This window comes from Dipodomys merriami, unplaced genomic scaffold (assembly GCF_024711535.1).
Source record: "Dipodomys merriami isolate MVZ:Mamm:240054 unplaced genomic scaffold, mDipMer1.0.p SCAF_1, whole genome shotgun sequence".
Lineage (NCBI taxonomy): Eukaryota > Metazoa > Chordata > Mammalia > Rodentia > Heteromyidae > Dipodomys > Dipodomys merriami.
Genome location: NW_027202270.1, coordinates 103028055 through 103100143, shown reverse-complemented (window position 1 = coordinate 103100143; position 72089 = coordinate 103028055). Strand labels below are relative to the sequence as shown.

At 39.3% G+C, this 72089-nt stretch overlaps 1 protein-coding gene across 2 annotated transcripts; it reads right to left on the bottom strand.

The window, feature by feature from the left end:
• Window positions 1-25906: 25906 nt before the first annotated feature.
• Window positions 25907-64063, bottom strand: Brms1l (BRMS1 like transcriptional repressor). 2 transcript variants are annotated; one of them, XM_070026728.1, is made up of 10 exons: window positions 63747-64063; window positions 59073-59163; window positions 50743-50870; window positions 47943-48022; window positions 37354-37450; window positions 36492-36575; window positions 33993-34057; window positions 32259-32298; window positions 29694-29841; window positions 25907-27468 (listed from the first exon to the last, which is right to left on the bottom strand). In XM_070026728.1, exons 1-10 carry the CDS (start codon window positions 63886-63888, stop codon window positions 27351-27353), a joined length of 993 nt encoding a protein of 330 aa, XP_069882829.1. In that variant the 5' UTR covers window positions 63889-64063; the 3' UTR covers window positions 25907-27350. The 2 variants fall into 2 exon arrangements, with proteins under 2 accessions (XP_069882829.1, XP_069882833.1); XM_070026732.1 differs by having other exon boundaries at window positions 29694-29820; window positions 63747-64061.
• Between the last annotated feature and the right edge of the window lie 8026 nt (window positions 64064-72089).

The window sequence follows — 72089 nt, the reverse complement described above, 5'->3', positions numbered from 1 at the left end:
CTTTAAATATCACCCTTACAATAAAATAAAATAAAATTTTAAAAAATAAATTTTAAAAATAATATTTATCAAAATGAATTCTAGGAAATAGAAAATGAGATTTTTTTATTCTCTGTTGTTTTTGTTTGTTTTTTGTTTCTCTGTTGTCTTGTTTGTTTATTTGTTTGGGGGAGGGGAAAAGGAGGCACAGAAATGAAGGGACAAATGCAGCAGTGATCTCATTAGACACTATATTGAAAATGAACTTTAAAATTTGTGGTGGGGATGAAAGGGAAAAACTGGGAGAAAGGAAGGGAAAGGGTGACATTGTCCAAAAAGAAATGTACTCTTTACCTGACATATAAGTATAATCCCTCTGTAAATCACCTTTATGATTACAATAAAAACATTTAAAATAAGTAAATAAAATGTATTATTATTTTGAAAAAGTTCACTTTTAGATGTGAATAAAGATCTTCATTTTTTTCCTGGATTTTTCTTCTAAATATTTAGATCTTAGTAAGTAATCACCATAAAGTTTTAAACGCATTTATAAATGATTGATGCACAAATGAATATATTAATATCTACTGTTTACCACCATATTATATAGAAGCAGCTATATATATATATATATATATATATATATATATATACCATCTTGCTTGAAGACATCTTTGACAAAAGATGTTATTTGTAAATTTTCTTGTTCTAAAGAAAGCAGTTTATGTTGTATAGATACAAATTGCACAAGTATAAGTTATTTTACACCCCCAAAAAGGTCAGCTTTTACTTTCAACTTAAAAAAACCACATGATAAGTAACTTCTGGGATAAGATAGTAGGTTAGAATTTTCTACCATGGAACTCCATGAATGAGAAGAGTCAGAGTAAGAAAGGAAATACAGCCAGGCACTGGTGGCTCATGCCTATAATCCTAGCTATTCAGATGGCTGAGATCTGAAGGATTATGGTTTGAAGCCAGCCTGACCAGGAAAGTCTGTGAGACTCTTATCTCCAATAAACTACCACTACCAACAACAACAACAACTAAAAGGAGAGCTGTGGCTCAACTTGTAGAGTGCTATCCTTGAGCAAAAATGCTCAAGGAGAGGAGCCAGGCCCTAAGTTCAAGCCCCAAGGCAGAAAGAAAAAAGGAAGGAAGGAAGGAAGGAAGGAAGGAAGGAAGGAAGGAAGGAAGGAAGGAAGGAAGGAAGGAAGGAAGGAAGGAAGGAAGGAAGGAAGGAAGGGAGGGAGGGAGGGAGGGGGAGGGAGGGAGGGAAGGAAGGAGAGAGAGGGAGGGAGAGAGGGAGAGAGGGAGGGAGGGAAGGGGAGAGGAAGGAATGAAGAGAGAGAGGGAGGGAGGGAAGGAGGGCAAGAGGGAAGGAGAGAGGGAGGGAGGAAAGGAGAGAGGAAGGAAGGAAGGAAGGAAGGAAGGAAGGAAGGAAGGAAGGAAGGAAGGGGAAGGAAGGAGAGGGAAGGAGGGAAGGAGGAGAGGGAGAAGAGGGAGGAGAAGGAGAGAGGGAGGAGAGGGAGAGAGGAAAGTGAGGGAGAGAGGGAAGGAAAGGAAGGAAGGAAAAGAAAGGAAGGAAGAGAAGGAGTAGGAAGGAAGAGAAAGAAGAAAAAGAGAAAGAGAGGGAGGAAAGGAAGGAAGAGGGAGGGAGGGAGGGAGGGAAGGAAAAGAAGGACTATATTCTGGATGGAGAAAGACAGGAAGAGCATTAGAAATCCAGAAGGAGGTGACAGCACAGCTAGAAAGCACAGAGAAATAGAAGGAAAATACAGAGAAAAGTAGGGAGCAAGCCCAGCTCCTGAGTGGAGGGGAACCAAAGCCTCAACCACAAGGTCAGGCAGGCAGCCCTAGTGACAACAGACTGACAGTCCTGGCCGCAGAAGAACCCACAGTTGTTTAAAGCCTTAAAGCTAGTGGAGGAATTTGTTGTGACAATAATTCCTTCTGCAGGGCAGGCCAGCACTGGGAAAGAAATCCATTGCCCCACTCCCTGTGTCTTGGTACTATAACTATAACTAGGTACTATCCTGACAAGGAGCTTGCTGTTCAAGATTGAGCTACTCTGAGGACAAATCAGAGAATTCGGAGACTCTGTGACAATGTCTGAGTGGGAGTCAGCCCTAACAAGTGGTGGAGTAAGGGAGGATCAGTCATGGACTACTTAAGAAGTTTAAACAGCAAGGTAGTAGTAGGCTGTGGTGGGTGAGGTGGTGGTGGCCCCACCCTCCAAGCAAGAAGCAAGCCCCATGATCAGTGAATTTCCATGGAAAGTGCCAGCTCTTAGCCTAAGGCCAGTGTGTCACTTGACTTGCATAGTGTCCTGCCTCCTGCAAGTGATTCAGGCTGGGTGGAGTGGGAGAGCACTGAGACCAGCAAGCAGTGCTTGCTTCCTATGGTTCTCTCCCTCCAGTGCAGAACTCAGTGCTCTGTTTGTTTCCTCCACTCTCTTCTGATGCACTTAGAAGACATTCATTGGGCTTGGATGTCCACCACTCCTGGGTGGACAAGCTAAGAACCCTTTGGAGCAAGTGGGAACCTAGCTGGCCCAGGCCAGCAATGGATCCCAGTATGCAAAGCAGGGAATTTCCTAAAGTGCATGCAGTTCCTGATGCTCACAAGAATGCACCCTGGACAAACCTAGCCCTCTGCTTGCACAACACAGCCACCTGCACAGTGGGGACAGAGCAATAGTCACCTCCACACCTGGTATATTCCAGCATTAGTGAACCTGCAAGGAAGCTTCTCCAAGTTTTTGTCTGTTTTTATTTTCTCATTTTTTACACATTTTTTCTTCCTACTAGTTTTTAATATTGCTTTACTTTTTAAAAAAAGTTTATGTTTTTATTTTATTCCACTTTTTGCCTTAGCTAAATAAAACCATGCAGATACTGACACTTGAATCTTAACAAGGGTACCAAAAACATTTATTGAAAAAGAAGACAATATCTTTAACAAATGGTGCTGGGGAATCTGGATAGTGCACAAGACTAAAACTGGATCCCTATCTCTTACCTTGGATAAAAATCAATTCAAAATGGATCAAAGGCCTTCATGTAAGGCCTGAAACTTTGAAACTATTAGAGAAAAACACTTCAAGATCTAGGCATAGGCAATGACTTTCTGAATAGGACTCCAGTAGCTCAAGAAATAATAGCAAGAATTGACAAATGAGATTGCATCAAATTAAAAAGCCCTGCACATCAAAGGCAAAGATTGCCAAAGTGAAGAGACAGCCTACAGAATGGGAGACATTTTTTGCCAGTTATTCAGACAACAGGAATTGATATCTATAGTATTTGAGGAATTCCAAAAATTAAATATCAAAGGGGTAAATAATCCAATCAATAAATGGACAAATGAGCCACCTAAAGGTGGTGGCGATTGGGAAAATCATGGCTCAGGAGGTTGAGGTTGGGAAAATCATGGCTCAAGTCCAATGCAGAGAACAAGTTTATGAAACTCAGCCAACAAAAAGCTGGTCATGGTGGTACATACTTGTAATCTTAGCCAGGTAGGAAGTAGGAGGATTGTAGTCCAAGCTGGTCTGGGCATAAACATAAGAACCTTATTTGAAAAAATAACTAAAGCAGGGGCTGGGAAGGTGGCTCAGTGGTAGAGCGCTTGCCTTGCATGCCTGAAGCCCTGGGTTCAATTCCTCAGCACCACGTAAGCCAAAAAAAAAAAGCTGGAAGTGGCGATGTGGCTCAAGTGGTAGAGCGCTAGCCTTGAGCTGAAGGGCTGAGGGACAGCACCCAGGCCCAGAGTTCAGGCCCCATGACCAGACCAAAAAAAAAAATAATAATAACTAAAGCAAAAATAACTGGGATGCAGTTCAAGTGGTAGAGCCCTTACCTAGTAAATCCTTGAGTTCAGTAAATAAAAAGTTAATGAGCAAATGAACTGAAGAGACAGTTCTCCAAAGAAGTACAAATGACAGATAAATGCATGAAAAAATGTCCACCATATTTAGCTGTAAAGGAAATATAAACCAAAACTACAAGCTAGTCACTGGTGGCTCACACTTGTAATCCTAGCTACTGAGGAAGTTGAGATGTGACGATCAAAGTTTGAAGCCAGCTCAGGTAAGAAAGTCTGTGAGATTCTTATCTCCAATTAACCAAGAGAGAGAGAGAGAGAGAGAGAGAGAGAGACACAGACAGACAGACAGACAGACAGACAGACAGACAGACAGAGACAGAGAGACAGAGAGACAGAGAGACAGAGAGAGAGAGAGCGCTATGGCTCAATTGGTAGAGTGCTAGCCTTGAGCAAAAAAAATCTATGGAACAAGGAATAAGACCAAATCCTGCCATGCCAGCATCTCACCCCCATTCCTTAGCCCCCCCCCCCACCAACTTCCTTACCCAGAGATCAGCTGCAGTAAGTACTACTCATGTCTGGAGCGACACAGTGCCATCTTTCTTACCAAAACTAGTTTCTCCTTGCCAAAAAGTGACAGTTGCACAGCAGAAATGGCTGAGCAAGGGGAGGCAGGACCCAATGACAGCAACTCAACATGTGTTTCTACATGACTCTGAGGCCTCCAGAAGCCCTGGGCTTTTCTAGTAGTGCTTTCACAAAGCCATCTTGAACTGAACTTGAAACAGCTCTGAACTTGAGACTGTCTTACTGAGTGCTGAGAAATAGGTTTTAGAAATTCCTATGATACAGAATTGGCATGGCTTCATGGTTCCAGAGATGATGTAAAGTCAAATTTCCCAGGTGGAGACTTAGATCTGGAGAGAATTAGGTCAGGTCCTCAGTTCAGCCTAGTGAGGAGTTTCCCTTTCACAGTGTGCTTATGATTGGAAAGGTGAAAATCAGAAACAGAAGCCAGTACATTGTCGAGGTGAAGCCAAGCATCTGGAACCTAGTTACTAGGGAAAACCAGGGTCATGAGAAGGTCTGAGGTTAGGATACAAATTGTTTTATCTAAGGAAATCTGGAATATCAGAAGTCAAGAAAAAGTCAAAGACCTAGAAACAAACAGAGTAAAATAACAATAACTCCAGCTACATGTAGGAGTAACAAGGTATTGACAAGGAAAGCAGGTAAGCATCCAAATGTCAGAACAAACCAGAAGCAAGGCAGATTAGGTACAATAAGACAATGACACTAACAGCCAAAAACTTAAAAGAACAAGGACAGTTTGTTCTTTGACTTCTTTTACCATTATTACAGAGGTGAGTTGGCTGTTAGCACAAAGGACTGAATAGAAAGCAGTTTCTGTCATTAGTGGCAAGTGACTGATATAATCAATCTCATTAAGGCTAGAAGAAGGGTCAGAAAACTAGATACACTGAGGTCTTCTTATTTTAAAAGATTAAAAGAATTAAAAGCATAGAAAGATCAAAGAAAATTTGAACAAAAGGATCATTCACACTCTGAAAAAAATAAAGATTAAGCAGGAAACAGACAATAATGTCCAAGTGAATTCAGGCAAAAGCCCACGATCCAGTTAAACATTGATGTTTTCTTTTGAATAGTGCAAAGAGAATTAAGTTAAAATGCTGACATTGAAGGTTTAGGTAACATGGATATCTTAAGTTACAAGTAAGTAATTCTGATCTTAAAAGATTGCACTGCACAGTTTAGGTAATCTATCTTCATACTACGTGTGAAGCATGAATTACTGATTTGGTTTTTGCTCAGTAATAATTCAGACATCCTCTCTTACCTCTTTACCATTCTTAAAGTTCTTGAAAATTTCACCTGAAATCAACTGTGTCTGGGAAGCTGGGATATAGCTGGGTCTGATCCCCAGAACTACAAAATTAGGAAGAAAGGGAAGAAGAAAGGGAGGGAGGGAAGAGAAAGAAAGAGAGGGACTAGAAAGGGGTGGAGGGAGACAGGGAGGAGGAATGAGTGAGGAAGGGAGGGAAAGAGGGAGACAGGAAGAAAGGATAGAGAAAGAAATGAAGAAGAAGAAGAAGAAGAAGGAGGAGGAGGAGGAGGAGGAGGAGGAGGAGGAGGAGGAGGAGGAGGAGGAGGAAAGGAAGGAAGGAAGGAAGGAAGGAAGGAAGGAAGGAGGGATGGAAGGAAGGAAGGAAGGAAGGAAGGAAGGAAGGAAAAAAAGAAAGAAGAAAGGGAGGGAGGGAGGGAGGAAGAGAGGGAGGGAAGGAGAGAGTGAGGGAGGGTAATAGCTGCCAGGTATAACTCAAGGCAAATGATAGTTAAACCTTAAATTTTTCAATTAGAAAAGACATTTTATACGATTTGAGGACATCTATTTCAGTAATAGAAGAGACTTTCAGCCAGATGTGAAGTTCCTAAAGGTACCTTGGGAGACAGAATAAAACTGTTTACAACCTCAGATTCCCACATCCACACTTCTCAATCCATCCAAGCAGTAAAACAGTCAGAAGTTCCATGGACCAGGCAAAGATTTAGTTTATTCCTGGACAATGCTTATTCTTATTTGTTTTAAGAATAGTAGGAATTGAACAAAGTTAATAAAGATATTATTCCTATTGTAACTAAAAGGACCAATTGTAACTGAAAGGACCAATAAAGCTACCACTTAGAAAAATCATTTTTATCTAAAGTAGTTAAGAGACAGCCCTCTGGACTTCCATTCTCAGGAAGATGGAATAGACGTGATTTCTCCTGTTCTCACCAACAACAACTGAAAGCCCTGACTGTCATAGAACACAAGCGTAAGAAGACTGAATAGTGGGGGAGGAGGGGAGTCAACCTAGCTTCTAGGGAATTGAGGAACACTATGTTGGGAAGTTTTTAGATTTTCTTTCTCATCCCATGTATCCCAGACTTAGAGCTGAACCCACAATTGCTAGTAGAAGCGGGTAAAGAATTTCCCAAAGTTTGCTGTCTCTAGCAAAAGACTAGGAGGAAGACAGCCTATCAAGGCAGGAAACTGTTTTATTATTATCTTTAAGAAACTGTGCAGAGGAGCTTTAATGCTACATATCAGTTTATGAGTACAGTACAACTTGATCCACATCTCCCCTTCCATCCTTCTCCCCCCATCTCTCCCAACACACCCATCCTCCCGTTACCTCATTACATTTTCATGTATGTACATTGAATACTACGACTGTATTTATGCACCCTTCCTCTCTTCATTTGTCTATCTCCTTCCCCTTGACCTCCCCACCACCCAACAACACATGTTTCAGCATCCTGGTATTCATTTTCTTAAACATTTTCTTAAACATTTATTAAGATGAGTTACATCATCAGACTCATCTCCTGTGCACCTCATACCTTAGTCAATATGTTTGCATATGACCCTGTATATATTTTCATATATATTTATAATTCAGATCTAACTTCCACATACAAGAGAATACATGTGCCCTTTGAGTCAGAAAACTTTCAACAACAATAATCTACTGCAGCCAAGCACAGCAGGAAAGGCTGTAGCCCCATACAGACAAGCAAGAGGATGTAAAAAGTCCCCTGAAACACCTTCCATCAGATGAAGGCAGGCCTTTCACAAGTGTCAAGGGCTAATAAGGCCATTCCCATCAGAGAACCCCGAAAACCATCTAAGAACCCAGAACTTCTGCACCAGTCCTGCAGCAGCAAGTGTCAACAAAAAGCCAAATGGAGAACCTGGACTTGTAATTCCACCTGGCAAAAATGAGGCTGCATCCCTCAGTTTCCCAGCCAGAGTGGTGATGATACAAGAAAAATTAAGTGGGGGAAGAGGTGTTAGCTAAAACACAAGGTTTCAGGTTGGCAGTGGGGTTCGGTGTTAGAGTACTTGCCCATAGAGTACTTGTATATACAAGGCCCTAGGTGAAACCCCAGAATTATAAAAAGGAAAAACAAATAAATAGAAAGCTTACATAAGAATCTGGAGTATGGGAAGATAATCTGAAAATGTTCAGAGTTCAACAGAAAATCACTCATCATACCAATAACCAGGAAGGGCTCAAAGTGAGTGAAAGAAGATGATCAATAAAGGCAAGTGAAATGACAGAGATGTAAGAATTATCTGATAACATAAAAATGCTTCCATGGTACATTGTAAATACATTAAAAACAACGGCAAGAAAGAAAAAACTTCTTATGTCCCTATCTTGGGGTTCATTTCGTTTAGCATCAGGTTATATGGTCATGTCTACATAGCTTTTGACCTTTTCTGCTTGTTCTAGACATATACTATTTATTGAAAATAAGGGAAACCATGGGACCTATGTTTCTTTGGGCCTGGCTTACTTCACTTAATATAATTTTTTCCAAGTCTTTCCGTTTCCTAACAAATGGAGCGGTGTCATTCTTTCTGATGGAGGCATAAAATTCCATTGTGTGTGTGTGTGTGTGTGTGTGTGTGTGTACACATACCACATTTTCTTGGTCCATGCATCTACTGAGGGGAATCTGGGTTGGTTCCATATCTTAGCTCTGGTAAATAATGCTGTGATAAACATAGTTGTGCTGGTAGCTTTAGTATTGCCTTGTTTGTGATCGTTTGGGTAAATGCCCAAAAGTGGGATTGCTGGGTGGTAGGAGAGCCCTATGTATAGTCTTTTGGGGAACCTCCATACCGATTTCCAAAGTGGTTGTACTATGTGATTTTTTTTTTTTTTTTGCTTCTTTTGGATGCTCTTCCCCCATGGTATAACCCCTGTTTTCATTGTATTTTATTCTAGTGTCCTGCATCTTGTTCATACATTTTTCTAATTTGGGGAGGGGAAGGGAAATAACAAAATGCTGAAATAATGATATAGGTTGACCCATTGTAATGAGATGTACAAGACACTATGTTGAAAAAGAACTTTACAACTGGGGGGGGGAGGAGTCAGGCAGGTGGGGAGGGAAGGGATGGTAGGGGAAAAAGAAAGGAGGAGATAACAATGCTCAATAGGAAATGTACTCATTACCTTACTCATGCAACTGTAACCCCTCTGTACAGTATCTTTACAATAAAAAATATATACTAAAAAAGAAGAAGAAAATGGAAATTGTAGAGCTGAAAAATAACTAAAATAAATGCTTAGTAAGTAAGTCTAACTCTGTAATCCTCTCTGGCAACCTTTTAACATTAATATGGCATTATAAAAGTAGCATCATAGGACTGGGAAGGTGGCTCAGTGGTAGAGTGCTTGCCTTGCATGCATGAGGCACTAGGTTCAATTCCTCAACACTACATAAGCAGAAAAAGCCGGAAGTGGCACTGTGGCTCTAGTAGTAGAGCACTAGCCTTGAGCTGAAGAGCTGAGGGACAGTGCCCAGACCCAGAGTTCAGGCCCAACAACCAACTAAAAAAAGAAAAAAGTAGCATTATAGCCACTTATATTTCAAATTATTATTGTATGCTGGGGCCTAAATCTGACAGGGTTTTTTTTTGGCAGAGAGGTGGGGTTCTGATGTTTTCTCTTCATTTCTTTTATTTTTCCTGAATTCCTGTTTGTTACTTGAACCGAAGCTTGAACTCAGGGCCTTGCGCTCTTACTCATAATTTTAAACTCATGGTTCTAGAAGGTGCTCTACCACTTGATCTCTGCCTCCCATCCAGATTTTTTACTGGTTAATTAGAGTTAAGAGTCTTGAGAATGCTTCTGGCCAAGCTGGCTTTAAACCTTGATCCTCAAATCTCAAACTCCTGTGTACCAGAATCACAGATATAAGCCTCCAGTATCTGGGTCACATTTTTCTGTTCTTGAAAGTATGTAAATAAATAATGAATATCTTAAATATATTACTTCAACTGGTATGAAACATTCTGGTTTTTTTAATCAAGTAATAATCTAATTTTATTTTCCTTATGTTACATGCTCTTTTAGTCTGAATTTGCCCAAATTGTTTTCTTTTTCCTTAAAGTTCATTTGTTTTACTAGAATATGTCTTTTTTTCTAGTTCTCTGCCCTGATTTTCTCACTTAACTTTAAATGTGTCATTTCAGATTTTTTGTAAATTCAGGAAAGTCTTCTTAGTTGTGGCTTTTAGTTCATAGGGATCCTATAACCTAATGGAATCTGTTTTGTTTTTCTGCATCTTCAGTATTTCTTAAATCTCCCTTTAACTTAGGATTCTTTTCTTCAGTGTTGGCAATGGAATCCCAGGGTTCATTCATGTTAGACAAGTGCTCTATCATTGAGCTATGTCCCCAGCCTCTCAGTTTTTTTTTTTCTTTTTCTCCTTTCATTTCTTTGATGGAAGTATGTATTAGGTGTATTCACTCTTGTGTTCCTTCTAATTTAGCCTTCACTATCTCTGTTCTGGTTCTAAGGACTGAACTCAGAGCCTCAGGCATTTTAGGTAAGCCCCAGACAGTGGAGGAGAAGGAAGGGAAAAAGGAAGGTGGGAGGGAGGGAGGGAAGGAGGAGAGAAGGAAGGAGGGAGATATTAGCAGCTTTCTAGTTTTTAAATTGAATGATAAGTTTCCTTTCTTATAAATAAATTAAAATTAAAATGATAATTCAGGAAGTGGAGCTGTGACTTAAGTGGTAAAGCACCAGTCTTGAGTAAAAAATCTATAGAAGAGTGCAAGGTCCTGAGTTTAAGCCTGCGTGTACTCTCTCTCTCTCTCTCTCTCTCTCTCTCACACACACACACACACACACACACACACACACACACACACACATATAAATGATCATGTATCAATGGTAATTATAAGACCGTTATTCTTTGAGTAGCTGGGTTACAATTCAACAAATAATATAGTATTAATTAAAGATCTTAGCTTAATTTTATGTAGCTGTGTCCCATTTTTTTTTTTTTTTTGTCAGTCGTGGGGCTTGAACTCTGGGCTTGGGCACTATCCCTGTGCTCTTCAGCTCAAGGCGAGTGCTCTACCACTTGAGCCACAGCACCACTTCCGGTTTTCTACTGGTTTATTGGAGATAAAGAGTCTCACAGACTTTCCTGCCCAGGCTGGCTTTGGACCATGAGCCTCAGATCTCAGCCTCCTGAGTAGGTAGGATTACAGGCGTGAGCCACCGGCACACCGCTGCTGAGTCCCATTTTTAAAGAAGGTAAAAACTAAGCAGGCTAGTCAATGTAACACATATGTACAAAAACTGTCTTTACATGGTCTACATCCAAATGAAACTTGCAATCAAACATCAAAGCATCTTAAATTATGTTTTTATAATTTCAATTTGTTTTCTATATTCATTTAAGTATTTAATAACTGTAACTTTTTCATGCATACTGTTTTCATCCATACTGTTTAATCTGTTGGGTATGTGTGTGTGTATGCATGAGTGTGTTACGGTGAGTACAAGTATGAGAGTGTGTGTATGAAATGTATCAGTGAGCATGTATGAGAGAATATAAGAACATATGTGTCTGAGTCTCTAAGTGTGTATGTGAATGCATGTGAATGTGATAAGGTGAACGCATGGTGATGTCTGTGTGCATTAGGACATAGCTGTTTGTGTTAGGACCCAGGTACTGGTCATCAAGTGTGAAAAGTGTCACCTTTACTCACACAGACCTATTGGCATCTGTTTGTCATCTCTACCCTCATCTTTTCTCTTTGGTGTTCATTAAAGATCATTTTAAACCATAAGCTTTGATCCTTAGGTTTCCTTCAGCTCTACACAGGAAAAGGCCAACTCTGATCATGGAGTGGGGGAAGGGCCTGGGGAGTCCCCAGGCCTCAGCTTTCCCTGCACTGCACCCATGTCTCAAACCTGCTGAGCTGAGGGACACAGCTGTGTGTGGCCTTTCCAGATATGCCAGGAATTGGTAACTTGGGAGAAAAGCATGGCAGTCGGGAGATAAATAGTCCATACTCTTGGACAGTCAATGTGTTGAAATTCCAGCATAGACAAATCCTCCAGGTGCCCTCTGCTGGCAGCCAGCATCAACCACTGAGCACAAAATAACACGGACTTCCTGGAAAAATGTTGTCAGGTGTGGGTCATACAGAGAAGTATTATTTTACTGATTATTATGTTCTCCAACTAACAAAATGGAATCTGCAATTGAAAGAAATTCTTTTTGTAACCACAAGTTTTCAAATATTACAGACATAAGGGTATGGACTATTTGAAAATGAAATGGACTAGTTATTTACAACTACTAGAATAAGTGTTATATTAAAAGTAACTAATCATTATATTAAAAATAACTAATCATTAAAAATAACTAATCATAACTAAAAATAACTAATCATGCCTCCATCAGAAAGAATGACACCACCCCATTTATTAGGAAATGGAAAGACTTGGAAAAAATTACATTAAGTGAAGCAAGCCAGACTCAAAGAAACATAGGTCCCATGGGTTCCCTTATTTTCAATAACTAGTATGTGTCTAGGACAAGGAGAAAAGGTCAAAAGCTATGTACATATGACCATATAACCTGATGCTAAACAAAATGAACCCCAAGATAGGGACACAAGAGGTTTTTATCATTGTTGCTACTCTTTTTAATGTACTAATAATGTACTATGTGATTTTTTTTTTGTTTCTTTGTATGATCTTCCCCCATGGTACAATCTCTGTTGTCACTATATTTGATTCCTGTCTTGTATATACATTTTTCTAATTTTGGGAGGGGAAGGGAAATAATGAAATGCTGAAATAAGGATTCAGGATGACCCATTGTAACAATGAGATATAGAAGACAGTATGTTGAAAACGAACTTTACAACTTTGTTCGGGGTGGGGGGGAGTTGGAGGAGAGGGAAGGGATGGAAGGGAAAAAACAAAGGCAGGGTAACAATGTTGGATAGGAAATGGACTCATTACCTCGCTCATGTAATTGTAACCCCTCTGTACAGTATCTTTACAATAAAAAATATAAAAAATAAATAAAATGTAAGGGATATATTTTAAATAAAAATAACTAATCATTTATAACTACTGAGAATACTGTTATATTAAAAATAACTGGTTTGCATCTGGACACCAATGGCTTCCATCTGCAATCTAGCTACTCAGGAGGCTGAGATCTGAGGATTGCAGGTTCAAAGCTAGCCCTGATAGGAAGTCCATGAGCCTCTTACCTACAATTAACCACCAAAAAGCCAAAGGATAGCTATGATTCAAATGGTAGAGTGCTAGCCTTGAATGAAAATAGTAATAATAGTAATAATAATACTAAAGGAGAAAGCCCAAGCCCAAGTTCAAGTCCCAGGACCAACACAATAAAATAAAATAAAATAAACAATACAAAAACAAGGCTAGAAAATCATGGCTCGGTAATAGAGCACCTGCCTAGCAAGCAGGAGGCCCTGAATTAAACAAACCAAAAACCATACACAACCAAAAACATATAAATTTCTTAATGCTTTGGTTACAAACAGGTGTATATCTGTAATATTTCTCTCACATGCTCTCACTCTCAATCTGTGTGTGTGTGTGTGTGTGTGTGTGTGTGTGTGTGTGTGTGTGTGTGTGTGTGGTATGTTCCATGCATGTGAGTGCGCAGAGTTCTGGGGACCAAACCTGGGACCTCACACATTCTAGATAAGCACTCTACCACAAAGCTATATAGCCAGAAAATTTTCATATTTTTTTCTTGGTCAAAAATAAACCTAGCGCCGGGCACTGGTGGCTCTGGGATCTGATGATCACAGTTCAAAGCCAGCCGGGGCAGGAAAGACCGTGAGACTCCTATCTCCAATAAACCACCAGAAAACCGGAAGTGGCGTTGTAGCTCAAGTGGTAGAGCGTTGGCCTTGAGCTGAAGAGCTGAGGGACAGTGCCCAGGCCCGGAGTTTAGGCCCCACAACTGACCTAAATTGATTAATTAATTAAATAAATAATCTAGCCAGGCACTGGTGGCTCATGCCTGTAGTCCTAGCAATTTAGGAGATTGAGATCTGAGGATTATGGTTCAAAGCCAGCCAGGGCTTTGAGACTCTTATCTCCAATAAACTGCTCAAAAAAATACTGGAGGTGTTGTTGTGGCTCATGTGGTAGAGTGCTAGCCTTGAACCCAAAGAGCTCAAGGACAGCACCCAAACACTGAGTTTAAGCCCCAGGACCAGCAAAAATTAAAACTCAAGTAAATAAATAAATAAATCTAAAATAGAACTACATACCTTGAGAGTAGGGGTGGGGTTGGGAAAGATTAAGGAGAACAATGGAAAGGGGTGACATTGACCAAAATGCATTGAACTTAAAACATTTATTGTACTGGAACCCCCTTGTACAACTAAACAATTTTTAAATATATAAAATAAACTGTGAGTGTCTCCTTCCAGATGTTATGTAAATATTCTTATAGCCTAACAAGGATTACTATAAAAATGGATAAAAGTAAATTCTGGGGAAATTTTAAATTTTTAAATATTAAACATGAACTTTAATTTAAAAGAGATAAAATTAAGTGAAGGGATAAAATAATATCGTGAAAAATCAGAACCTTCAAACATCATTTCTTATCTTTGCTTGTTTGAGACAGAATCTTGCTTTGTAGCCCAGGCTGGCCCTGAACTCTCACTCTTCCTGCATCTGCCTTCCAAGTATTGGGATTACAGGTATGTGCCGCTATACCCAGCTCAAATTAATTATTTCTAAACTGTACATTTATTCACATGTAAACACAGTTGTACAAAGATATTTAAAATACAAATATCATTTATCTCTCAATAAAATTGACTATATATTACAGTACTTATCACACTTTTATCTGTAAACATTATATAAATTTTATGATTCCTAATTTTTTAAAATTCTAATAATTGCGTGCCAATACATTAAGGTAATTAAAACTCCCTATGACTTTAAGTGTGCCTTAATAGGCCAATGGCAATGTTTATCCTCTAAGAAAATAAACTATGAAACAATCTGGTCTATATGTTTATGTAAATCATCAATGATGCTGGGGGTTTAACTCAGTGGTAAAACCCTTGCCTAGCATATACAAGGCCCTGGGTTTGATCCTCAGCACTATAACATAAAAATAAAAGATCAATGAAGTAATTTATTTTCCCAGAATTGCTATTTATTAATTTGCTATGTTTATATTTTCTATATTGTGTTATCAGTTAATGCTGGGTGTGCTGGTACATGCTTGTAATCCCAGCACTTGAGGGGCAGAGACAAAAGGATCCAAATTTGAGATCAAACCCTGGGCTACATAGGGAGGCCCTGTCTCTACTAAATAAATAATCAGGCCGTTCCTCATAAATAATATTATAGCGAGTCTATTGACCATAGGAGGTAATTGGGTAAAAGAACATAGTTGAACAAAATTCTATTTTAATATTTTTCAAGATAAAAATCAGAAAAATATGAAGCAAAACCCTAGGACATGGTTATTGAATTAACAGACAAATATAAACTGTGTATTTCCTGCGGCATCCCTTCAGACCACTGTATTAAAAGTTCTAATGTTTCCTTTGTTTAAGTATATACTTTTGTTTCTATAGTAACAAAAGCCTATAATCAGCTACAATGTCCCTAAGCCTTTTACATGGTGAATTCTTTTCATTTAGTAAACAGTAATAAAAATATAATCCTTGTTTAGAACTTTATCTTCTTCCTGAATATCCCTTAATTAGTATGCAATAGGATTAAATACAACTGCAGCCTCATTACACGATTTTGAATAATTAGAGGAAAAAAATTTAAATTCTAAACTAAGTACTTAAGTCTAGTAGGAATTTACTGCCACCTTCAGGTTTTAGCCAAAATGCTTTGCAACTACAGCTTTTCCTAAATTCCAGGTGTTGAAAGCTCCTGGATGTTGTACTAGAAAGATTAATACTATTCTGCGTTGGAAAGCAAAATACTAATTAAGTTAGGTGGCAGTGCAAATGATTTCCCTCTTTTTTTTTTTTTTTTTTCAGTCGTGCCTGGGTGCTGTCCCTCAGCTCTTCAGCTCAAGGCGAGCACTCTACCACTTGAGCTACAGCACCACTTCCAGTTTTCTGGTGGCTTATTGGAGATAGGAGTCTCACAGTGTTTCCTGCCCAGGCTGGCTTTGTACCTCAATCCTCAGATCTCAGCCTCCTGAGTAGCTAGGATTACAGGCGTGAGCCACCAGCGCCCGGCTGCAAATGATTTGCAAAATAGGTTCTTTCATCTTCTCTTTGTCTTTTATCATGTTTTCAATAATATTTAATACAAATTTAAAGCCAAGGGCTGGGAATGTGGCTTAGTGGTAGAGTGCTTGCATAGCATGCATGAAGCCCTGGGTTCAACTCCTCAGTACCACATAAACAGAAAAAGGCCAGAAGTGGCACTGTGGCTCAAGTGGTAGAATGCTAGCCTTGAGCAAAAGCAGCTCAGACAGTGCCCAGGCCCTAAGTTCAAGCCCCAGGATTGGCAAAAAAGAAAAAAAGAAAAAAAAATTAAAGCCTAACTGTATTTTATTCATCTTTATAACTGTAACTACATACTGGCAGCTCTCAGAACACTGGCCAGAAGATACTTGAGTAGTTCAGACTAAATCCAATGAGAAACGCTTTTGTCCATGCTCTCCAAGCAAACATTACCAGAAACCTTTGAGTTCACCATGTTGTCTCCATACAATGAGGGGGAAAAACAGAACTGTTGGGTGTCTGAGTGACAAAGAGGATTATAGGACTTATCTTTGGGCTAAGAGATTTTGTGTGAGTGAATGTGTGTGTGTGTGTGTGTGTGTGTGTAAGGGCGCACGCATGTGTGCTGCTACTGGAACTTGAACTCAGGATCTGAGCAATGTTGCTTAGCTTTTCTACACAGGGTAAGAGTGCTACCACTTGAACCACACCTCTAATTGTGGGGTTTTTTCTGGTTATCTGGAGGTAAGAGTGTCACAAACTTTCCTGCCCTGGCTGACTTCAAATCATGGTCCTCAGATCATAGCCTAATGAGTAGCTAGGATTACCAGTGTGATCCACTAATGCCCATTGGTTAAATGGTCTTGAGTAAGGTTCAAATATTGTTCTAAATAATAGGCTTTCCAGAAAGTACAGAGAATACCATGATCGGACATATTAATAAATCCTGCTTCTACAGTAAAAGTTAAGGTACTAACTCTGCAATTGGTTAAAAAAAAAAAAAGCATTCACATTAGCTAGGATGTAGAAATGTTTTGTGTTTTTGAGGTTTACAGACTGATTTTGTTTATCTCTATAGATAGCAAAATATGGGAGTATAAAGAGGTTTTGGCTTTTTATTTTTCAGGGATTGTTTTTGTTGTCTTGGTTTTGGTGGGGTTTTTAAATATTTTATTGTTATTGTAAAGGTAATATACAGAGGGATTACAGTTACATGAGTCTCAGGTAATTCCTTTTGAACCATATCTCCTCTTCCCTTGCTCTCTCCCAGTTTTTCCCACCAGTGCCCATCGGTTCTATTTGTTCACCCTTTGTTCCACCTTTTCTGTGCCCCCTTACCCTTCCAAATGCAAACTAACAAAGAAGGTAAAAGGAAAAATAAAACAAAAACAGTAGCAAGAGCATCTAAAAAGGGCTTATTTCCTTTTCTTGGAGTTCATTTTATAAAATATTTTATGATGATATGTACATAGCTGTTGAGCCTTTTTGATCTGCTTCTATGCAGATCTTCCTTTGGCCTGTGTGTGAATGCCTGGAGACCTGTATAATTTATCATGTACGTGTGTGTGTGTGTGTGTGTGTGTGTGTGTGTGTGTGTGTGTGTTTAACCATTCAGTATGTTTACTTTTAGATTTATAGGCACATTCTAACTACAACACTGAGAGAAAATATGCAGCCTATGTTTCTTTGGCTCTGGTTTAGTTCACTTATAATTTTTCCAAGTCTTTCCATTTCCTTACAAATGGTATAATATCATTCTTTCTGATGGATGAGAATTCCATAGTGTATGTATACCACATTTTCTTGATCCATTCATCCACTGAGGGCATCTAGGTTAATTCCATATCTTGGCTATGGAAAACAATGCTACAATGAAAATGATTGTGCTGGTGACTTTAGTGTGGCCTGGTTTGTCATCAATTGGATAAATGTCCATGAGTGGGATTGCTGGGTCATTGGGAAGCTCTATGTTTAGTCTTTTAAGGAACCTCCATACTGCTTTCCAGAGTGGTTGAACAAGTTTACATTCCCACCAACAGTGTAATAGAGTTCCCTTTTGGCCATATCCCCACCACCATTTGTTATTGATAATGGCCATTCGAATTCGGGTGAGGTAGAATCTCAATGTTTTGATTTGCATTTCTTTTATGGCCAGAGATGTTGAACATTTTTTCATGTTTCTATTGGTCATTCTTACTCCTTCCTTTGAGAAGTCTCTCTTTAGGTAATTAGTCCATTTAATGGTAGGGTTGTTGAGTTTTCAAGTGTTTATTTTCTGGAAGTTAATTTTTAAATCTCTAAGTATATGTTAAGTATGAGACCCTTGTCTGATGCAAAGCTGGTAAAAATATCTTCCCATTCTGTGGACTTTCTATACATCTTATTAACTGTGTCCTTTGCCACGCAAAAGCTCTTGTTTGATGCAAACCCATTTATCCAGTCTTTCTTTGGTTTGTTGTGACTTTGGATCTTAGGGAGTTTCAACCTGTGAGTAGAAAGCCTAGTGCTCCTCCTACCCCTTCCTGTAATATTTTCATGGAATCTTGTCTTACATTGAGGTCTTTGATCCATTTAGAATTGATTCTGGTGTAAAGTGATCTATAAGAATCTAACTTCAAGGCTGGGCACTGGTGGCTCACGCCTGTAATCCTAGCTACTCAGGAGGCTGAGATCTGAGGATCTCGGTTCAAAGCCAGCCCGGGCACGAGAGACCGTGAGACTCCTATCTCCAATAAACCACCAGAAAACCGGAAGTGGGGCTGTAGCTCAAGTGGTAGAGCGCTCGCCTTGAGCTGAAGAGCTGAGGGACAGCACCCAGGCCCAGAGTTCAAGCCCCACGACCAACAAAAAAAAAAAAAAAAAAGAATCTAACTTCAGTTTTCTGAATGTGGATAGCCAATTTTGCCAGCTCATTTGCTGAAGAGGCTGTCTTTCTCCCAATCTGTTTTTTTGGATCGCTTATCAAATATTAGGTGGCTATGTGCTTATAGGTTAATTTCTGGGTCTTCTATTCTGTTCCATTAGTCTTCAGGCCTATTTTTGAGCCAGTAACAAAACTGTATTTATTATTATGACTTTGAAGTTTGGTATTGATATTCCTCCAGCACTATACTTCCTGCTAAGGATTGTTTTTGGTACTTAGGGTTTTTATTATTCCATGTGAATTTTAGGATTGCTTTGTCTATTTCTTTGAAGAAAGTTGTTGGAATTTTGATGGATATGGCACTGAATTTGTAAATTGCTCTGGGCAGTATTGCCATTTTTATGATGTTAACTCTTCCCATCAAGGAGTATAGGAGGTCTTTTTCATTTCCTTAAATCTGCTTCAATTTTTTTTTCAGATTTTCAAGTTTTCACAATAGAGGTCCTTCACATGTTTAGTTAATGCCTAAGTATTTTATTTGAGGGGAGGGCTATTATAAATGGAGTTGCTTTCCTGATTTATCTCACTCTTTTCATGGCTGGCATACAGAAAAACTGATGTTTGTGGGTTGATTTTATATATTGCTGCATTGCCAAAGTTTCAGATCACATTCTTTAAAAACAGAATCATGTCATCTGCAAAAAGGAATAGCTTACTTCTTTTCCTATTTGGATCTGGTGTGTTGTTGTTGTTGCTTTTTAATATTACCTCATCACCCACACACAGCATGACTTCATTTGATTAACAATGATATTGTTTATGTTCACCAAAGCCCACCAAAGCCTAGCTATGAGTGCCAGGCAGTTCCTAGTTGCCAAGGGACTGTTTTGTTTTGTTTTGTTTTCCTCACATGTAAATTTGAAACTCCATGAACACCTTTATTTTTCAATACCTTAAATTTTTGAAATTATAGTTTATGACTTTTAAGTTGGTAATTACAGAATATGAGGCTCTAAAGTTCATCATAAATGTTGCTAGAGTGTGGCACCAGCTCTAAGCAATGTAGAATGATATGGTGGAGGACATAGAGAGAATATGATATTTGACTTGGATTGTGTAAAATGGATAATGAATGATTTTAAGATATAAATATAAGTGTGCTATGGATAAGACTTCCCTGGTAACTTGTTACGTTAGCTAGTAACTGTAACTCTGTAACTCTGTAACCCTGTAACTCTGGCTTCTGCTGTTTTCTGAACAATGCCAGCTGTAACCCAGCAGAACCATCACCACCCTTTGTTCTATTCCCCTGCTTCCTGCCAGCAAAACCTGGGCGAAAAATTTAAACTTAAGGTGCGCATTTCTGGTAACAATCATTGGCTAAAACCAACACCCAGCCTCCCCCTCTCCCCTCCCTAGCCCAAGATGTGGGCTAGCACTCCTATGGGGCCGTTTCCTGGGATCCCAACTCCAGGTGCGGTCCTGGTGTGTCAGCACTTTTCACTCAATAAAATCTTTTACATTTTCACTGCAGACTAAGTGGTCTCCCTGCCCCTCCTCATTACTGAAAATAGATGATTCATTAGAAGATTCATGCAACATGACTTGTCAGCTAATAGGTCAGCTAATATTAAGAAATTAAATGCTGACTACCTGTACATCTCCCATAATTTTAGCTCTTTTTCCTCAAGGTGGGAAGTTTTATTACCTATTGTTGCCAAATAAAGAAGAAAAGAACAAAGGATGAAATAATCTAAATGTTCATCAACATGGTTACAAAATTCTAGAGTAGAACATATAGATTGTGAAACCATTTTACTCCATAAAAATGAACACTTCGGGGGCTGGAAATGTGGCTTAGTGGTAGAATGCTTGCCTAGCTTACATGTAGCCCTGGGTTCCTTTCCTCCGTACCACATACACAGAAAAAGCTGAAAGTGGTACTGTGGCTCAAGTGGTACAGTGCTAGCCTTGAGCTTAAGAAGCTCACGGACAGTGCCCAGGCCCTGAGTTCAAGCCCCAGGACTAGCAAATAATAATAATAATAATAAAAGAATACTATATACTCTTTGGAAACACAAAGATGCAGTGACTGTGTCCATCTGACCATATAAAATAGAAATGAACTCCAGGAAATGGAACTGAGAGATTTTTCTTTCTTGGTGTTTTCTTTTTGTCTTGTTTGTTCATTTATATGTCTTTGGGAGGGACACAGAAATGGAAGAACAAAAAATTAACAAGTGGGCTGGGAAGGTGGCTCAGTGGTAGAGCGCTTGCCTTGCATGCATGAGGCCCTGGGTTCGATTCCTCAGCACCACATAAGCAAAAAGAAAAAAGCCAGAAGTGGTGCTGTGGCTCAAGTGGTAGAGTGCTAGCCTTGAGCTGAAGAGCTGAGGGACAGCGCCCAGGCCCAGAGTTCAGGCCCCACGACCAGACCCAAAAAAAAAAAGAACAAGTGCAGCAGTGGTATTCACTAGACACTGTATTAATAATGTACTATACAACTTGTGGGAGGGAAAAACTGGGAGACCAAAGGAAGGGATAACATTATCCAAAAAGAAATATACTCTTTACCTAACCTATGTAATTGTAACTCCTCTGTACTTCATCTTTATAATAACAATTTAAAGGGGGGAGGGGGAATGGCTACTATGGCTGGGCACAGATGATTCACTGCTATAATCACAGCTACTCAAGAGGCTGAGATCTGAGAACCTTTCCTGCCAGTCTGGGCAGGAAAGTCTGTGAGACTCTTAATATCCATTAAACAGAAGAAAGAAGGAAGGAAGGAAGGAAGGAACAAGATGACAAAGAAAGGGAGGAAGGAAATAAAGAGAAAAAGAAAAAAGGAAAGAAGGGAAAGAGAAAAAAGGAGAGAGGAGAGGAAAGGAGAAAGCAGAGGAAAGGAGAGGGGAGGGGAGGAGAAGAAAGGGGAGAGGAGGGGAAAGGAGAGGAGAGGAGAAAGGAAAGGAGAAAAGAGCCTGAAGTAGAGCTCTGGCTCAAGTAGTAGAGAGCTAGCCTTGAGCATAAAAGCTCAGGGACATGCCCAGGCCCTGAGTTCAAGCTCTAGGACTGGCACTAAAAAAAAATTCATATTATGTGCCATGCAAAAGAATAAGGCAGATCTCTCAGGGCTGATAGGAAAAAATCATTTCATTATTGATTAGTCAAGCTTTCTATCACTATAAAGAAATGTCTGAAACAAAGCAAAAGTTGGGGGCCAGACATGGTGGGACAGGCTTGTAACCCCACCTACTAGAGTTCAAGACAGGAGGATGATTGGCCCAAACCAACCAGTTTAGACAAAGTTATCAGGAGACCCTAGGTGAAAACAAACAAAACCCTAAAAATGAAAGGTCTTGCAGACACTGATGGCTCAGATCTGTAACAGTACTATTCAGAAAGCTGAGATCTGAGGGTCTAGATTTGAAGCAAGCCTGCAGGACAAATCTGAGACTCTTATCTCCAATTATCCAGAAAAAAGCCAGAAGTAGGGGTGTGGTGGTAAAGCATCAGCCTTTGTGATAAAGCCAAGTGAGAGCATGAGGCCATAAGTTCAAGCCCAGTATGGGTACAAAAATAAATATATATATAGTATGTAAATAAAAAAATAGTCTGGGGTTTTAGACAAGAGGTAGTATGTGATTAGCAAGCACAAGGCCCTGAGTTCAATTTCCAGTGCTGTGAAATGTCTTGTTTAGCTCAGTTTTTTAAATTCAAAGGCCAAAGCCAAGGCTTGGCCTCTGGTGAAGGCAGCAGATAAGGACTCTTCCTGAAAGCAGCATAAACATGAGCAAGGAATCCCATGTCCAACAAGGAAGCAGAAAAAGCCAAGTAAGCCCAAGCTCACAATTCTCTCATGAGAACTACCAAGTTCAATAAAAAACTACCAACCGAGGGCACATTCCCAATGGCTAAGCCTTTTGAACCTTTAATCACAATAGACCTTTAATGGGATGCCCAGACCATAGCAATCATCAGGACATGGTTTAAAAATAAAAGGAACCAGGTGCTAGTTACTCATGCCTGCATCCCTACACAGGAGGCTAAGATCTGAGGATGGCAGTTCAAAGGCAGCCTGGGCAGGGAAGTCCATGAGACTCTTATCTCCAATTAATCACAGAAAAGGCTGGAAGTGGTGCTGTGGCTCAAGTGGTAGGGTGCTAGCCTTGAGCAAAAGTAGCTCCGGTACAGTACCTAGAGTTCAAGCATTAGGATTTCCAAAAAAAAAAAGAAAAAAGAATTAAGAGGAGATTGGGCTGTCCATTAGATGCAACTTGGTAAGCACTGGGAGAGGTTGTGGCACATCAAGAGCTGAATTTATAAAAATAGAATCTCAAACAGTAGTGATGGCAGTTGACAGGGGATGCCAAAAGGCCGACCTGACTTTCAGCTTCCCAAAATGAGACTTCCAGTAGGGAGCAAATCTATTAGACATCATCATGGTGACAATCAAGGATGTCCAGAACGCTGGGTGTGCCAAATTCAAGGTGGAAATGAAGCTTGACTATGCACTCCAGATAAGGCTGATGCAGGAACTACATGTCCTATGGGCTCCCTTTGGTAGAAGCTGAGGCACTCAGCTGATATTGGGCCTGAGAAAGGTTTTAGTGTGCCAGAAGAGCCCCAACCAAGGTGGATAATCTATTATTACATGTACATATATATTTATAAAATACTAGCTAATACCATGGAATATAAGACTCAAATCTGAAGCTGCTAGAATCAAAGGATAATTTAAAGTATGTGAAGTATTTACAGTGCAAATACCTACAGATGTACTTAAATATAATGTGCTAGAATCAAAATTTTATCTTCAAACAAGTACAGACACTTCACTATCTCTGCCATTAACAACGCATTTGCAAAACCCTTCAGTAATAAATAGAATATGTATTTCCTTCTCTAAAGATGTTTAGCCTCTGTCTAAGGGTCCAGTTTGCCACAGTTGAAGATAATTTGTAATCTCTAGTAGTAGAGATAAAATGGTGCCACATGATCTGCTTCTGGCTTAGAATGATGGCAATTCTCTCATCAGAAGACTGCAACAATCTCCTGGCCAGGTCACCCACCTCAAATCTGTATTAGAAACATAAAAGAGAAGGAAAAATGGACCCCAAGCACTGTTATTACATAACTTCTTAGACTTCCTTTGAAAAATGCATCTTGCCAGGCGCTGATCGTTCACATCTGTAAACACTAGTTATTCAGGAGGATCCTGATTCAAAGCTAGCCTGGCAGAAAAGTCCACAAGACTCTACCTCCAATTAACTAGCAAAATGCCAGACTGAAAGTGTGATTCAAATGGTAGAGTACCAGCTATGGAAAGAAAGGCTACTGACAGCTTTGAGTCCTTGAGTTCAAGCCCCAGTACCAGCACACACATACATACACAAATGTGCCTTGAGAAGATGGCACTGGTTTAAACTATAGAAAATTCTAGATTTATACATTTTAGCTTTTTACAACTTAAACATACATCCTTACTCAGATTAGCAACTTTAGACCAACTGCTTAAAAATGTTCAAATATAAGTTCTCCCATAATATTGTATTTTATCTCTCCTACTCCGAGAAAGTACCATAGTCCCAAATTCCCAATACATGGCAAATTCTAGAGAGTCAACATGTTATAATTCTAACATTTGCGATCACTTTGTTTTGAATATGTGAATGTCAATGACTTTTGGTTTACACATTACACAGTTCCCAGAACACAGCAGGCACTCAAACTGCAAGTATTATTACTGGCTGCCCATGAGTCAGGATTCACATTTTTTAAATAAGCTGGCCACAGTGGCAAAGTAGTATAAAAAGAACTTAGAGGGAGGCCAAGACTCAGGCCCACATAGCCAGTGGGGGAACTGTGAGGCAACTGCCCACCAAACCCCACCTAATGCACCATCACAGTTCCTTTAAGTTCATCATAGCAAGAATGGAAAGGACAGGCATTTTGTGAGCCCAATTCTGAGCTTTTTGTTTTTTTCTTTGTGCATTTTTTAAGTATTTTAGATTTCTTCAACTTTTTCAAATAGTTTACATTCCAATTTGGCAAGAGACTACATAAATCCTAACTAATATATTCATTCATCCTAAATCCATTTTACATATAAATTAATCTTCACTCAGTTTTATTGTATGAGACTTACTGGTTCCCAAAGCAAATCTTTTTTTTGGGGGGGGGAGGGGGGGTCCAGTCATGGGGACTGAACTCTGGGCCTGGGCACTGTCTCTCAGCTCTTCAGCTCAAGGCTAGCGCTCTACCACTTGAGCCACAGCGCCACTTCTGGCTTTTTTCTTTTTGCTTATGTGGCGCTGAGGAATCGAACCCAGGGCCTCAGGAATGCAAGGCAAGCGCTCTACCACTGAGCCACCTTCCCAGCCCCTCCCCCCAAAGCAAATCTTAAGAGTAACGGCCAGCTTCCTTGTTCTTCACTTTCGAAAACAAATTATCAATAAGATGCAAGTAGTTCTGTAATAAGTTCTTGAATGACAATGTGAATATCAGAAAACTTTAATCCACAGATAACATGAAAAGTATTCAGTGTCAGGCCCACCAATTTAACAATGAGAAGGCCATGAATGAAATGGAGGCCACTAATATTTGTTAGTCATCAACACTTGTTGAGCCTGGCAGAGCCAGGAGACTGAACATGAGAAACAGGACCTGTGACAGTTGTTCCTAAAATAGAAGCTGATCATAAAGATCTCATTTCAGAGTTCTAACAAGTCTTCTCAATTAAACATTACAACCAGGAGACTAATGGGAAAGTACCAACAGCAAAATATACTTTATAGTATTTTAAGTCAGAGACAAGCATATCCTTACTGAATCTTAACATGATAGTGGGGGGGTATATATGATGAAAACATTAAAGTTTTCAAAGTAAATATTTTCAACATAAGGACTGTTTAGCACTTATAAGTAGACTTTTATTAAAGTACAGCTGCATGCATTTATTTTAGTTAAGTATAACTTAGCAGTCTTGAATATGTACATGGACCCCAATAAAGGCTGAGTTGTGAAGGAAGCAGAAACATGTGCAATGTCTCCCCTAATGTAAACTGTCTCAAATTCTTCTTCATAGTGGCCAGGTTATACAGCGTAACATGCAGAAGTAATTCAAGACACTCAAATAACACTCAAACACATCTTTTTATTACATACTAAATTTAAAAATACAAATCCCATTAAAAATGCTTATCAAACGCATATATAAGGACTGTCATACTACTGGATTATGACATTATGTACAGTTGCTAAGGTTAATGAGAAACAGAACAAAGTAGCCTAACTGCTGATAGTGAATCTCAGAAGTCAGCATGTGAAAATTTGGCAACTGTGAAGTGGTAATCTGCACAAGATGGTTTGCAGAGGTAAAATAGTAAGAAATAAACGGAATCATGCAGCTAGCCTGTGCTCAGCTTTAAGTTTACTTCTTCCTTGTCCCTTAAGTCTCACTGTAACAGATTAAAGTGCACAAGACCACCAGGAATTCTTGATTTGGCTGTACCCTAAATATGTCCCGCAGCCTGACATATGGAGAGCTTCAATCCTTTGTACTGTTCCTGAGGCTTTGGGAGTTCATTTTGAATGAAACTAAGGGGAGAGAGGCCAATACTGTCTAAATTGCACCACATGGCCATAAAGTGTAAAAAAAAAAAAACCACCAAAGACAAAAGTGTTAATTTGGGAATAGATTCAAAGAAATCATTCCTGTCTATTTTGCCCTAGGAATAAAATTAGAATAAGGACTTAGTTTGCCTCTGAAAAATACTTACTAAAAATCTGTTCCAAAAGCTGAGACAAGTACAGCAAGATCACAATACTGCCATTACTGTTCACCACATATATAGTGCATCATAAATACAGGCACAAACACCTGCCCTCTAAGGGATTGCAGGAATACAGGTAGAAACATCGTAACATTTGACACATACCTTACTAATTAACACTAAGCATAATTTGTAAAAACAGGTCACCACCATACAATCAAGGAAGAGGAGAAGGAAAGCTAGTCTACAAAAGTGCTCCTTTTACCTTTCAAACCCAATAGTTTCATTTTGGGTAAAACAAGATTGTAAGGTTCAGGCCATCAGTTCTAAATAAACTGATGACATATATACACCTTCACATATATATGCTTAAATTTCATTCTGATTTAAACTAATGTACTAGTACAAATCATGTATAGGAAACATTTTATCCATCTTATTTACAAAGATATGGAATACTTTTAAAAATGCAGATCAACGTAGCCATGGTTTCATATGGATAGATAAGACAATTCATATAATTTTTTTTAAAAAAAGAAAAAAATTCAGAAAGAAACCCCTACCATACATACCTACTGGTCATTGGGCTTAAGGAGCAAATAAATGTAACCATCATGATTAAATTTTTATCACTGCTTCTTTTACTAACATAGATATGAAGTCTATTTACGAGTACTACCTAGAACTACATATTCTCTCATGATTGGATAGAATATTAAGTTACTGAATACATTTATTTAACTCCCATGGCACATCACACTTGGTAACACTAATAAGGTAGATTTAGATAACACTTAAATCATAATTACGAATGTTTAATTGAATATTTTCCTTTCTGTAGCTGCGAAATGTAAAGCTTAGATTTGCTTCCATCAGGCCTCTTAAACCAAACTTCATCATGGTTAATTGTTGTAATTACAGCACTGTAAAGGAAAAAAAAAAACAGGCAAAATGAATGAATTACAATATGCCTCTTCATCCTATTTTAGATTACTATATATAAAATCAAAAAGGTTGGACAGTAGGTTCAGATAAATAATTGTCAATCACCAAACGCTGCATTATCAGTAGAACATGTAGTCAAACTACCACATTCAGCAACTTTTAATAGACAGCATCCTTTCTTTTCTTAATGGAATTGGTAAATTTTATCTTCTATTTACAGCCATTTTGATTAGCAATGAACTGCATATAAACAGTGGCTCCATAAGATCAGAACAGAGCTAAAAAGTTCCTAGCTCTGTTGAAGCCATCAAAACATTGTCACAAAACTTGTTATTCCCATATTTGTGAAAATGCTGGTACACACATCTACTGTGCCTAGTCTTTTTGTCAGTGGAGGACCTTGAACTCTGGGTCTGGGTGCTGACCCTCAGCTCTTCAGCTCAAGGCGAGTGCTATACCACTTGAGCCACAGTGCCCACTTATGGCTTTTTTTCTGTGTATGTGGTGCTGAGGAATCGAACCCAGGGCCTCATGCATGCAAGACAAGAACTCTACCACTAAGCCACATTCCTAGGCATAAGGAAGAATAGCACATGTAATTACGAACAGAAATGGACACTTGATAGCAATGATCAACATTTTTGTTGGTTTCTATAGCTTTACAACTTGTTGTAATTTTACTTCTAAAAAAAGTTTACTATAAGACAGATCACTATGTTACAGCAGCAGTCTCATCCTTCACCTCTTGACTGCATCAAGAAATGAAATCACAACCAGGTGTCAGTGGCTCATACCTGTAATCCTAACTACTTTAGAAGGCTAAGATATGAGTTTCGCAGTTCAAAGCCAGCCCATCAGTAAAGTTCATGAGACTATCTCCAGTTAGCCATCCAAAAAGCTGAAAGTAGAGCTATGGCTCAAGTGGTGGTGTTCCTATGCTTAGAGACAGCACCCAAGCCCTGAGTTCAAGCCCCAGGACCCATGAGGGGTAAGGAGGAGGGTGAAGAGAGACTACATCCAGGTACAACTTAAAGAGGCTTTATTATAAAAGCTGGGCACAGGTGGCTCATGCCTGTCATCCTAGCTACTCAGGAGGCTGAGATCTGAGGATCACGGTTCAAAGCCAGCCCAGGCAGGAAAGTTCGTAAGACTATTATCTCCAAAAGAACACTGGAAGTGGTGCTGTGGCTCAAGTAGTAGAGTGCTCACCTTGAGCTGAAGAGCACAGGGACAGCACCCAAGCCCAGAGTTCAAGCCCCATGACCAACCAAAAGAAAAAAAGAAAAGGCTATAAAAATAACTTCGTAAGGGCTGGGAAGGTGGCTCAGTGGTAGAGCGCTTGCCTCGCATGCATGAGGCCCTGGGTTCGATTCCTCAGCACCATATAAACAAAAAAAGCCGGAAGTAGGCGCTATGGCTCAAGTGGTAGAGCGCTAACCTTAAGCTGAAGAGCTGAGGGACAGCGCCCAGGCTCAGAGTTCAAGCCCCATGACCAACAAACAAATAAATAAATAAATAAATAACTTCAGAAACTTTAGTTCAGTCTAAATAATTAAGACTTTTAAAGGCACTTTCTAATTTTCAAGTTAAATAAAAATATAAATATAATCAGTCTTTTTTTTTTTGTGGGGGGGGCAGTACTAGGGACTGAATTTAGCCTTATGTTTGCTAGGCTAATTTCTCATTCCTTTCTCACCTTAATTGATACAATTCGTTTTTTGATTCAAAATACTGTAACAAGACCCAAAAAGTTAAGGACTAATAGGCTGGCCAGAAATTATTAGTGATCTGGATTAAAGGTGTTAGGAACACAATAATGAATCTACTGTAAGAACTAACAAACAGCCCCGTACCCAGGCCCTGAGTTCAAGCCCCAAGTCCAGCAAAAATAAATAAATAAATAAGAAAAAAAAAAAAAAAAAAAAAAAAGAACTAACAAACAAGATCACTTACTCATATGGGTAAATAATTCCAAACATTTCACTTGTGTTATGCTTGTGTTCAAGACTTAATAGTAGTCTGCTAGATATAAACATTAATATTGGTACACAATTATAATCAGATCAGGTCACATGAAGAAGGGTGGCACAGAATACTGGCCATGTCCTGTGGCTGGCCAACAGAGGAGGGTGCACTCTCGTGGACAGTACTTCCTGACACCAATAATCACAAGCCACACTTCAATGAACAAAAACTTGCTTACCTTGTGGGACATTCGTCTTTCTTATCAATGCATATTGTTTGTCCACGTATATACCACTCGCCATCATAATATAGTCTCCCTTCTTCAGACCTGGCACTGTGCAGATGCTTTTCTAGTTTCACAGGCACTAAAGGGGTCAGTTCAAAAACTGTTATATTAATAAGACATCGTCAGAAGAACAAGAGGATACATTAAAAGGCGACACCAATATATGCATCTATGTGCAAAAACATTAAAAGTATCTCTTAAATAAAAAACCCAAAGATGAGAAGTTGATTTCTTATATTCTTTTATATAATTCACTATGCATTAGTCTAAACAAAGCTAAACAATGAACAATGAATTGCCAGCTAGTGAGACAAGTACCAGAAGGGGAAGCGGGCAATTATCAGTTACTAGTGCTAGTTTTAAGTAGTACTGAAAATATCAACTGCCATATTTTCTCTGAATATACTTTTCGTATTTTTCCTCCAGCAAAGCATCTGCCCTTGCAAAGCAGCAGACTTCAGTGAATTCCAAGAAGTCCCCAAGCTTTGCATTCTGTAAAAGGAATACCCTAAGTGGAACTTCTACTTTTCAAACCTGGAAATGGATTGGCATGCAGGAAAAAAAATATTGCTCTCAGAAGCATTCCATGAAGTAGGGAATCCTTTAGAAGATCTTCAGAGAGATCTTCCCTAGCTCCTCAATCCACTCCTCAGGGACTCTACACGTCTTAATTACACACACACACACACACACAAATTACACACACACACAAATTACACACACACACACACACACACACACACACACACACACACACACACACACACACACACACACACACACACACACACACACACACACACACACACACACACACACACACACACACACTCTCTCCCAAGGAGGCCTGTTTCTTTCCTCATTGTATCCCAAGAACCTAAAGAATGCCTAGTATAAGTGTGCATTTGCTCATTCAGTTACCCATTCATTAAGCTACTTAGCATTTCCTACACACACAAAAAAACTGCTCAGTGTTGAGGTGGGAGGCCTGACTAAAAGGTTCAAGGCTCATTTTTCTAGAGTTTAGTCCAATCAAGAAATAGACGAACAAGCTGGGCGCCAGTGGCTACTACTAGCTACTCAGGAGGCTGAGATCTGAGGATTGCGGTTCAAAGCCAGCCCACCGGAAGTGGTGCTGTGGCTCAAGGGTAGAGCACTAGCCTTGAGCTGAAGAGCATAGGGACAGCGTCCAAGCCCAGAGTTCAAGCCCCATGACCGACCAAAAAAAAAAGAAATAGACAAACAAGTAAACAAGGAATTACAAAGTACAAATTTAGGTAAGCATTATGGATAAAAATAATAGCACAAGCCAGATACCAGTGGCTCACTCCTGCTATTCAGGAGGCTGAGATCTGAGGACTGTGGTTCAAACCAGCCTGGCTGGCTTCATCTCCAATAAACTACTCAAAAAAGCTGGAAGTGACACTGTGGCTCAGGTGGTAGAGCACTAGCCTTGAGCAAAAAATGCTCAGGAACAGAGCACAGAAGCCTGGCACTGGTGGCTCATACCTGTAATCCTAGCTATTCAGGAGGCTAAGATCTAAGGATCACAGTTCAAAGCCAGCATAGGCAGAAAAGTCTGTGAGACTCTAATCTCCAATTAATCAGCAAAAAATTGAAAGTAGAGATGTGGCTCAGTAGTAGAGTGCTAGCCTTGAGCAGAACCCAGAGACAGAACACAAACCCTGAGTTCAAGCCCCAGGACTGGCACAAAAGGGAGGTAAGACAGGAGAAGTAACAGACACAATGCTAAAGGAGTTGGAAGGAGATCTGATCAAATCTGTAGTGAAACTCTCAAAGGAACCCATGGTCCCAAACAGAAAGAATCACTCCATCACTCCACTAGAGATATTAGGCATTTGCCCCTGTAGATGGTTCCCAAAGTCAGTACTTTATACCACACTGCTGTAACTTCCTGACACAATATAAAGTTTGAAGGAATCTTTGGTTAAAGATAATATGGAAACTAATCTCTTACAGATTATCTGTTGAAATGTAGCTAGAAGAAATTCCTTTTCCTATTTTGAACAAGTTATTCTGAGTACTAATTTCTATCATGATTTGGTAGTCATCTCAGATTTAAAAAAAAACCTCAGGAAAACATTATTTGGTATGAATTTTATAGAGTATATAAAGATGTATAAATCATAGGATAGATGAACTCCACTGTCAGCATTCTAATCTTTAGCTGCTTAGAAAATGCACACACATAGAAATTTCACATACAACTTTACAGATTCCAGAATGTCCAATGACTGGGTCATTAAAAACGACTGAACACTCTCTGAATTACAGACTCAATATTAGCTAGAGCAATGAAGCTGAACAACATCAATAAAAGAAATATACTGCACTTAGAAATTTTGAATCTTTCACAGGAAGCAAGAGATTCACAATTTCTGTTTTAGTGCTTACTGGTAAAATTATATTGAGAGCATAATTCATTAACATGCAGATTTATTAATAACCTATATTCAACAAATCTTCATATAGAACATTTCTCCACTCAATACTTACATTCTGTTTTCACTCTGTGTGGACCCAGTGTAGCCATTGCCTTAATTCAAAAAAAAAAAAAAAAAAAGAATTGCCTTACTTCAGACTGAAACGTATTTTGATATCTCATATACAATGTTCCCAATTGGTTCAATAACAAATACAGTAAAATATAATCATTAGCTGCACTTAACGGAATCTTTAATAATCTATAATTATTAGCTGCTCTAATTTTTCAGTGCTGGTAATAAAACCAGGGTTTTGCTCATGCTAGGCAAGCACTCTACCAATGAGTCATACTCCAAGCCTTCTAATAAGTTGTTTATGTCTAAGGCTAAAAAGAAAGGCCAGGTGCAATGGTTCATATCTGCAATCTCAGCTGTTTCGAAGGGAAACACTGAGAGGACCACAGTTCAAAGCTAGCCTGGGCAAAAAAGTTAAAAAACAAACAAGCTGTGGTCTGAGACTAGCCTGGGCAAAACAGTGTGATCCTATCTGAAAAATAAAAAAAAACAAAGAGGCTGGTAGTGCTAACACACTTACCTAGCAGATATGAATACCTGAGTTTAGTACCAAAAACAAACAAAAAAAAAAAGAATATATATATATATATAAAGATAATAATCCCTCCTCCTGTTATCAGTATCTGAAATAATCCTTTGATGTCAACTAAGTTGGTAAGAAATGGAAATTAAGTCTCTACTTCTAAAGAAGCAGAAAAAATGCTTCTAATTCTTGGCTAAAGACAAAACACAAGACAAAATTTAGGGCTCAAATGTTCACTTGTGTTCCTTCAACAGATAGGATGAGTGCCTTCCATGAGCCACAACCAAGCACACAATAATGATATTGTTATTTGGGAGCACTTCTACATGTTATTAAATAATTAACATCCCTAGTTCTTAAAATATTCTGCTGACACATTCCTAGTTCTTAACAAATTATAGTCTTAACAGATTATATTGCTGTTTGTAAAAGACTGCCAAAATGTTACCAAAATAAGATATAACAACTATATTTTGATATACTAGTGAAGAAAACAGAAAAAAAATCTAACAAATATGACTATAAAAATATTCTCTTCCATTATTCTTTAATTTTTTATTTTTAATATTTTATCTTTAAGTAGTTATACAAAAGAGTTGCCACTTAACAAAGCAGCTTCTGAATACAATGCATCCAGACCAATGTCATACCTTTCAACATTCTCACTCCTCTCTCCCAACCTACGCCTCCTCTCACTTTTCTTAATTTTTGAGAATTTATATTGAATTTGTTACTACAGTCTCTCCCTCCCTTCTCTTTATTCCTCTCACTCACTCTCCTTGACCCCACCCCAACCCTGGTGTTTATTTTGTTGAACTATGATTTTGCCTTTCTAAGGAATTACACTGTTTGAGTTCTCCTCTAAATCTTCTGTATTTCAATTAATACATTTATGTACAATTGCATACCATACAAGGTATGAAAATATTACAGGAAGGAGTATAAGAAACATTAAGACTCTTTGGGACAACTTTCTGAGTAAAGATCCAGAAGCACAGCAAGTCAAAGAAAGACTTGATCAATGAGACTATATCAAACTAAAAGACTTCTGATAGCAAAGAACATACCTGGCAAGCTAAAGATAGCTTACAGAATGGGAGATTTTTACCATCTGTAAATCAGGCAATGGCTAATATCCAGAATATACAAAGAGCTTAAAAAACTAAACCCTCATCCAATTAACAAATGGCTAACGGTCTTTAATCTTACCTTTCTAATTGTTGTCCAGTCTTCAAGAATATCAAGATCTTGTAGCATATAAACTATATATGGACGTTGACAAGTCAAGGTCAATTCGGTTGTAAGAACATCACATTTTCATTTCTATTTCTAAAGTTGTAGTTTTCAGAGACTGTAACAATGAAATATAGACATAATCCTTTGGCATCCTGAATTGACTTCAAACTATTCTTTAAGAAATTTAGGACAAATATATTCTAGTACTTCTGATGCCATAAACAGTTCCCTTAATCCTGTATCACTGATCGCAAAATACATCACCAACCTAATCATTAATGTTAAAGTGGAGCTGAGAAAGCCAGCTAGGGGCAAGGTGAAGATTTAGAAGACTAGGAAATGTGAAGACTCAATGTATGCATCATTATTATTTAGATATTCCAATGTCAGGAACATAAAAGATGTTCTTTAAAGGTATACACTAACGGGGCTGGGAAGGTGGCTCAGTGGTAGAGCGCTTGCCTTGCATACTCGAGGCCCTGGGTTCAATTCCTCAGCACCACATAAGCAAAAAGAAAAAAGCCAGAAGTGGCACTGTGGCTCAAGTGGTAGAGCGCTAGCCGAGCTGAAGAACTGAGGGACAGCGACCAGGCCCAGAGTTCAGGCCCCACAACCGGACCCAAAAAAAAAAAAAAAGTATACACTAAGCTAAGTGTGGTGGCTCAAGACTGTAATACTAGTTACTTGGGAGGTAGAGATGAGGGAATCTTGATTTGAGACCAGCCCAGACAGAAGAGTTCACAAACTTCTATTTCAACCAATAGCTGGGAGGGGACATGCATCTCTTATCCCAGCTACAGAAAAATGGAATAGCTGAGTGCAGTGGCACATGCTCATCATCACCAGTTACAAGGAAGGACAGTAGGAGGATCATAGCCAAGTCTAGTACAGGCATAAAGTAAAACTCTACCCCAAATTAACCAAACAAACAGGGGCTGGAGGTTAAACTCAAGTTCAGCACCTGATAGTAAGCATAAGGCCCTGTTCAATATACAGTACTACAGAAAAAAAAAAAAAAAGTACAAGTCCATGGTTCATACCTGTACTCCTATCTACTTGAGAGGCTGGGATCAAGGCTCAAAGACAGCCAAGAAAGAAAGTTTGCAAGACCTCTGCTCAACCAATAGCTAGGCATGGTGGTACACATCTGTCATCTTTCCAACTATGTGAGAGGCTGAGATAGACAGCATCATAATTCTTTAGTCTGAGCTAAAGAAGCTCACAACACTCCGATATCTAGAAGTTGGATGCAGTATACACCTGTCATCCTAGCTACAGTGCAAACGTATACTGGAGGACTGCAGTCCAGGATCCAGCCTTGGTAAAAAGATAAGACTCTGTCTCAAAAATAACCAGTATAAAAAAGGGCTGGAAGCTGGGCACCAGTGGCTCACACCTGTAATCCTAGCTGCTCAGGAGGCTGATATCTGAGTATCACAGTTCAAAGCCAGCCCAGGCAGAAAAGTCTCAGTGAGACTCTTATCTTGAATTATCCACTCAAAAACTAGAAGGGGTTCTGTGGCTCAAGTGGTAGAATGCTAACCTTGAGCATAGGGAAACTCAGGGTCAGTGCCCAGGCCCTGAGTTCAAGCCCCACAACCCAGAAAAAAGCACTGGAAGCATGGCTCAACAGCAAAGCACCTACCTAGCAAGTGCAAGATCCCAACTTCAAACCCCAGTGCTACAAAAAAAGTACGTATGAGGTCAGGTGTGTCATACACCAGTAATCCCAGCATTTGAAAGCTGAAGCAAAAGGATCAAGAGTTAAAAGCCTGGACTACATAGCAAAATTGTCTAAAAAATGTACACATGAGATTGTTCTTGCTATATAAGAAACAGCTCTTGGGCTGGGAAGGTAGCTCAGTGGTAGAGTGCTCGCCTTGCATGCATGAGGCCCTGGGTTCAATTCCTCAGCACCACATAAACAGAAAAAGCCGGAAGTGATGCTGTGCTCAAGCGGTCAAGCGCTCGCCTTGAGCTGAAGAGCTGAGGGACAGCGCCTAGGCCCAGAGTTCAGGTCCACAACTGGCAAAAAAAAAAAAAAAAAAAAAAAAGAAACAGCTCTTTCATGAAAGAAATCATTGACATGATTTCTTCTTCTACCTCTACCTCTTCATCTAAATAATATGTTCTGTCTTCAATCTACTTACTACAGGACTATCAAATTAAAGTCAATCTGTGCTGGTAAAATTTATAAAAGTATATATGATGTAAAATATACATCAAGTGGGGCTGGGAACGTGGCTTAATGGTAGAGTGCTTGTCTAGCATACATGAAGCCCTGGGTTCCATTCCTTGGTACCACATAAACAGAAAAAAGCGGAAGTAGCACTATGGTTCAAGTGGTAGAGTGCTAGTCTTGAGCAAAGAAGCTCAGGGTCAGTGCTGGCCCTGAGTTCAAGCTCTAGGAGCAGCAAAAAAAAAATGTCCAGCAAGGAGGGGAAAAAAACCCTACAGTTTAGAAAAGGATATCTGAAACAACAACTGGCTTCTTCTTGTCAGGACTGAAGGGGTCCTTCCTCTTTTTTCTTGATTGAAGTTCATCATTCCACAGCTCTGAAAGCAAATAAAAGGAAAGATTAGGGCTGGGAATGTAGCTCAGTGGTAGAGTGCTTGCCTAACATGCATGAAGCCCTAGGTTTGATTCCTCAGTTCCACATAAACAGAAAAAGCCGCAAGTGGAGCTGTGGCTCAGGTGGTAGAATGCTAGCCCAGGCCCTGAGTTCAAGCTCCAGAACTGGCAAAAAATAAAAATAAAAAATAAAAAAGGAAGGATTATTTGATCTCCAATCACATGAGGGTCTACATATTTTTCTCATTTACATATAAACTATACAAAGCTTCCATGAAAATGATGCATATATATCAAGACCTTATAAGACACCATGACTCTATTATGCCTGCTCTGTACCAGAGAAATGAAGTTTCTAACAGACAAAATAAGACATGTTCAAGAGCCCTGAAACAGACTAGGAAACCTGCTACCCAACATAGCCCTGAAACAATTCATTTCACACTGGACTCATCTAACTTCCAACAAGTGTCCTTTTTCTGAGACAAAAATCTACCTCCCCTCACTCCATCCATTAGTTATAGCTTGATGCCAGAGCAGAAAGGAGCTGACTCTCACTGCTTCTTATGTATGTCCCTTCTATTTTGTCCCTTTGGCTGTCCTCAGTTTATATCTTTCTACAGTATGAGCTCAAATCAAAGGAACAATTGTAATCCAACCCAATTCTTTCCAAATTGGCTCCTTTTCCCTCCTATTGAACATTTCATCTGCATACACTAATACTAGAAGAAACAAAGGTTCGGCGTCACAGTGCGCCCTCACCTGAGGTGATGTCAATGCTGTGCCTGTCCTCCTCAAGTCTTCTGATTTTCTCCTCCAGCTCACTCTGGACTGTATCATACAACAAAAGCTTTTCACTCTGAGAGGTAAACAAAACTATAGATTACAGAAAGAAAATATGCATCCATCTTAACTAAGGGCCAAGTTTCTGAAAGTACTTTAATACATGGTAAGTTTTGATTGCTTTTTCATTTACAATGAAAAAAAAATGTTTTAAAGAAATGTCAATGTATGAAAGAAATATATAAAACTAGAAATTACACTAGCTAAATATTAATTTAAACTACATAAAATTGTATACTGTTTAAGATGTAAATTGGAGAATGCAATCAAGTATATCCTACAAAATTAAGAAAAGGAAGGGAGAAGAGGTGGGTTCGGGGGAATGGGTGAGAATGTTGAAAAGGGTGGCATTGATCAAGACAGGTTATATTCATAAACTTCTGTGTTAAATGACAATTTCTTTGTACAACTACTTAAAGATAAATAAAAAAAAGTGTAAACTGGCCAGATATAGTAGCTCACATCTGTAATCACAGCTAATTAGAAGATGGAGATAGAAGAACTTTTGTTCAAGGCCAGCCTGTGCTAAAAAGTTAGCAAGACCTCTTCTCAATAAATAAGCTGGGTATGGTGGTTCATGCCTGTAATACAAAAAAACACAAAAACAAAAACAAAACAAAACAGGAGACATAAGTAGGAGTATCAGAGTCCAAAGCCAGCCTGGGCAAAAAAAAAAATGAGGAGAGGAGGGAGGCTGGAGGCAGAGAGCAGCTGGTAGAGAGTACTTTGCCTAGCAAGCACAAAGCCTAATTTTAGTCTTCCCTATCCCACCAAAATACATGAATAAGAATATCTAAATTTACATGTGTTAAGAAAGTAAATTACTTTATAAAATTCTGGCCTTTTTGAAATATCACTGGCCTGCCTGTCACCATAATGAAAAGCAACATGAACTGTATCCTCAGAAAATTGAGCATATTTTCTCATAGGAATGGTAATTGTTAATGTGAATTGTCTTCACATCATATTCAGTGGGCCAATATCTCAAAAAGTATCAAACATAAATTTTATAGCCATTTAAGATAATTACTGACAAAATTATAAAGGTATTAATTACTTCCAAACGGCTCCACAAACTGTAGAAAGACACTTGGATCTTGGGGATATAACTTGGTGACAGAACACTTGACTAGCATACACAAGCCCTGACTTTGATCCCCACAACTATGAAAAAAGAAGAAAGAACCTATACATCACCTTTACAATAAAATAAATTAAAAATTTTTTTTAAAAAGGAAGTGGGAAAAAGGAAAAGGAGGAGGAGGAGGAACAGAAAGAAGAAGAAGAGAAGAAACAGACTAGAAGCAAGGTCTACGAGGTCTATATTGTTTGAGGTTATATAACACTGCAGCCCTTCTTAGAAAAGCCACGTTTTATATAAATACTCAAGAGTTATTACACCAACAGCCTAGGACAGACCCATCCTTACCCCCTGCCCCACACACTCATGTCAAGTGGAAATACTTGGTCAGTGGGAAGATTAGAAATGAGTCTTGTGTAAGATACTGTGGGGTCATCAGTTAGGATATAGGTTGCACTCCGTCAGAGAAGGGTGCCAGGCATCAATCATGAACTCCCATTTGGGGTTTGAAATATAGACTCTACATGGGCTTGATGGTTTTATGTAAGGTAGGAAAAGGATGGCTTTTGTTCACTCTAAGCCAGTAAGTAGTTTAAAAGACAGCCAAGCTGAAGAAAATCCTAACTCAATGTCAGGTGAAAATGATCTCTTTGCATGCTGCTCTCTGTACGTTTTTGTTTTTTTGGTCGGTCATGGGCCTTGAACTCTGGGCCTGGGTACTGTCCCTCAGCTGTTCAGCTCAAGGCTAGCACTTGCCACTTGAGCCACAGTGCCACTTCCGGTTTCTAGTGGTCTTTATTGGAGATAAAGTCTCATGGACTTTCTTGCCTGTGCTGGCTTTGAACCACGATCCTCAGATCTAAGCCTCCTGAGTAGCTAGGATTACAGGCATGAGCCACCAGTACCCAACTCTCTGTATATTTTTATGCTTTCTCCTGTCTTAGGAAATGTTCCAGTTCATCCACATTGTGCTACAGGAATTGGGAAGTGTTCTCTATCAAAGGAAAAAGAAGCAGATGCCCTCCAGACTCACACCTTTGAAGTACACTCAGTTCCCCAAGAAAAGATGGTTAAATGAAGACCTTTGAAGAACAGAGAAGTTTAACAAGAGTATTCTCTTTCCTTTCTGTTGATAAATTTGCCCTATATCAAGCATAAATTCTATCGTAAGTCCACTAATCTTTTGTGTGTGCGCCAGTCATGAGGCTTGAAGTCAGGAGCTATCCCTGAGTTTTTTGTTCAAGGGTAGCACTCTATAATTTGAGCCATAGCTCCACTTCTGGCTTTTTGGTAGTTAATTAATTGGAAATCAGAGTCTCATAGACATTTCTTCCCAAGTTGTCTTTGAGCCATGATCCTCAGATCTCAACCTTCTCAATAGCTAGAATTGAAGGGGATAGCCATTGGCACCCTACCACTAATCCTTCTTTTCAATTTAGGTAAAGCCAGAATGAGCCAGAAATAAGTGGATCAGGTCTTCTATAATCCTAGCTACTCAGAAGGCTGAGATCTGAGGCTCCTAGTCCAAAGCCAGCTTTGGGCTGGCAAACCCAAGAGACTCTTGTCTTCATTAGTAGGGCAAAAGCCTTGAGCAAAAAAGTGCAGGGTCAGCTCCCAGGCCCTGAGTCAAGCCTTAGGACCACATACACACAGACACAAATATATATATATATATATTACTTTTCTTGTTGGGTTCCAGAGGTTCATACCTATAGTCCTAGTTACTTAGATGACTCAGATCTGTAGGATAGAAATTCAAAAACAGTCTAGGCAGAAAAATACACAAGACTCCATATCCAAGGAACCAGCAAAATGTCAAACTAGAAGCAAGGTTCAGGTAGTAGAGCACCAGCTGAGCAAGTGTGAGGCTATGGGTTCAAACCCCAGTAACACCAAAAATAATAAGAGTAATACGTATTGTGAGGCATAGTGACACATGACTGTAATCTATCTCATTTACTTCAGTCCTGGTCAAAGCCCTGAGACCCTATATGACAAACAACTACAAACAAAAATGGGTTTGGGACCATGGCTCAAGTGGTAGCACACTAGCCTAGCAAGTGGGAGGCCCTGAGTTGAATCCCCAGTGCTTCCAAAAATTATTTAATATTACACAAATATACACTTGGTATACTTCCATTCTCCACACCTGCACTTACTGAACCTGCTCACTAGCCCATTTCAGGCTGACACCTATGCTTTTCTCATCAGGACAGTCTTAAGAAACCCCAAGAGAGTACTCCCAAGATTCCATTTTGGTACTTTCTCACACTGACCTATGTTCAGAATGAGATCCTCTTTGGTAGTTTCCTTACTTAAATACCTCACAGTTCTCAACTTCCTTCAGGACTAAAGCCCTGGGAGATTTCTGACATTACCAGAAAGTGACGGATAAAATTTAAAAAGCTACAATAACTGGGCATGATGGCTCATGCCTGTAATTCTAGCTACTTGGGAAGTAGAGATAGGAAGATTGCTGTCTTAAAGGATCCTGTCTTAAAGAACAAGCCAATTACATTTCTGTAATTCCAGATATGCTTAGAGGTGTATGTATGAGAATTGCAATCAAGGATGGCCTAGTCAAACAGTTTGAAACTCTATTTAAAAATAAGAACAAAAAGGGCTGGAAATATGGTTCAAGTGGTAAAGCACCTGTCTAGCAAATGTGAGGTCCAGAGTTCAAAACCTCAATACTACCAAAGAAAGCTTTAATAGTTCCCCCCCCCAACTGTATTGTACTGAAATAAAAAGTATATAGGATAGAATTCAAAAACAGAAACAACCTGGTTATGAAGGAGTGATCAACTGGAAATCTAATAATGTTAGGAAAATGAATTTAACTGTATCCTGGAGGCTAGAAGTATGGTTCAAAGGTAGTGCATGTGTTTATAATGTATGAGGCCCTGGGTCTGATCCCTTCTACCACCACCCTGGACTAAAAAGTTAAACTAATAAAATAAAATCTAAAAGAAAATATTAAAGTAACAATATAAAAAAAATTCACAGAACTTACTCTTCCACAGCATCAAGGACAAAGAGAAAATTCTTAAGAAAACAGGTCAGAATCAAGAAGCAGAATGACCTCTCAAAAAACAATACTTATCCAGGTACTAACGGCTCATGCCTGTAATCCCAGATACCCAGAAGTCTGAGACCTAGAAGATGCAGTTCAAAGCCAGCATGAGCAGAAAAGTCCAGGAGAATCAATCTCCAATTAACCAGGAAAAAAAAAATACAGACTGAAGGCGTGGCTAAAATGGTAGAGCAACAGCTTTAAACAAAAAAGCCAAGTGAGGGCTGGGAAGGTGGCTTAGTGGTAGAGCACTTGCCTTGCATGCTTGAGGCCCTGGTTCGATTCCTCAGCACTATATAAGCAGAAAAAAAAAGCCGGAAGTGGCACTGTGGCTCAAGTGGTAGAGTGCTAACCTTGAGCTGAAGAGCTGAGGGACAGCGCTCAGGCCCAGAGTTCAGGCCCCACGACTGTACCCAAAAAAAAAAAAAAGAAGCCAAGTGAGGGCATGAGAGTTCAAAACATAGTGCGCGCGCACACACACACACACACACACACACACACACACACACACACACACACACACACACACACACACACACACACACACACACACACACACACACACACACACACACACACACACACACAGAGCAAGCTAGGGAGATGGGAAGGGATGGGAAACAAAGGAGGAAGGAACAATGCTCGATAAGAAATGGACTCATTGCCGGGCGCTGGTGGCTCACGCCTGTAATCCTAGCTACTCAGGAGGCTGAGATCTGAGGATCGCGGTTCAAAGCCAGCCCGGGCAGGAGAGACCGTGAGACTCCTATCTCCAATAAACCACCACAAAACCGGAAGTGGCGCTGTAGCTCAAGTGGTAGAGCGCTCGCCTTGAGCTGAAGAGCTGAGGGACAGCGCCCAGGCCCAGAGTTCAAGCCCCACAGCCGACAAAAAAAAAAAAAAAAAAGAAATGGACTCATTATCTTGCCCCTGTAATTGTAACCCTTCTGTATGGTATTTTCACAACTAAAAAAAAAGCAAGCTAAAGATAAATAAAATAATTACTAATCCAAAGGTAAAAAGAATGTGTGAGAGGGGAAGTTTAAGCATAATATACAATATACAATGAAAAGAAAAAGTGCCGGGCGCCTGTGGCTCACGCCTGTAATCCTAGCTACTCAGGAGGCTAAGATTTGAGGACCTGAGCAGGAAAGTCTGTGAGACTCTTATCTCCAATAAGCCACCAGAAAACTGGAAGTGGTGCTGTGGCTCAAATGGTAGAGTGCTCGCCTTGAGCTGAGGAGCTGAGGGACAGCTCCCAGGACCAGAGTTCAAGCCCCACAACTGACAAAAACAAAAAAAGAAAGAAAGAAAAAGCACAGCATAACAATAAGTAAAAAGCAAAGCTATTTTTGGACATTTAAAACAGAAATTTTAATTAAAGAAGGGAAGACAGCTAGGATGTTCTTCAAGAAGCAAAAGTAAACATGCAAGGAAGGGTGGTAACTGAAAAACACAATGCAGAAAGCTAAAAAAGTTCCCCAAGTTGTAATACCTAAGCACCTCTTCATATGTATACAAATAATATACATATACAATATACAAATAATATACATACTCCAAAGAAAAGGAAACAAAGGACCTTTTCTTAATTTGTCTTTTCATTTTCTCATGATTCTGTATTCTTTACACAGTGTATTATGGTATATCATGTGCACATCTGAGGGAAGGTAGGGGGAGGGCACAGAATCAGTGGAAAACAGGTAAAAATGTGCAGTAGCAGAGCCCACCAGCTGCACTGGACATTGATGAAAGTGAACCAGGCAACTCATGGGCCGAGATGGGAGGGAGGGAATAGAGAGAATGAGGAAACAGATGATACTAAGCAAAAGGAAAGAAATGTACTTATTACCTGACTATGTAAAGGTAACCCTGCTGTATGTCACCTCTAAAACAATAAAGTGATTTTTTTAAGCTAAAAAAGTGTAGATAAATCTAAAAAGAATTAACTCTATAGGACAGGAACAAAAAGTCTCATGAAGGGTAAAATGGCAACAAAAAAACTTTTAACTTGTAAAAGGCAGTAACTAGAGTTAGATATAGCCAACTCAAAAAGAGGGCAGAGTCAACATTTAACTTTAGATCCTACTAATGTAGATATGCAAGCTGAAAAGTGAAGGCAACCATTAAAACAACAGAAATGGAATGTACAGAGGTAATAATAAAAATATAAGGTACACTTTTATTATAATATTTTTTAATTCAATAAAGAAATCCCCTTTAAAAAAAAATCCTTCAGAGCCAGGCGCCAGTAGCTGACGCCTACTCAGGAAGCTGAGATCTGAGAATCATGGTTCAAAGCCAGCCCAGGCAGGAAAGTCTGTGAGATTCTTATCTCCAATAAACTCCTAGAAAACCGGAAGTGGTACTGTGGCTAAAGTGGTAGAGCTCTAGCTCTGAGCTGAAGAGCCCAGGGACAGCACCCAGGCCCAGAGTTCAAGTCCCACAATGGAAAAAAAAAAAAAAAAAAACTCAGAAAAAAAATAATAAATACAAACCAGAACCAACAGAAGCAGGCATAGTAATGTACACCTGTAATCCCAGTACTATGAAGGCAGAGGCCGGGGGATTGAGACAGACTAGGCTATATAACAAGTTCAAGGCAAAGTTGAGTATCATCACACTGTGATACTCTGTGTCAAAGAGAAGGAAGGAAAGAGATAGGGAAGGTAGGGAAGAGAAGGGTAGTAGATGTAAAGGAAATTTAAAAAGGAAAATAGAAAAAAATGCCACTATCGATAGCAACAAAAAAATACATAAATGAATAAATTTAGGCAAAGAGATAATCACTGAAAACTACAAACACTGATAAAGGAAACTGGAGACAGAAGTTGTTGATAGACAATCAAAGCTCATATATTAGAAGATTTAAGACTTAATTTAAATGCCCATACTATTCAAAATGATTTGCAGTTCCAACGTAATCCCTATCAAAATTTCAATGGCATTTTTATAGCAATAGAAAAAACTAATTATAAAATCCATATGGAACCACATACTACCCTAAACAATCAAATAATCTTAAGAACAAAGAAGTATCATATCCTCTGATTTCAAAACATATTACAAACCTGCAGTAATCAAAATAGTATAGTACTGGCATAAAGACCAACAAACAGACCAATGAAAAAGATACATATACATACAAACATACAGTCAACTGATCTTAGACAAGAGTAAAAAACCACACAATGGGAAAAGGGACAGCCTTCAAAAAAAAATGGTGCTGGAAAACTATACATCCACGAAGGAAGCAAGGAAAGGAAGAAGAGCGGGAAGGGAGGGATAGGAAGGAAGGGAGGGCAGGGGAGGGAAGGAAATGAGGGAGAGGGAAGGGAAGGGGAGGGGAGGGAGGAAAAAAGGGAAGGAAAGAAGAGAAAGAACTGAACCCTCATCTTAAACTACATACAAAAACATAATTAAAACTTTAAAATTCCTAAAAGAAAATACAAGAGATAAACTGCATGACATTTGGGCAATGCTTTTTTGGATATGACCTCACAAATAGTACTTCTAAAATTAAAAAAGAAAAGTTTGGGAGGGGATGGTAGGGGGAAAACAATGGAGGGGGTAACAATGTTCAAGAGGAAGTGGAAGTGTACTCATTACCTCACTCATGTAACTGTAACCCTCTGTATAGTATCTCTACAATAAAAAAAATTAAAAAAAAAAAAAAAAGAAAAGTTTGTGTACAGCAAAAGACAAGTAATAAACGGGAAAAAAGGCAACCTAGAGAATGGGAGAAAAAAAATTGCAAATCACTATCTGAATCTCAGACTGGTTCACAGTAGCAAAGAATAATAATATGAGCCACCATTTTAAATAGTTCAATAGCCAAAATCTATTACTAAATTGAATAGATGTACACACTTAAGATAATCTATCCATTTTTCATGGTAAAAGTCAAAACTATTATGATATATTACCTCACACCTATGAGAATAACTACTGTCAGAAAGGCAAAAGATAATAATAGCAAAGATGTAGAGAAAAGGAGCCTGAGATCTAAAGATCATGTTTGAAGCCAGCTCATCAGGAAAGTCCATGAGATTCTTTTCTCCAATTAACCCCCAAAAGGTCAGAAGTGGAACAGTAGGTCAAATGGCAGAGCACCAGTCTTAAGCAAAAAAGCTCAAGGACAGTGCCCAGAACCTGAGTTCAAGCCCCAGAACGAACACACACACACAAACACATACACACACACTTCAAGTCTAGCTCACACAGAAAAATCTACAAGACTCGATCTATTTCAATAGAAGAAACTGCATGGTAGCACAAGCCTGTCTTTCCAGCTACAACAGAAAGCCCAAAATAGGCTCATACCTATAATCCTAGCTACTCATGCTTCAAAGCCTAAACAGAAAGAAAAATCTGTGAGATTTTATATTCAATTAACCAGAATGAGTTGGGCTGGAGGAATGGCTCAAGTGGTAGGGCTACTCCCTAGCAAGAATAAGTCTCTCAGTTCTAATCCTAGTACCCACCTTCAAAAAAAATTAAAATACAACTACAGGATAAGCCAACAATTTCACTTTCAGATATATATATAGAGAAAGATTAGATATATATCAAAGAAAGCGAAATTATATTGAAAAGAGCAAGTGTAAAGCCTTAAATTCAAACCTGGTACCAAAAAAAATTATAATAAAAACTGTAAGACAGGTGCTGGTGGCTCATGCCTATAATCCTAGCTACTGAGGAGGCTGAGATTTGAGGATCGTGGTTCAAAGACAGGCTGAGCAGTGAAGTCCATGGGATTCTTATCTTCAATTTACCACCAGAAAACCAGAAGTAGCACTGTGGCTCAAAGTAGTAGAGTACTAGCCTTGAGTGAAAAAGCTCAGGGAGGGCTGGGAAGGTGGCTCAGTGGTAGAGCGCTTGCTTTGCATGCCTGAGGCCCTGGGTTCGATTCCTTAGCACCACATAAGCAAAAAGAAAAAAGCCAGAAGGTGGCGCTGTGGCTCAAGTGGTAGAGCGCTAGCCTTGAGCTGAAGAGCTGAGGGACAGCGCCCAGGCCCAGAGTTCAGGCCCCACAACCGGACCCAAAAAAAAAAAAAGAAAAAGAAAAAGCTCAGGGACAGTGCCCAGGCCCTGAGTTCAAGTTCCACAACCAACAAAAAAAAAATGTGTAAAGGAAAAGAACAATGTAAGACTATCAAGTTTAGTTATCAATATGGATTAGACTAAAAACTAATGAATAAACCAGTATATTAGAAATAAATCAGCATACACTCAAACATTTGATAAAGAGATAGAATTGATGATTTGTTAGAAACTAATGTATTGAGATCAACTATCCATATGCAAAACAAAATAAAGTAAGAACCATATTTTATACTACACACAAAAATTAACTAAAGGGGCTGGGAAGGTGGCTCAGTGGTAGAGCGCTTGCCTTGCATGCCTGAGGCCCTGGGTTCGATTTCTCAGCACCATATAAGCAAAAAAGAAAAAAGCCGGAAGTGGTACTGTGGCTCAAGTGGTAGAGCACTAGCCTTGAGCTGAAGAGCTGAGGGGCAGCGCCCAGGCCCAGAGTTCAGACCCCACGACCGGACCGAAAAAAAAAAAAAATTAACTAAAGGTAGTTTAGAAGTCCAAATGTTATAAGTAAACTTTGAAGTCTTAATGGAATAATGTATCTTTTTACTTAAAATAAGTAAGATATAAAAAGCACATATAATAAGTGAAAAGATACTTGAAGCCATCAAAAAGAGTGAAAAGATCTGATTTCCAGGGCAAAAATATTTGCAAAGTCAATGAAGGAAAAACCAACCTAGAGATGAAAGATATACCCTTCTTACTAAAGAAAATCCAAGTACTCACAAAAAAGACATTTATCTAAATAGTAATTGGTGAGCAACATGTGTAGCAAGCCTATAATCTTAGCACTTGGCTGATAGAGAAAAGATGATTCAAAGTTTAACCTGGGTAAGTTCTAGGATACCCTCGGCTACTATTCAAATAAACAAAGTTTATAGAAAAATATACCATTTTTTATAAAGAATGCTGCCCTAAAAAGTGGAAGGTCTAGACAGAAATTAATTCTACAGCCCAACATTTTAACCACAGTTTTAGTCTAAACTTCCACACCATACTAATTATACTAATCATTTCAGAGATTCCAGATAACCTTATCTTTACAAAGTCTTTCTAAAGAAAGTTGCAAAACTTCTAAAATTATCACATTTCTTTTCTATGCTCCTTTGTATCCTATTTCAATACTTCCAGAACAACCACATTAAAAAAAAAAACCTCACACACAAGTGATGACTGAAGTACTATGTAATTGTTTTTTATTTATTTATTTGCTTTTTAAACTACTAACTCAGAAAAGGCTTGAAGAGGTGTAATTACCTCACAATGCTGGCGAGAAGCTTGAATTTCACATTCATACTTGTTCTTTACAGATTCTAAGCAGAGCTCTCTATAGATTCCTGCAACCAAACACAATTACTCTGATTATGTTAGCAATGAAGAGTTTCATTATCACTTCTCTACAGGAACTCTGTCTTCATATTTTATGAGAGGAATCAATAAGAAATTGGCAAATGGTAACTTTATCTTTAAAAACAAAAACAAAAAAGTTTCAATTAAAATACATATCAAAGACTAGAAACTAAGAGTTTAAGACCTACAAAGAAACAAACTACACTAATTTTTGTTTTTACTTCATTCTTCAAAAAATTACTCCTGAATTTGATAGAAAATGATCAAAATGAAAAAAAAATGCTTTTCCAGTAAAAATGACAACTCTGGTTTCTTATAATGCAAACAGAAAATAAACTCTAGTTTCTTTAGTCATATAAACTCAAAGGAGAGTTTGATAGCATATGCCATCAAAACCACTATGTTTAAATATTTCTTATTTTGACTCCAAATATTGAGAGATCAAATGTATACAGTGATATAACAAAATGTGCAATGTTCATAGTACTTCCAACAGGGTTTAACCTATAGGACAAATGTCCAACAATATTTAATTTAGAGATATCAAGACAATAGTATAAAATAGGCAACATGGCTACACCAATATGTCACCACCAATCAGCAAGCAGAAAACTCTAGGCATACATGCCACAGATGTCTTTAGAAATGTAGTCATTTCTGTGAAGTAAAAGTAGGGGACACATACCCAGGACTATGACATCAGCAACACATACCATCTACAATATAAAAATGGAGGCCAAAGCATAAAGTAAATAATTCACTTGAATAAAATTTGTTCATCATCTATTTTGTCTAAAAGCATCAAAGAAATGTAGGGCTTTTTTTTTTTACTTTAAGGATAAGCCAAATCCATTTTCAAAGACACCAAGTTAATTATCACATCTACATTTATTAAGAACTTAAGAATAAAACAGATGTGAGCAACAGCTACTAAGGAGGCAGAGGTTGGAAGGATCACAGTTCAAGACCAGCGCAGGCAAAAATGTCAAGGGACCTTATTTAAATCATGAAAGCGAGACACAGTAGCCTGCCACCTCAGCTACAAGGGAAGTGTAAATAGGAGAATCAATGTCCAGGTTGGCCTGACCATAAATATATGTAAGATCTTATTCAAAAAATAAAAGCTAAAAGGGTTGATGGTGTGGCTCAAGTGAAAGAGTGATCTGAGTTCAGACCCAGTACTACCAAAAAAAAGAAGAAGAAAATTTGATTTAAGGTAAATTTAGTAAAGAACTTATTATCAACAATGTCTTACTTCACAGGTACATGAAGATCAATTCATGTTCCAAAAAAGAAAAATAATCAGCATTTCCATTATTAAAGTTCAGATATTAGTTCAACTATTAAAAGAAATCCAAAGTTATCATCAAGTGGATATATCCCCTGATAAATGCTAGGACATACTGAAACTGGAATTCAGTTACAGACAGAAGACTAAGCTTAACCATTCAAATACAGTACATCTTCACTTATTCTGCCACAAATAAGTAACTAAATTTACCAAACTAAAACAAAAAAGAATCATTAAATTACCTGGTTAGAGATTAAATTCCTGTTCTGTAATTAATACCCTGTTTTATAAGTATTTAAAAAAAACAAAAATTCCAGTACTCAAGGGGATGAGACAGGAGGACAGCTTGAGCCCAGGAATTCAGGATCAGCCTAGGCAACATAAAAATCATCTCTAAAAAAATAAATGAGTGGGGCGCTGGTGGCTCACACCTGTAATCCTAGCTACTCAGGAGGCTGAGATATGAGGATCGCAGCTCAAAGCCAGCCCGGGCAGGAAAGTCCATGAAACTCTTATCTCCAATAAACCACCAGAAAACCAGAAGTGGCGCTGTAGCTCAAGTGGTAGAGCTCTAGCCTTGAGCTGAAGAGCTGAGGGACAGCACTCAGGCCCAGAGTTCAATCCCCACGACCGACAAAAAAATAAAATAAAATGAGCCAGGCACCCAGGTACCAGTGATACCTGTAATCCTACTAGAGGCTGAGATCTGAGGATCACCATTTGAAGCCAGCCTGGGCAGGAATGTCCATGAAACTCTGATATCTAACCACCAAAAAGCCAAAAGAGAAGTTGCAGCTCAAAAAGTTAGAACACTAACCTTGAGCAAAAAAGCTTAGAGACAGCACCCAGGTCCTGAATTCAAACACCAAAACCAGTACCAAAAAAAAAAATTTTTTTTAATGAGATAAAATAAAAATCCTATCACTCATAGATGAAAAATGCCAAAAATACTTAAGCTTTAAATTATCTAATAGGGAATTATCTATGATAGTATCATTATCTCTTAATGAAAATACCAGTTTCTAATTGTTTACATTTTTTAAATAACATTGTGAGCCACTGGGAATTCATTATTTGAGAAGAATACTGGAACTTGAAGTTAGGTCCTCAAGTTTGCTAAGCAGATACTCTACCACTGAACCACACTTTCAGCTGTTGTTTTTTTTTTTTTGGTTTGGTTTTTCTTTTGTAAATCTCTCACAGCAGCAGAGAAAAAGCAAGAGATTTTAATAAATCTCTAGGCTGACCACAATGAATTATCAACATGCTTGTAATGCAATGTAAATATATAAGCATATCTATAATCCCATCAATGCAAATATATCTGTAGTACCATCAACAACAAACTTAACAAACACCTTTAGAGGGAGAGCGTAGAATACACTGTATTTTTAAAAAAATGTTTCACTTTCCTACCTGCTACCTTTGTACGAATTTGCATATTTTCTTGTAAAGTTGCCAGTGGTTCCAAATATTCTGGTGCTTTTCCAGCTATGACTTCTTGTAGTTTTGCATCCACCTGACTTAATCGTTCTTTATAAAGTCTTAATAAAGCAGAAATTAAGACATTAATTTAAAAATCCCAACAATGGCTAACAATTTTCCATTTGTATACATTATTTTTCCTAATATCATTGACATTCTAATAAACTATCAAATGTATTTTTGCTCTGATCACAAGTGAAAAAATTTGTCTTTATACAAATCATCATAGGATGGATACTAGTCTATGATTTTTTCATCAATATTCTTTTAATAGTTAATAAAAAATACAATTGTTAATTTAAAAATACAATACAAAAAAACTACTGAAAGCCAGGACCAGTGGCTCATGCCTACAGATCCAGGTACTGGAAAGGGTGAAGCAAAGATAACCTGAGTCTAGAAGTTCAAGAGCAGCCTAGCATTATTGCCAGGACACCATCTCAATAAATACACACATTTACTCTGGCACTCTCAATTTTTGTTTTTGTTTGGATTGAAAAACAATAAATCATTTCTAAGACTGAAAATCATTTAAATTCGAGTTTTAAAAAAAAAAAAAAGTTTTCCTTTTAGAGATACTGGAACTCTGAACTGAGGGTCTCACACTTGCTAGGCAGATGCTCTACCACTTCAGCTACTCTGCCAGCCCTTTTTGTGTGGAGCTATTCTTTTGTTGTTTTGTTTTGCTTTTGCTGATACACAGGCTTGAATTCAGGCCTTTCACTTGCTGGGATTACTTGCTTATAGCTAGCACTCTATCATTAGAGTCATGCTTCTAGTCTAGCATTTTGCTGGTTAACAGGAGATGGAGCCCTTTGAACTTTTTCATCCAGGCTGGTTTCAAACTCCAGTCCTCTAGGTTTTAGCTTTGTGCAGCTAGGATTATAGACATGAGTCACCACAGCCCAACTGGGCATGGGTTAGTTATTTTTGAAAAAGGATCACCCTAAATGTTCAGGTCAGCCTGGACTATGATTCTCCTTTTTATGCCTTGATATGTAGCTACAATGACATTGGTATACCACCACACCCAGACACTGGATGAAATACAGTCTCATGAATTTCCCCCCACCAGGTTTGCCTCTAACCATGATTCATCAATCTCTACCTTCCAATTAGCCAGTATTACAGGCTTGAGCCCAACACCTACATAGGAAAGCATTTTTTAACTAGTTGTCAAAATAAATAATTTCTTGTTTTTTTTTCTGTCTTTCCTAAAATGGAGTCAATACAAGACTTAGCCAATTTAATTGGGGTAAGGGGAGGTACATATTGAGATGGGTCTCATTAGTCCAAGATGGTCTCAAAGTTACAATCCTCCTGCCTTAGCCTCCTGAGTACTGGATGTATGTCACCACACCCAAAGCCTACTTAATTTTAAAACAGAATGAAAAGGAAGTAGAGCAGAGAAGATAAAAGCAATGGATAGTGGTCAAGGAGTGGCTCCAGCCCTGTATCTACTTGGGAGACAGAAATCAAGAGATCACTTCTCCAGGACAGATCCAGCAAAACAAAATAGGCCAGTTCACAACACTCCATCTTGGAATAATGACTAGAAATGGTGGTTCATTCCTGTCATCCCAGTTACTCAGAAAGGCACAAACAGGAGGATCAGAGTCTCACAAGTCTATACCAATCTTAAACAAGATCCTATCTCAAAAAACAACCAACATTAAAAAAAAAAAAAAAGGGTGGGGATGGCAGAGTAGCTCAAGTGGAAAAGGGCCTGTTAGCAAGTATATGGCCCTGAGTTCAAACCCCAATACTGCAAAAAGGAAGGGAAAAAAAAGACAATGGGTACGGCCCCATGATCTCACATACCCAATTCATCTCAACTACAAATGAAGAAAACGTAACAAATGAGTTACTCAATGGATGAAGAAATGAAAAATGGGGAATGGGGGAACTTTCTAATACTTTTTTTGTGGGTTATGGGGCTCAAACTCAGGGCCTGAGCACTACCTCTAAGTCTCTTTGTGCTGAAGGCTAGCAATTGAGCCACAGCTCCATTTCCTGATTTTTGAGTGGTTAATTGGAGATAAGAGTCTCTCCGGAACTTTTCTACTGGGCCAGCTTTCAAACTGAGATCCTCAGATCTCTGCCTCCTAAGTAGCTAGGGCTACACCTGTGAGCCACCGGCACCTGACTTACAAATACTTTTATCTGAGGGTAGAAATGTATGTCAGTAATAGAACATTTTCCTGGCATGGGCAGAGCCCTGAATTCAGTCCCCAACACCTCAGAAAAAAAAATCTTTGTCAGCTGAAACAATAGTTTGATTATCAAAAACTAAGTATATGAGATAATTCAGTATTTATTTTTGGCAGTAATTCTATAAAACCAGATTGTCATCCTTCATGAAAGATATTACTAATCCAGATTTTTTGGCATTTCTAAAGATGTGATTTAAAAAAAAAGCTAAAGCAGATTACCAATTTAACAATTTAAATTATTTTGTTGCTGTCTGTAGTAGTACCAGAGTTCTGGACTCAAAGCCTGGTACTTGCTAGGTAGGTAGGTGCTCTTCCACTTCAGTCAGTCCCCTAGCCCGATTTAAGATCATTTTGTAATTATTTTTTCCATTTGCTACTTTTATCACAGGTGAAAACAAATATGTCATGGTATGTCAGAAGGACAGCATGTAGTAATTTCCCAAAGAAACCACTGGTTATGCTGCAGGTGTTGGTGCAACTAGCAGTTAGCTTTGACCAACTTGATGGTTCTTATGTTTCATATCAAATTCTGCTCTTCTATCTTGAAAATATAACCTAATACACGTGACACAACCAATACTGTTTGTAATTAATCAATATAATTGGCATAAGCAATTTTTAGAATATGATTCTTGAGAAGCAAAGTTAAGTTTAAATGTTAATGAAACAAATATTCCTTTTTTATTTTAATGGCCTCTTGGCAGCAACCACAATATAACTTAAAGAATTTGTTGCCAAAATAAATGCATTATCATGCCTGGGTTAAAACTTTCTAAATGCAAGACACAATGATAAATGTATAAAGTCAGAAAAATATAAAATGGTAATGTATTTTTGAAGTTAATACTCAATTTTAGATAAAATACTAAAATTACGACACCAAGGAAGAACATCCGAAGAAAACCAAACGTATACAAAATACTGACAGGGTTTCTTGAATTTGTGATCTAGCATCTTCAATGAAGAGGATAAAAGAATTATTATTCTATTAAAAAACCTTTAAGGAAGTTAGAAGGTAGAAAATATCCCTCAAAATAAGTACAGTTTTACAAATGAAGTATAAAACCATCAATGGCAAAGAACATGAGTTCTTCAGAAGCAACCACAACACTATTTACAAAGTAGAAGCTCAATGAATGTTTGTTGTATGTTGAATATTAAAATGACAAAAACCTAGATGGTACCAATCCTTTTACCTTTTGAATGAGGTGGAAGAACTTACCTTCCACACTACAGAAACTGCAATGTGAGTTTTCTGCCTTATGAAGGGAATGCTATAGTACCCTGTGGTGCTAGAACAGGAGAAGCAGGATAATTTGATTATGAATACAATTATTACAATGGCTTCCTACCTCCTCTAAAAAGGATTTAAGACATCTTACAAAAGTACCTAGTACAGGAAGTGGCACTGTGGCTCAAGTGGTAGAGCGTTAGCCTTGAGCTGAAGAGCTGAGGGACAGCGCGCAGGCCCAGAGTTCAAGCCCCACAACCGATAAAAAACAAAATAAACAACAACAAAAAAAGTACCTAGTACAGTAATACAAAAATAAGGCAACTAGGCAGCATGTGAATGGCCCACACCAAGAACTACTTGGAAAGCAACTAGGAGGGGGATTGCAGAAAATTAGCAAGAGTCCATCTCAACCAATAAAAGCCAGGAATGATGGCATGCACCTTTCAGTCTAGCTATAGGGAAGCAGTACAGAACATAACTTAAGATACCATCCAAAAATAACTAAAGTAAAAAAAGGATTGGAGGCATGGCTGAAATGGATTGGAGGCATGGCTGAAATGGAGCATTTGCCTACAAATGCAAGACCCTTAGTTCAAATCCCAATACCACCAAAAAAGCAAAGGGAAGGTGAGAGAGAGAAAAAAAAAAAGAGGGGGGGAGAGAGAGATTGAGAGAGAGGGAGAGAAAGAGGGAGAGGAAGAGAGAGAGAGGAAGAGAGAGGGAGGGAGGGAAAGAGGGATGGAAGGAGAGAAAAGGAGAACTAGGAGAAGAAAGTGAGGAAGGGAGGGAAGGAAGGAGGAATTCCTTAAAAACCTTATTAAATTATGCTCATGCTCACAGTGTACTCTTAATTTTAAAGATGGGTGAGGCTGTTAGAAGAAACAACTGGTGGCTATAGTTAGCCAGAGAGCCAAAACCAAGGCAACTTCCTGTCCTAGAATGAACAATATTAGACCTATAACATTAGCTGCAAAGTTTTCCTATGTAATATATTACATTATACTAGAGCTTTTCTTAGATAACTATAAAATATACTTTAAAGTTAAATGAGTGGATCTTAATTCATTTAATAAGAACTGTTCGTGGATTACTTGTGCTAAAATATAAAAACACAAATTTGCTTCCAATTTTCCAGAATGATCATTCCCTAGGATGAACTCCATTTTGCCCAAATAATATATTCTTTAGGGATTCAAACTAATTTTAATTCTAAATTAGAAATGTAAATCTTTTGTTTTCTTTTAAGACAGGTCTTGCTCTGTACATCAAGCTGGCTTTGAACTCAAGATTCTCCGGCTTCAGTCTCCTGATTGTTGGGATTACAAATGTGCCCTAGAAAGCATGACGGCAGTAATGTAAATCTTTAGAATAAACAAAAGTGTGTATTTCAAAGCCAAAATTTTAAACTTTGGATTATTTTAGATTACTTAGATTAATTTGTTAACTACCATGGAACAATACCTACATATATCTACACATTCACCAACAGAACAACAAAATTATTATAGTAAACAAATCTATGTTAGTCTGCTAATGCCAAATATAGTAAACAGTTTTAATGTCTTAATAAGCAGCAATATTATGGAGAATCCATAAAAATAAAAGGCTAGGATCTGAATAACTTAAGGTATCAATATTCTTATAAATTTCTCTTTGGATTACAACCCCTAGTACACATCCTATGACCATACCAAAAAGTTGCAACATGAAAGCTCTCCTATAAGACACTGTGGCTTATATCTTTACCTACTCTACATTCTCTCAAATTACAAGAGCATTAGCTGGGTATGATGGTATATGTAATCCCTATACTTAGGAAGCAGAATCAAGAGGTTGCTGAATGTCAGTCTGAACTACATAGAAAGAGAGATCCTACCCACCTCCACTCCCCCCCAAAAAAACACCAGGGAAGTCCAGTCTCATGTAAGAGTTCTGGCATCTGAAAGAAAGGAAAAAAAGCAGACTGCCCTGAGTTTTTACCACCACTGAAGCCATCATTCCAGCCCCTTGAGTCTCAGTGAAGCTGGGTGACATTCCCTAAAGGCACACAAGCCCATCTGGGAGCAAACTAGATCCAGCTTTATTCAACATTTGATAATGAAAGAACTAGACACTGTTCATGGTGATACAACATGGGAAGGATAGCAATTCCAGGGAAAAGTTGCCATTGCAGAGAAGTTGTCTAGCCTTTCGTTCCAGAAAATCCAGCCTCACAGTGTATTCAGCTATATCATCAGCATGGTGGTGGACCAGCTCAAAGCTAATGAAGACCCCCGGGTGAAGATCCGCCATCAACAATGCTTGGGTTGTGCCCTGCACAACTTCAGCTGACCTCCTCCTGGCTTTCCTACACTGTTTCCTTCCTTCCTTCTCTCCCCTGTACTCCTCCAGATGCACAAATGAGCAGGTGAGAGTAGGTGCAATGTGCTGCTGCCTCCATGTTAAGCACAACATCTGGACATTAGATTAGCTGCATCTGACAGAAGTTGTGCCAGCTCATGCCAGTGTTGTGCCAGCTCTTGCCTTGGAAAGACTTAAGTAATGCAAAAGGACTGTATTGGGGCCTGAATTCAAGGTCTCATGTTCTTGCTCAGCAGGTACTCTACCTGTAGAGTACCACTTGAGTAACATTCCCTACTTCCAGCTTTCTACTGGTAACTGGAGATCTGAGTCTCCAGATTTGTCTTCCTGGGCTGGCTCCATGGAAACTAAGATTCTCAGATCTCAGCATTCTGAGTAGCTAGGATTATAGGCATGGGCCACAACTTTAAAAAAAAAAAACTGACAAGCTTCTCTAGCAACCCAAAGAAGGAGAAAGCAGCTGCCATACCATCCAGATATTTATTTGTTCATAAGTTTCAAATGCCTCATACTACAATGAAATCACATAAAGGGAAAGCTGGATGTGGTAATGCAATCCTGTAATCCCAGCTACTAAAGAGGCTGTGTCAGAAGGGTCAAAGTTTACAGGTAACCTGGGCAACTTATCAAGACCCTATCTCAAAATAAAAAGTGGTAAGGCTACAGCTCAGTGCTTGCCTAGCATGCACAAAGCCCATGGGTCAAACCTCAAAACTGAGAAAAAGTGAGAACGGAAGAAGGTAACAGTATCTAATAGATATATATCAGGGCTGGGAAGGTGGCTCAGTGGTAGAGCGCTTGCCTTGCATGCATGAGGCCCTGGGTTCGATTCCTCAGCACCACATAAGCAAAAAGAAAAAAAAGCCGAAAGTGGCGCTGTGGCTCAAGGGGTAGAGTGCTAGCCTTGAGCTGAAGAGCTGAGGGACAGCACCCAGGCCCAGAGTTCAGGCCCCACGACCGGATCCAAAAAAAAAAAAAAAAGGAATTTCATAGATATATATCATACCAAGCAAATGGCTAAAAATTTTTCATACTACTCCTCAATCTTCACAGTAGATAATAAGAATACTACTGTTACCTGTTTTTTCACTCATTCATTCACTCATGCATTCATTCATTTGTGGAACTAGGATTGAACCCAGGGCTTTGCACAGGCTAAGCAAGCATTCTACCACTGAGTTATACCGCAGCCCTTTATTATCATCATTAAACCAGTCAAAAGTCTGGAATGAGAGCCCCTGCTCTTTCTGGTCCACCAACTTTCCTCCAAAGTTAATGGACTTTTAATAGAATGAACACAGAAACACCAAGAGGCAAAAAACCTGGCTTTATTTAGCACTTTCTAATAAACTATGGGAATTAATTAACCTTGCTGAATGTAATTTTTTCATAGGTAAAATGGAAATAAGACTTATTTTTATAACAACTTAACAGTTTAAATTTTTTATTTTTTTGTTGGTCGTGGGGCTTGAACTCTGGGCCTGGGCACTGTCCCTCAGCTCTTCAGCTCAAGGCTAGCACTCTACCACTTGAGCTACAGCGCCACTTCCGGTTTTCTGGTGGTTTATTGGAGATAGGAGTCTCACGGTCTCTCCAGCCCGGGCTGGCTTTGAACCGCGATCCTCAGATCTCAGCCTCCTGAGTAGCTAGGATTACAGGCGTGAGCCACCAGCGCCCGGCTAACAGTTTAAAATTTTAAATGTAATTTTTTTTTCTTTTGAGACATGATCTCACTAGGTGGCTTATGGCTTAAGCTGGCTTAAAACTCACAATTGTCCTACCTCAGCCACCCAAATACTGGGAGAGTGAACTACCAAACCTGGCCATGGTGATAGAAATCTGAAGAAAAAGAAAATGTATAAGATATATTTCAAAGCTATATAAACATGTAACAGTCATACTATGCAGAGTAGGACAAAAACAAAACCAATTCATCAGACATAGAATATTTGGGAAATTGGAAGTGGCGCAGTGGCTCAAGTGGTAAAGCTCTAGCCTTGAGCTGAAGAGCTCAGGGACAGCGCCCAGGCCCAGAGTTCAAGCTCTACAACCAAAAAAAAAAAAAAAAAAGAATATTTGGGGACAAACCATTTTATCTTCAAATTTTAAAAATGCTATCTTTAGCCAATTATTTACCAAAGAACCAAGGGTTCAGAAATTCATGGAAAATACTTTAATCACCAATACCTACATAACAAATCTTATAGTAGACCTTCCCTTACCTATCCCCCCAAAAATAAGATCTGCCTCAAAACTCTGTTTAGTTAATGGGGTCTCTTGGCAGGCAAAAAAAAAAAAAAAAGGTGAAACATCTCTTAAATCAAAACAGCTTATCCCATAAAATACAAAAAGGAAAACAGTTGAGAGAAAATGTTATTGGTATTGTGCTAGTGTACATGTGACACAACTGAGACTCAATGGCAAGCACTTTCTGAAGCACTTTCACTACTTACTGATCTTTCAGATCGGTAAACTGTTTTTCAAGATTGGACATTTCATCTAAGCACTCCATTCTCCTTCTTTCACAGTCTTCATCATCCATTTCTGTTAACAAAAGAGCAAATATCAAAGAATCAAGATTAATATCAGATTTGTTTTGTTGCAATTATATCTGATGTTAATTCAAATGAGAATATGAAACTAAATGTGTAAGATGTATATTAAACCTTATGGGAAAATAAACAACTGTTATTCAAAATAATTTCCATGACAGAATTAATCTAAGATATAGATGAGTTAAAATTACAGCAACTCTATGGGGCTGGGAAGGTGGCTCAGTTGTAGTGCGCTTGCCTTGCATGCCTGAGGCCCTGAGTTCGATTCCTCAGCACCACATAAGAAAAAAGAAAAAAGCCAGAAGTGGCACTGTGGCTCAAGTGGTAGAGTGCTAGCCTTGAGCTGAAGAGCTGAGGGACAGCGCCCAGGCCCAGAGTTCAGGCCCCAGGACCAGACCCCCAAAAAAAAAAAAAAAAAAGGTAAATACCAGTCAATACCAGAATTCTTTCTTCACAAGTTTTCACCTGGCTGATTAGCCAGAAACATAAAAAAGTAAACTAGTCTCATTATGTTTACCACACATGGTATCTTGGACTGCCACTCATGCTTGAATTGTTTCCTCTTCCCAAATTACTCTCAGTCAGTGAAAAAGAGGCAGAGAAATTAGGTGCCAGAGGCTCACACCTATATTCTAGCTATTTAGGAGGCTGAGATCTGAAGACTGTATCTCTATTGAAATAGCAAAATTTACGCCGGGCGCTGGTGGCTCACGCCTGTAATCCTAGCTACTCAGGAGGCTGAGATCTGAGGATCGCGGTTCAAAGCCAGCCCGGGCAGGAGAGACCGTGAGACTCCTATCTCCAATAAATCACCAGAAAACCGGAAGTGGCGCTGTAGCTCAAGTGGTAGAGCGCTGGCCTTGAGCTGAAGAGCTGAGGGACAGTGCCCAGGCCCAGAGTTCAAGCCCCACGACCGACAAAAAAAAAAAAAAAAAATAGCAAAATTTTGAATTGGAAGTGTGGCTCAAGTGGAAGCACATCTGTGAATGTAAAAGCTGTGCAAGAAGCAAAAGGTCCTCAGTACAAGCTCTGGTTCCAACATACACAAAAAAAAGAAAGAAGAAGAAAGAGGCAATGAAGGAGAAAAATAAACCAACTTTTAAGGAAAACAGCTGCTAATGATCAGGTCTATCCTATATTCCACATATTCCATTTTTACATCTTATATAGGCAATACACCAAAATATCTGAAGCACAAACTGATCTGTACCTTAATCTTCACCAAATAAAGGTCCAATTGTGAGGAAAAGAGTTAAATTATATTCACTTATTTATTTTCACATTGAAAGTTCTTTTGAATTTTCAAAATCAAATTAAAAATATTTCTGGGTTTTAATAAGTGAGCTCATAGCTGTTTAAAATTGGTCCCTGGGTTACAAACATACTCACTGAGCTGTGTAACTCAATGGTAGAATGCTTGCCTTGCATGTGCAAGGCACTAGGTTTGCTCTCTAGCACTACAAAAACAGAAATAAAACCTTAGTCCCTTAATATGACTTATTTCTCAAGTTCTTTAGGTAGTAGAGGTTTCTCTGTAGCCTTAGGATCTGCTCAATAGCAAGGTTTCAGAAGAATAAAACTGGAAGTTTAACATGCAAGACATGGTAGAATAGAAATGATTTTATAAGAAGCACACTACAAAATGTATGTAAAGTTTAAAACTGACTTGTTATTCAAATATTACTGAATCTTCACAAACTACGTTGTTTTATTTTCTCTGATGAAATAGAAAACAAGTGAAAATTTACAGCATATAAAAATCGCAAGTGGAAAATTTTAGCAGATGTAATTTTCTGAGTCTATCTCCCATCAAAAATGCAGAATTGAGCCGGGCGCTGGTGGCTCACGCCTGTAATCCTAGCTACTCAGGAGGCTGAGATCTGAGGATCCCGGTTCAAAGCCAGCCCGGGCAGGAAAGACCGTGAGACTCCTATCTCCAATAAACCACCAGAAAAGCGGAAGTGGCGCTGTAGTTCAAGTGGTAGAGCGCTCACCTTGAGCTGAAGAGCTGAGGGACAGCGCCCAGACCCAGAGTTCAAGCCCCACGACCGACAAAAAAAAAAAAAAATGCAGAATTGGGCTGGACATGTGACCCAAGCAGCAAAGGGCCTGCCTAGTAAATGTAAGACCCTGAGTTCAAAGTCTAGTGGGGGACAAGGGAGGACGTGGGGGGGGGGGGGGGCGGGACAGCCAGGCACTAGTGGCTCATGCCTGTAATCCTAGCTACTCAAGTGGTTGAGATCTGAAACTCGCAATTACACTCTTATTCTAATTAACTACTTAAAAAGCCAGTAGAGAGCTGTGACTCAAGTGGCAGAGCACTAGCCTTGGACAAAAAAAACTCAGGGATGGTTCTGCAACAGTTCCAAGCCCCAGGACAGGCACACATCACACACATCACACACACACACACACACACACACACACACACACACACACACACTCTCTCTCTCTCTCTCTCTCTCTCTCTCTCTCTCTCTCTCTCTCTCTCTCTCTCTCAGGGATGGTTCTGCAACAGTTCCAAGCCCCAGGACAGGCACACATCACACACACACACACACACACACACACACACACACACACACACACACACACACACGAACATTTGACAAAAATGCTTTACTTCTAGGTTACATCATAAAACCTTGTCTTGGGCTGGGAAGGTGGCTCAGTAGTAGAGTGCTTGCCTTGCATGCCTGAGGTCCTGGGTTCAATTCCTCAGCACCACATAAGCAAAAAGAAAAAAGCAGGAAGTGGCGCTGTGGCTCAAGTGGTAGAGCGCTAGCCTTGAGCTGAAGAGCTGAAGGACAGCGCCCAGGCCCAGAGTTCAGGCCCCACGACCGGACCCAAAAAATAAAAATAAAAATAAAAAATAAAAAATAAATAAAACCTTATCTCAAAAGAAGCTTTACAGCTGTAAGAAATGTATTCATAAAGTCTAGATGTTTTTCCTTATAACCCCTATTTTGAAATATAATGTACTTCCGTGGCAGGGCGGATGATTTCAGGATTATTCTAAGGTAGATTTCATCTCTGGTAGAGTCCAATGCATTGTTACTTAAGTATACAACCTATGTGCTTAAAATACTTCATTGTCTATCTTCATCTCAAAGATTTCCTCTTCTATTTTCAGTTAATGCTACACCATTCTCCTTGTATCTGCGTTTAACTTATCTTCACTTCTAAAACTTGCATTCATCAACTCTGTTGTATGCCTCTTTCTTTGAAATCTTTCACATACACACTTTCCTTTTCCTCTTGGAAAAAGCCCTTCTCCCAACCAAACTAGTTTTCTCACTCTTGAATACGCCTTCAGTTCTGGCCTTTGCACTTTCTCTCACATTCCTTCTCTTCTAGGCACATTCAACCATATCACACCAACCTAAATTCTACTCACTCTTCAAGGTAAGTCCAGTAATTCCACCTTCTTCAAACACTTCTGACCACCCAATTCTAAAATTTATTTCCTCTGCTTTTGAATTCCCACAGCATTGTTTACTGTCAAGCATTCACTGGGCAATTGAATAAAGTGGTGACTTATGACAGCTCTAGTTGGGGCTAGATCATAACTATTTACACATCACACTGAGTAGCATCTGGTGCTGCACAAAGATGTCATTCAGAAGTATTTATTTGGGGAGATTTATTGATTTATTGATTGCAATGTTGATTTATTGATTGAAATGATATACTTCCAAAAAGATTTGCTCTGACAGGGAAACAGAAAACAAGGTGTGGCTGATACCATAATCATCAACCTGTAATCCATGCTTCTCTCTACCCGACTAAAATCCAGATGGTAAGACTCAGTTTCATCTTCATTAATAGAACAGGATCCTGGTAATCACAAATCCCATTCCCTATACTCACTCCTAAAGTTTCGAAATTTAACCTGCCTCCTCACACTCTCCCCTCAACAACAACAAAAAATTCTGAAACAACCTGAAGATGGAAAACTGAAGGGAAGAAAATCTCTAGAGAATTTCAACCATGTCCCTCCTCCAAAAAAACAATTTATAAATCAGTAGGGAATCCCAAATCATCCCTCTCTTTGGTCCTTTTCTCTCCTTGAAACTTCAGATTATCTTAAAGTGGACAATTCCCAAGTGAACCCCGAAAGAGCACAGGCGATGAAGTGTCGATCACAGCCGGACAAGAATTGGGCAGGAACAACCCACCCCACGGGGAGAGTTCAGAGTTGCAAAGGTGAAAAATCTGGATGGGGCGGGGAGGAATTTCCTCAATCTCCCCAGCCAACAGGGGGTGGGAGGGGTGGTGACACCACCAAGGCCCCGACGCCAATGCGTCCCCTCGGCTCCGCTAGCCCAGGCCCATCCCCGCCCCGCCCCGCCCCCGAGACCCCGCGGGGAGCCCAGCAACGCCCGAGACCCCGCCGGGTGCACGCCGGCTGTCAGTCAGGGCGGCCAGCTAAGTCCCCGCCCCTTCCCGCTTTCCCCGCCCCCTCTCCCAGCGGGACGCCGCTGCCCGGCGTGCCGCGAGCGGCCTGGCTCGCGCCGCGGAAAAGGAGTGGGGGGAGGGATTCGGGGGTCCGGGCCGGGCGTTGTCGCACACCTGAGCTGTCTCCATCCTCGGAGACCGACGAGCTCTCTGTGTCCTCGTCTTCCGAGCTGCTCCCCTCGTTCTCGGCGTAGTCCACCTCCATCTCATCGTGATGATTCGTCTCCTTCTTATCCCCTCGGGAATGGACCGGCATTTTCCAGCCGCGCCGTCGCTTCCCACTTCCGGCGCCCAGCCCGGCCACCGCCGCTTCAATGAAGGGCGCGCCGAAAGCCCCGACCCACCCCAAGCGGCCGTGCTTGCTTGGAACCCCTTCGACTCCTCCCCGTCCCCGGCCCGGGCCTCACAGCCTAACCCGCAGGCTCTGCCACGGGAGCTCTGCCATTGGCGAAAGCCGTCTCTGGGCCGGGGGCAGGGCTTACTTTACTCCAGTACGGTTGGTTGGCTGTAATTACGGAACGGCCTCCTGGTGCATATCGGGAGTCGTAGTCCATAGTATTCAGACCTTCCCTGGCTGTGGGTTTCCATAGCTCAGCAATCCAGCTCTTATCTTCCTGCTGGACTTCAAGTCCCACAAGGCATGAAAGCTGAGACACTCCAATGCAGTTTATAAACTAAACAGAAACAGATAGTACGGTTTTGGTCTGAATTTATCCTTTTCCCGCCAAGCGATTGTCTGACCTCCCTGACAAGTCAAGATGTTTTTGTAAGATGGTGAGGTCTTCTGCTGGAAAGGGTCTTTGCCTACTCTTGGAGCCTACAGAACTAGGGAATAGTCTCCTCTACCTTTATTACCTCTAATACACTGTTATATTGAACAGTCACTGTAGAAAGTAAATTGCACTTTAAAAACTTTTTTCGACCAACAATCTAGATGAGAAAGAAGTCTTATCTTCGCGTTTTTAGTGTATATTTTCTATGTTTTTTAAAAATGCAACCAAAACATGTCATTAGTCTTAATTTAACTTGTTTCCATTGAAAAAAACATAATTGATTTAAGATATTATCTTTTCTCAGACAAGTTATTCCAAAGACAATGAAGACCCAATAGCATCATAATAACCCATAGTAATTGACAATGTTTACTCTTTATCAAATATCTTGGGAAATTTATTACAAAAGTTACATGAGTTTAATTCTCAAGAACCCTGAGGGTCAGGCCTGTAATCCTACTTATTATGGAGGGTAACATCTGAGAATCACCTTTCAAAGCCAGCCCAGGCAGGAAAGTCCATGAGAATCATCTCCAATAAACTACTCTGAAAAAGCTGAATGTGGCACTGTGGCTTGAAGTGGTAGGGCACTAGACGTGAGCAAAAGAGCTCAGGGAGAGCTCCCAGACCTTGAGTTCAAGCCCCATGACCAAAAACAAAAACAAAAAACCCTGAGGTAAGTGTCATTATTACAGATAAACTTCATTTTCAGTCAGTACTGAGGCTTGAACCTAAGGCCTCAAATTCCCTTCAGGGATATGTGACATAATCCATGTCCCTAGCCCCTTTCACTGCAGTTATTTTTCAGATAGTTCTCCAGTAGGGCAGGTGTCAGACTTTGATCCTCCTATCTTGACTTCCAGAAGGCTTGGATTACTTACAAGTCTGAGCTATCAGGCCCAACTAAATCTTAAAATTATATGGGAGAGAACAAAGGAAGGAGTGACATTGTCCAAAAAGAAATGTACTCATTACCCTCCTTATGGTACTGTAAACCCTCTTTACACCACCAAATAACAATTTTAAAAAATCAAAAACGTAAGTAGGGCCGGGCACTAGCGGCTCACTCTTGTAATCCTAGGTACTCAGGAGGCTGAGATCTGAGGATCACAGTTCAAAGCCAGCCCGAGCAGGAAACTCTGTGAGACTCTTATCTCCAATAAACCACTAGAAAACCAGAAATGGCACTCTAGCTCAAGCGCTAGAGCGCTCGCCTTGAGCTGAAGAAGGCTGAGACATGAGGATCTTACAATACAGCACAACACAATGCAATACAATACAATACACTGTTTCCAAAGAGTTAAAACTGTAAATGCACATAAGAGTTATGTGGCTGGGAAGTTGGCTCAGTGGTAGAGCGCTTGCCTTGCATGCCTGAGGCCCTGGGTTCGATTTCTCAGCACCACATAAGCAAAAAGAAAAAAGCCGGAAGTGGCACTGTGGCTCAAGTGGTAGAGCGCTAGCCTTGAGCTGAAGAGCTGAGGGACAGCACTCAGGCCCAGAGTTCAGGCCCCACGACGAGACCCCCCCCAAAAAAAAAGAGTTGTTATGTGATGGTTCTCTTAGTCATAAGCCAGGATTTTGCTGATGGCTCTAGCAATAGCAATTATACTTATTTAATGCTTTAACCAAGAGTCTCAGACATAGCCAAAAAGATAGATGTTAGCATAAGAAATGGGCAGTCAAGTTGGAAATTTACAAGGTGTCATGAAAATATGACTTTCCCATTATTTCAATATATCAATTTACAGTCATATATACATGCACTTTATGTTTTAGAACTTTCTGGCAGGATACTTGGCCAGTGGCTTCTGCACATATAGAGTATCCACATTTCTCCTTCTAGTTTAAAAAATACCTTTCAGCTCTATTCCCCTAAAGCTACCTTCCTAATTGTTCATGAAGTTAGAGAACATAGCAAAGTGTAATGCTAAGTTTTGGGATCTAAAAGCTAATGAGTGAAATACCTTTTTGTTTGTGTGCACTTGAACTAAAGGCCTGGGCATTGTTCTTAAGCTGTTTTGCTCAAGGCTAGTGAAGGTCAGGGACAGTGTCCAGGCACTGAGTTCAAACCCCAGGACTGGCAAAAAAAAAAAAAAAAAAAAAGCTGAGGCAGGAGGATTAAGAATTTGAGGCTACATTCTCAAAACAAACCATATATATATATATATATATATATATATATATATATATACATATATATGTACATATATATGTATATATATATACATATATATGTACATATATATGTATATATATATATATATATATATATATATATATATCACAATACCATAAAAGTGCCAAAATTAGGAAACTACTATATCTTCCATTTTGTAGATGAGGAGACAGGCACAGAACAGATTAGTTGGCAAAGTCATAGCTAATAACAAATCTAAGCTTTAGACTTGGAGAATCTAATATCAGATTTGCATGCATGCAGTGGCTTGTTGGGCTAGTCTAGTGGGAGCTTTCTGTTTCTGCAGTTCATAAAAAATGGAAGAAATTTGGAGAAGAGAAGACATTGAGCCCTTACTCCCCTAGAAACTAGCCAGTTAAAATTGACATGAAATCACCTCTGGTCAGTTGTAAAGCAAAAAGTCTGCATTATGTCATCTTTAAATTTCTGCCAGCTCTGAAATTCTAACAATAAATATTATCAGTGTTGACAATGAAAACAGTGAATTTTCCACAATCAAGGAGTTAAAGAGGCAATGATGATAACTTACATTCATGTACCACTTTTACAGAGGGCTTATATAAGCATGGCACTCATTTTAAATCTTACTTTTAAAAATCCCTATTTATACATTTGCTGAAATCCATCTGGAGCTCATAATTATCTCAGCAAACTCTTCTCTGAGCTGGCTCTTTAATTAAATTTCTTGTTCTAAAGAAAGCATGGCTCTGGCTCCCCTTAGGACCTTACTTCCTTTGTAATTCTCCACCCACTGAGTCTCATCATAGAGCAGGTATAATCTTTGTTCTTCCACACTGTCCTAACCTCCTTCCCTAGATCCCTCTAGCTTGTCTTCATGATGTACCAAGTAGTATCTATACCATAGCTAGCATCAAATTTTTTTTTTTGGCGGTCCTGGGGCTTGAACTCTGGGCCTGGGCACTGTCCCTGAGCTCTTCAGCTCAAGACAAGCATTCTACCACTTGAGACACTGTGCTACTTTCAGGTTTCTGGTGGTTAATTGTAGATAAGTGTCTCATGGACTTTTCTGCCCGGGCTGGCTTTCAACGGTGATCCTCAGATCTCAGCCTCCTGAACTAGGATTACAGGCATGAGCCACCACTGGCATTGAATTTTTTTTAAAGAATTTTTAGTGACTGGCTTAATGTCATTCTCTCTAAAAGTATGCCTATCATAATTCTTAGTTCTTTGTTTGCGTGAGTTATATGGAGAGGATTTCATTGTTATATTTCCATATACTCAATCTCATTCGCTCTGTCACTCTTCCAATTCTTTAGTAGTTTCCCCCTCTCTCCTGCCCTGTACGGGTACTGGGCCTTGAATTCAGGGCCTGAAAACTGCACTGTCTCAAGACTGGTACTCTACCAGTCCACTTATGGCTTTTTTTTTTTTTTTTTTTTTTTTTTTTTGTCAGTTGTGGGGCTTGAACTCTGGGCCTGGGCGCTGTCCCTCAGCTCTTCAGCTCAAGGCGAGCACTCTACCACTTGAGCTACAGTGCCACTTCTGGTTTTCTGGTGGTTTATTGGAGATAGGAGTCTCACGGTCTCTCCTGCCCGGGCTGGCTTTGAACCGCGATCCTCAGATCTCAGCCTCCTAAGTAGCTAGGATTACAGGCGTGAGCCACCAGCACCCGGCCCACTTATGGCTTTTTGCTGATTAGTTGAAATAAAGAGCGTCACAAACATTTCCTGCCTGTACTGCCTTCAGACATCTATACTCAGTTCTCAGCATCCTGAGGATTTCAGGCATGAGCCACCAGCACCTATTTGGCTGTCTTGGGCATTTGCTCAGATGACCCTATACCACTGGGCTTATTGTGGTACCAAGTGCACATAAAATAATTTTGGCACTTTCTTTCTAGTATTACTTATGTATCTTTAGGGGAACAGAGTTTTTTCTTAATCTGTTGTATTAAGTATTTCAGTATTACATAATAATTTAAATACCTGGAAAGTCATTTATTATATGACACAGAGCTGACCTATTGGCTTTGTTAAATCTTGACATTTTACTATTATTAGCTTCAGACCCTTTTCAGTCTCAACTCTCTTTCTCTTGGTAGGGGAAACATTATCTTAACACTGTGGCTTTTGATTACCATACATGTGTGCATGCTAATTTTGTGTATGTATTATCTATAAGTAATATACTACATTGTCTAGAATGTTTTAAGGTACACATATTTTATTTTATTTATTATTTTTTTTGGGGGGGGGTCTGGTCATAGGGCCTGAACTCTGGGCCTGGGCGCTGTCCCTCACCTCTTCAGCTCAAGGCTAGCGTTCTATCACTTGAGCCACAGCGCCACTTCCGGCTTTTTTCTTTTTGCTTATGTGGTGCTGAGGAATCGAACCCAGGGCCTCAGGCATACAAGGCAAGCACTCTACCACTGAGCCATCTTCCCAGCCCCAGGTACACATATTTTAAATGGTCTTCTATATTATGTCTCATTCTACAACTTAACTTCATTTACAAATATATTTTAATATTGTAACCCTAATCTAATTATTTTAACCTGATTCTATTGAATGAATAGAATAGATTCTATTGAATGAATATTATCCATGTGCTGGCTAATACATATTTAGGCTGCTTTTTCACTTTTATAACTACTAAAAACAGTTACCTCTAGTTGGCTCGTGATTCACATCTATAATCCTAGCTACTCATGAGACTGAAATCTAAGTATGGAGGTTCAAAACCACCTTGGGCAGGAAAGTCTGTGAGACCCTTATCTCCAATTAGTAACCATAAAGCCACGAGTGAATCTGTGGCTCAAGTGGTAGAGAAATAAAAGCCCAGGGACAGCACTCAGGCCCTGAATTCAAGTCCCAGGACCCGCACACACACAAAAATGTTGCCTCCATGAACACTTATGTTTAGATATTTTAGGTCACATGTGAGAGTTTCTCAAGGACAGTAGTTTCCAAAATGGGATATGTGTATTCAGGATTGCCCTGAGGGGCAGGAAGGAAATATTAACATTTCTATTTATAAAACTCTAAATCTCATCTTTGTTTGGAATACAGTAGTTATTGGGAAGCAACTAGTGTGTGTGTGTGTGTGTGTGTGTGTGTGTGTATAAAGCTCATCTTTGTTTGGAATACAGTAGTTATTGGGAAGCAACTTGTGTGTGTGTGTGTGTGTGTGTGTGTGTGTGTGTGTACTAGTCCTAGACTTAAACTTAGGGACTGGGCACTGTTCCTGAGTTTTTTCTGCCTAAAGCTAGCACTCTCCCTCTTGAGCCACAGCTCCTGACTTTTTGGTGGTTAATTGGAGATGAGTCTCAAAGATTTTCCTGCCCAGGCTGGCTTTGAACCATAATCCTCAAATCTCAGCCTCCTGAGTAGCTAGGATTACAGGTATGATCCACTGGTACCCTGCTCAATTCCATCTTTAAATTTCCAATTTATTTTCATCACAACTTGTTTTCAATACTCTCTCGTTTCAGTGTGCTTGCTTTCAATCTACAGATCTATCACAGATGAAAAACAGGCAAATCCAAACTCTACCACATGGTGGTGCTGAGGTCCCAGCTACATAGCCTACAAACCTTCCCACTATTGATTGACCCAGGCCAAATGCTAGAGGCTAGAAAAACAAAGAGGTACCAGAAACTACCTCTAGTACAAGCAGAGACAGCACAGAGGACAAGGAAAACTGAAATAGAGAGGAAACAACTCTAGTGACATTTAAACACTCAGGGACACATGTGTTCAAGGTTAGTCCTAAGACTTTCAGTTACATGAACAAATTAATTCCTCTTTATTGAAGCTGTTTCGTTGATATTTTTAGTTAAAAGAATCTTGATTAATATAGGTAACTTATTTTTCTGTTGTATGGTTTTGGAGAAGGAATGAGTAAAATATTTTATATCTCCCATTATTATTCTTGTTTAAAAAATACTTCTCATATTTCATAATGCTACTATATTAATTATTAAATGCATATTGACAGGGTATCAGCTGTTCCCATCTGTAATCCTAACTAATCAGGGAGATGAGATCTGAGAACCCCAATTCAAAGCCAGCCTAGGTAGAAAATGGGTCCTGTGAGCCCTTGAACTTTGGTCTTTTTTTTTTCTTCAAGGATTGAGTTGATTTATTCTGCATCTTTTGCTTTTTTGTATAAGTTTTACAATCAGGGTTCTATACAGTTTGTGGGGCATTTGTTTGGAATTATATTAAGTCTATAGTTCAGTTTAGAAAGAATTGACATCTAAAAAAAATAAATGCAGGGCTGGGAAGGTGGCTCAGTGGTAGAGTGCTTGCCTTGCACGCATAAGGCCAGTTCAACTCCTCAGCACCATATAAGCACCATATAAGCAAAAAAAAAGCCTAAGGTGACTCTGTGGCTCAAGTGGTAAAGTTCTAGCCTTGAGCTGAAGAGCTGAGGGACAGCGCCCAGGCCCAGAGTTCAGGCCTGTGACTGACCAAAAAAAAAAAAAAAAAAAAAAAAAGCACCATTTTTACACTCACAAAGTTGCTCTCCATTTATTTATATCTTCCTCCATCAGAATTGTGTAGATTCCACAGGATTAATTTCTAACAAGGTACTGGATAAGCAAAAGGGCTTCATAGAAATCCCCAATAATTTTTATCAAAAAAGTTTTGAGAACTGCTTATCTTTATCATTTCTGACCTAAACTCTTCAAAACAGACAAGGTCATCAAAACCAGGGTAAGTATGAGAGAGATACTATCACAGCCAAAAGGATTCCAAGGAGATATCACCCTGCTTAGAATATATAAAGCAGGGTGACAATGGTTCACACCTGTACATTCTAATTACTCAGTAGGCTGAAACCTGAAGGATTACAGTTTGAAAGCAGCCTGGGCAGAAAAGTCTTTCCATTTCCAAAGAACTAAAAATGCTGGACTGGAAGCACAGATCAAGTGGTAGAGTGCCAACTATAAGCAAGAAAGCAAAGCAAAAGCACAAGGCCCTGAGCTCAAGTCTTGGTACAAGCACACACACATACATTCTCTCTCTACTAACAAGATGTTAACAGTAGGAGAATTGGGAGCTGGGTATATGGGAATTCTCTGTAATAATGACTCAATTTTTCTGGAAATTAAAACTGTTGTAATGATACAGCACTTTCCTAGCATGTGTGAAGCCCTATGTTCAATTCACCAGATTCAGAAATAAAACAAAAACAAAAAAACAAAACAAAAAAAGCTGTTCTGGAGTTGAATGTGGTGGTACAAGCCAGTAATCCCAGCCACTGTGAAGTTGAATGAAGCAGAAGGATTACTTCAATACCAGCTGGAGTTTCAAATTTGCCTGGGCAACACTGGAAGATATTATCTGAAAAGAAGCAATAAAAATTCTATGAAGTAAAAAAGTTCCATATTTGGATAGAGATGACTTTAAAAATAGTAACATGCTCACATTTGAGGACGTTGATGCTATTTTTCATGCATATATGTATGTATATTTTTGGGAAGTTCACAATCACTCTTCCTTTTTATTTTAAGTATGT

Bases quoted from the DNA above. Each gene is read 5' to 3' on its own strand.
- Brms1l (XM_070026728.1), bottom strand. From the start codon at position 63,888: ATGCCGGTCCATTCCCGAGGGGATAAGAAGGAGACGAATCATCACGAT. The intron at 48,023-50,742 runs GTAGGAAAGTGA...GTTTGGTTGCAG, and splicing joins AATTCGTACAAAGGTAGCAG to GAATCTATAGAGAGCTCTGC. The intron at 36,576-37,353 runs GTGAGGGCGCAC...ATTTGCTTTCAG, and splicing joins CAGCATTGACATCACCTCAG to AGCTGTGGAATGATGAACTT.